The sequence below is a fragment of the Charadrius vociferus genome, unplaced genomic scaffold (genome assembly GCF_000708025.1).
Source record: "Charadrius vociferus isolate BGI_N301 unplaced genomic scaffold, ASM70802v2 scaffold122, whole genome shotgun sequence".
In the NCBI taxonomy this organism is placed as follows: domain Eukaryota; kingdom Metazoa; phylum Chordata; class Aves; order Charadriiformes; family Charadriidae; genus Charadrius; species Charadrius vociferus.
In genome coordinates this window covers 403,004-475,092 of record NW_009647008.1, presented here as the reverse complement: position 1 = coordinate 475,092, position 72,089 = coordinate 403,004, and the positions used below count along the sequence as shown (strand labels likewise).

At 39.3% G+C, this 72,089-nt stretch overlaps 1 protein-coding gene across 1 annotated transcript; it reads right to left on the bottom strand.

The window, feature by feature from the left end:
* Positions 1-39,112: 39,112 nt before the first annotated feature.
* On the bottom strand, positions 39,113-65,598 carry PPP1R3A (protein phosphatase 1, regulatory subunit 3A). Its single transcript, XM_009895421.1, has 4 exons — positions 64,805-65,598; positions 44,138-44,196; positions 43,891-44,027; positions 39,113-41,653 (listed from the first exon to the last, which is right to left on the bottom strand). Exons 1-4 carry the CDS (start codon positions 65,596-65,598, stop codon positions 39,113-39,115), a joined length of 3,531 nt encoding a protein of 1,176 aa, XP_009893723.1.
* Between the last annotated feature and the right edge of the window lie 6,491 nt (positions 65,599-72,089).

Sequence of the window (72,089 nt, the reverse complement as noted above, 5' to 3'; positions counted from 1 at the left end):
AGCTGCAGATGATGTCCCCAACAGCTGTGTATGGAAGACTGCTTGCTGGGATTACAGGGTTTTCACAGCACCTCGGTGGGTGGTCAGTGGAGGGAGACATGAGCAGTTTAACTGTTCTCACATGCTCATTCTCTTCCCTCCATCCTACGCAGAGTCTGCTTAGGTTTAACCTGGGATGGTCTTGATTTTTCACCTTCTTTGCAGTTTTATACCAAGATAGTTGTGGAAAACAAGGGTGAGAAAACTGTGTAAGAAGGATTCATAGGCACTGGCACATACAGGGCGGTGAGACCACCGCAGCTCACAGCTGGAGCGTGGATTGAACTGAGTCTGAAGGCACCGGCCGCTGGGGATAAAGGACGTCTGGGACTTCATTGGGGTGGCTGCAAGAGACAATGTCTTTACAGACCTAAGGCCTACCTTGTACATCTCCATCTGCATTACGTATGGTAAAGAGGGGAGATTTGCAAGAAATTAAATAGAAAAAAAGCATAACATGATTTATTAGTTATAATGCTTTATTATTCTTCATTGGACCTGATTAAATGTCTAGGACACGAATGAATTAATAAGATGAAGTTAATAAAAGAGTGGCTTGCTGCTGGACTGTCACCCGTTCTGGATTGTCCTGGTCAAAATGACTAAAGATGTAAGTGCAGGAGAGAGACATATGGTAACAAATAAGATAGAGAAGGCTAAATTTATTTCATCTTGTCCTGCCATACAAATTAAATTAAAGGAAACTGTTTGAAAAAAAGAAAAAAAATACCCCTATGCTGCTTTTATAGCAATGGATGTCTACACCTGGATCATGGAGACAGAGAAAACACCGTTTTGGAAAGGTTCTTGCGGGACAACAAATTTCAATATCAAGAGAGAGGGGACATTCGGAAAACCACCAGTGTTTTCTGCTTGAGGAAGGCCAGGTGCACCATGGGATTTTCTCTCTCCTTTGGAAAGAAGCAGACCATTGTCAGAAACTCAATACCACACTAACTATAGCAGTGGATTTGGTTTGCAGCTCCTTTGTTGTTTTTTAATAACAAAATAATTATATTCCTATATTGAAGTGTCACAGCAAAAAGAAACTTGAAGCACAAATTTAAATATGATTAGCTTGTTAGTGGTGGTTTTTAGGAGTCTTATTTTTTTCCCTCAGCTCCCATCCTATTTTTTTTTTAAATTTCTCCAGGGCATGTCATATATAGTGAAAAATCTCAATGGAGGCCCACAGGTATCACTGCTGTTTAGTCAGACCTCAAATTGGGCTCTAATGGTTTTAGATAGAAGAGCAGATGGAGAGGTTTTGTTCACTAGTCGGTGCCCTTGCCTCAGAGTTCACCTCAAGTTGTTTTCAGAAATTCTCACTTCATGCACATTACTTATTTATATCATCACTTTTTTTTCCCACTTCATAGATAATTGCTACTTAATTGATACTGCCTTTATACGAGCCTCCACAATAGCAAGCAACAAGACACACTGCTAAATAGAGGAATCATTAATCTGTGTATATATTCTGGATTTCCTTTAAAGATGGGCTGGAAATAAGCAAAGTCATTAGTAGTTTGTTTGCAACAGTGTATTTATGAAAGCTCTATGGAGAATGTGTCAACAGTCAGTATGTAACAGAGCAATTAACACAGTACTTTTGTACTTTTGACTGTTAGCATGGGAGTAAACAGAAGCAGATGTGAAGTGTTTGTGCCGTTAGTATTCACAGACTGTTCTGACATATGCAAATACAACTAATGCTTACAGAGCTTGCAACCCTTATTGTACCATGACCTTACTCACCAAACCCTGGGACAGGGCTGCTACATTTGCACACTTTCCTAATAATTATTAACGATACACAGATACAACCTTTTTGTTCTGAAAGCGTTGCCGACTGCAATGGTAAAGCTTCACAGATAAATGTGTTGATAATGTTATGCATACATGGCTTGTTTTAGACACTGTTTTTTTTCAGTGTAAATAGAGAACAAATAATAAAGAAGTAATGATAGAGAACAAATAATGAAGAAGCCAGATAGAACAGGAATCACCTCCAAAATACTGGTTGAGATCTAATTATGGAAGCCCATTGAAGTTCAATAGTTAACACATGCATTGGATTCTGTGTATTTAGGACAGAGTTCAAAATGAGACCTTTCATTGCCACAGTCTTAAAATACATATCTTGCTAAAGCAACTCCGGTCAGTCTGTTAAAATTGGATGCCAACACTGAAATTATTTTCTGCCCTGGAAAAAAAAATATAAATCACGTACTTGACCTAATAAAATCACCTGCATTCTGAAAAAAAAAAAAAAAGAAAAAAGAAGATTTCTCGTGTTCAGTTATTTTTTCATGTGAACTATATATATCTGATATACCTGGAGTTACTACAGTGATTTTCATCTTCAAACACTATCTTAAACCTAGCTATGTTATACAAGTGAAGGTCAGCTGAGATTTTATTTTCCAATTTTCTGTTACTGATATGTGTTTCCAGAATAGGAATTAAACAAAACTGCATTAAACAAAGTAAAGAATTTACGGTGGTGATTGGCATTATTTACTGCACAGAAATTGCTTTGCCTAAAAGAAAACAATTTGTAGAAAATATTGCCAAAAAGAATATTGAAAGGCCATCTCTTCAGTCCCATTTCCCTTTCTGAAGGTAGAAACAATGTACAGCTAATGCTAACAATAGTGCCTTTTTATTCTCTTTAAAAGCACAGTGGCTCATGAAATTAAAATCCTCTTTTGCAAGTAAATATATATGCCTGTTTCAATATTTTTTTTCCCCACTGCAAATCAGTATTAGCAGGTCTCACCGCGCTATATTGTATTTCTTAACAGGACCCACAATGAGGCATCTTCTTATTTTGGCTCTGCTGAGGAAAAAAAGCTTTGCTGTAGCATTAGCCGGGAGCAGGGGCTGGGGTGGAGCACCACCGATCCCCGGGAGGTGGGGGCAGGAGGGCACTGAGCTGGGGGCTCGGAGCAGCAGCCCCGGGGACCATCCACTTCTGGAGGCTGCACAGAACCTGGGGAAGATGTTGCTGCAGCTGCACATCTGGGATGCTGTCAGTCCCATGTTATTAGTTTCAAATACACTATGTTTCCGTATTCGTTGTTGTAAAGCAGGTGTTTTACTCTATTGGAACTATTTTCCTTAAAACACTTCATTTGTGTACTTGGGAGGTCTTGGCTTTCAAGATCATAGGGAGAGAGAGGTTGAGGTTTTGAAGGCTTTAAGATATTTTGATTATTTTCTTTGGGAAATCAGTGGGGGTGTTAAAGATGTTTAGGCATTTTCCTTACCAGGTATTTTAGTTCTGTGTTCTGGGATTATGTTTTTTCTTCCATTTTTTCCTTATTTTTCAAGTTGCTGATAATATTTGAGGTACCTGGAAAAGTTAGTCTTTCAGGATGCTGAAGCTGGTTTTTCCAATTTCTTTTGGTTAATTTTTTGTTGGGTTTTCTCGTGTTTTTGACACCTGAAAAGCACAGGTGTTACAATTAATTGTAGGCATTTATTTTCTCATTCATCATTATCAGAGCTTTCCATTTTCCCTGCCTGCCTTTTTTTTTTTTTTTTTTTTTTATTTGAAAGATATCACTCGCTAAATAAACAGTGAACTGTGAAGAAATTAAGACTGGAGGTGCAATGGTTAGTAAAGTTGGTTAAGATAAATGTCATTCAGTATCACTTTGCTATTACACTGCCTTATCCCTCAAATTGGACTACTGTCTAAATAACAGAAACATTTTGAAGTAAATATTTATACTGTAAGCAGTCAAGGATATTGTATACTGTTGTGGGCTAATGCCAAAGCAAATACAGTGGATGGGTTTGTCTGGGCCCTTTAGTCCAAATGCGCCCCAGGGGTTCGAGCTGTTCTAGCAAGCACCAAGACTGAAGAGTGACTTTCCTCCAAGTTTCTAGTTCATCTCATCAACTCGCTTGCGTATCTAAATAATCATTTGTTCGCAGCTGCAGGCAATCAGCATTTTGTGCATACAGTGTAGATTCCCAAGCCAAATTATGAGATAATGAAAATACATGTAATTACATGTTGGTGTGCTAGTCTAAATATAATTTACACTTGGGAGATGGAAAGAAGAAAAGATAGTAGCAGGTGAATAAGACAACAAAGAAATGCCTTTTAGAAATCTTTCCTGATCTTGTTTTTCAGTAAAATAGGTATACTCTTTTATGCTGTGTTTACTTAAAAGGTTATCTGAGAATTAGAAAGTTCAGGTACTCAACAGCCTATGAATTTGACAATGTTTAACTGAACAACTGGGGAGAAAAGACAAATTTGCTCATTGTGATTGCTGATACATTTTTGCATCAATGTAAAATCCTGAAGATTGTCCTTTGAATTTCAATATAAAAAGCCACACAGAAATACTTTCTTTAACAGTTTTATGTGTCCTGCTTTTTATTCCTTGAAAAGATTTGGATCACTTTTGCTTTGCAGGTGAGAGACACCTGCCAATTTTTTTTTTAAATGCATGATTTGCCACCTTCCAGATAGTCATGGCAAAGTGACCATGAAAATCGTAGAATGCTCTGACACCTTTTTAATGGGTCTTACTTTTAAGATCCCCACTTTTCATTGATGTGTAATGTATAATCCCATGCCTCCTGGTCACTCCCCTTGTTTAAGAGTGCCTGCAGTGCTGTCTAAAACAGAAAAGCCCAAATTCTTGCCTGGGAAAGCTACCCAGCCTGGGTACTCAAGGGACTTGTGCTGTGAACTGCTTGTATCACACAGCAAATCACGCATCAGCTATTTGGCCACCTGGAAGTTATGGTTTATCGTGCGGATGATGTGTACCTGTCTGCTATTCAGTGACCCTGCATGTAAGTTTGGGGTGAAAAGCAGCTTGGTAGGTTTAGAGAGGTTCTCCTGAAGCTGAATGTTATTTGGAATAACTTTTTTTTTAGTCCCTTTTGAGCAGTTTTTAAATATTTTTTTAAGCTTTCACAAATTATTTTACTGCTGACAAACACATTGCGTTTTCTGAAAGAGGTGTTTTAGATTGAAATGCATACTTATTTCCAATAACTTCGTCTGTGAATGCTTCTCAAATTATTCTGTTTTATAATTTCTGTTGTTATAAACTATAATTCAGCATTTTGGAATGCTTGACTCTGAAAAGACATCTGTTACCATAAAGAATTACTAGTAAAACATTTTCCCAAAGAACACTTTTTTATGTCATAAGACATAAAAACTTAAGACAAGATGACTTTTGGGACCAAATACACATGCAATATTTTTAGGAGTTAAGTTACACAGACCTATATATGCTGTGGATGTAATGAAACATTCTTATTTTGCTTTTAGTTTTGGGTATGGGAATTTTACATTCATTTAATACCTTCTTTTCTTGCACTTTTTCTTACCCAATGTTTTTTGAAAAAGAAATTTGAGAAATTCAATTTACCATCATGCTACCTACAGGAAATACATGTATTAACTTTTTTCAGTTTATATATTTTTTCCTTAATATTGCTTTTTGAGTTTTGTTGAAATTGCACCATGAAATCAATTATAATTTTGCGGGCCTGTTCAATGTATAACTTGAAGAATTCAGATGTCCTGAACTCTAATTGGTCTTAAGTTTGCAATTATTTTTGTATTCGAAATGGCAATTCTATAAATTTTAGATGAATGCATGGTGTTTCTTGCTGACTTTTGTATTTTCATCATTAAATACATTTTCAGTGACTAATACTTCTCTCTGAATAAAGAAACATCAAACTTAGTATACTTCCTTGCTTCCAATTGTGTGAATACAGGATGAGATTCTGTTTCTGTCTTTATTTACCACATAAAATATCAGGAGCTGCATTAAAAGCCTTCATTATACTGCATATTTCCCTGCAGCATACAGACTGCGACAAAACAGATGTCTGGAGGCATCTTTGCAAGGATGAAGGTGGGGAGACAGACGAGACCACAGAGTAGGATACCATAGGGAAAATGCTACAGAGCTTAGGACTTCCATAAGACACTTCCTATTTATTACTAGGAACCTTGAGCACATCAGGAACAGTGCTCTTAAAAGTACTTGCCTTTCCCCTAGTTCCCGTTATGCTGAGTAAGAGCTTTGCAAGCTCTGGTAAAATCTCCATCACTAAATATTTTTAGCAGGACTGGATATTCCTGAGTGATTAGCTGAAGCTCCACTGCAGTTGCTAGACTTGCAAGTAGAATTAGTTCCTCATTAAGCAGTGATGTTAGATGATCCCATACCCTCTTCCAAGCACAGAGAAGATAAGAGAGGAAAACTGTTTCTTTGTGGAAATTCCTTCAACTGTTCAGAGCCTGTCCTCAAGCTGACTCTGAAAAGCCATTAAAATGCACAAAAGGATGTGCAGATAATGAAGAACCATGGGCTTCACAGAGGAATTTTGAGGTGAGACATGTTAAGCCTAGACTTTATCTGTTAGCCTGACTAATCAGCAGGGTCCCTTTGGACCCTTTGGGCCTCAGCAGCTTCTTTTTTTAATTGGGGCATCAACATACACAGAGCTGCTTTGAGCAGTGGAGACATCCCTGTTGCACACACCCACTGGGGACAAAGTTAGCCAGGGGACCAGGCTCTGTGCTATGGCCCTAAGACAAGAGCATCACCCTTGCTCAACTTGTATGGATGTGCTCCTGGGCCTGCCGTGGCTGGGCTTCAGCAGGGAGCTGTGTGTCCACCAAAGACCCTCCTCTCATGTGTCTGATGAGTACTTAATTGTTCCATACAAAGCATAACCCTTTCTGCTGTTTTGAGGATGAAAGGACCCCAGACATCTTTTTTCTCTGTTCCCACACTTGATAACTACAAAGTTCAATGGCACAAAATGTTCAAGGAGGAGTGCTCTTTCAGGAATGAAATTTTTGTCTTTTAATTCTCAAATCTCCTCAGATTTTATTTCAGAAGATGTTTACTTTTTCTTGCTAGCTCGCCATTTATGCTCAACTGAATTTTCAGACTAGCAGACATATATGATGTACTCAACAAACTGTCAGCATCATAGGTGTAAAGTATGGAGATTTATATAAACCTAAAATAGCTTTATTATATAAATTTCTTTAAATTTATTGCTTATAAAGAAAGGCAAGGCTCAGGACTTCCGAATTTTAAATTAAGATAATGTAATACAACCAGAAAGATCAGCTGAGTCTCAAGCAATGACACAAGAAACAGATCCAACAGAACAGCAAAACAAGCTTCTGGCCAAAGAGTCTGCACAGACTTGTCTTATATGACAATCTGTGCCCGTACACCCTAGACACATTGAAAGAAGGCAAAGTATTGGTATCTCTACTTTACAGCGGGCGAATTGAGGTTCAAAAGGGTAATGCGACTTGCCTTTGTTCACAACACAGACTCTGAGTCTCCTAAATTTGGATTTCCTAGTTCAAGCATCATTTTCCAGCCTGCGGGTCTGGGGCAGGTCCACACCAACAACTCCAGCCTCTATAATTCTGCTGGCTATCAGACACAAGTGTGCCGGCGGAGACCCCAAATATCACAATACAGGAAAAATGCCAGGAAAAAAAGTTCTTTTTCTTACGACATCCTGTGTAGAGTTTTCAACAGAAAAACTCCTTCTGCTGATGTAAGCTTATCTTCTCTAGGGCCCTGGTGTTGGTATCTGGGAAAGGCTGGTCCGCAGATCACCTGGCCACTTGCATCCTGCAATTCAGCTTTGTAGGATTCTGCGCCACGCGCTGAAGCAAGCAGTTGCATCAGCTACATTTGTGTCTTCCTCAAACCACCTGCCTGCCCTTTTGCCAAAGGTTACCACCCCAAGAAAGAGAGAGATTTGCACGCTTAACCCCGGCCAACGCAGTTCACAGTCCAGAATAATTGCATGGGCTTACACTCATTTATGGTTTAAACTGATACATTGGACCACGTGCAGGACTGTCCAAAGTGCAAGAAAACATTCCATTTTGACACCCCTGTTATGAGGACAGTAAATGCCATAGACTGGACAGAGCTGCAAGCTAGGGCAGTATTGCATTTAGTCCCACAATAGCTGAAGTTAATGAATACATGGATAAATTCAGTATTTTCCAACCAGCTGAGTCAAATAAAATTCAGGCATTTGAAAGAATCAGATGAAGCAATAGTAGAGCTGTTACTTCCAGAAACTTCTGGAGCCCAAGGGAAGTCCTGGAAGATTACATGAATACAGCTGTAGTGACTATCTCTAAAAAAGGGGGAAAAGAAGTTGTAAAATTAGAAAATTAGTTACAAACAAGCAGTTTTCCTCAGGGAACAAAAAACCTGTGGCCACAAATAAGAAAGCAAATGATGAGTAAACAGGTAAAAGTAATTAAAATCAGTAACAACCAGTATGGACTTGGCAAAAGCAAATCAAGTCAAACCATCCTAATTGCCCTGTATAGTAGCATAAAATAACAGAGTATAGCAGAGAACAGAGGATGTCATATATCTTGACTTTAGTATGGCTTTTTGAAACTTACTTTCCATGACAAAGTAATATGCTTCCTTAAAAGCAAGATAGGAAAACACAGCTTTCATGAAAATACTATGTGATGACTGAAAAACTATACTCAGTGAGTACTTATTATTGGTTCACTGTCAGGACTGGAAGGATGTGTGGAGTGGGCTTTCACAGTGCTCTGTCTTGTTCTGTTGCTTTTCAGTATTTTTGTTAATGACTTGGATGATGGAAAAGACAGGTTGCTTATTAAACCTGCAGACCACACCATGCTGAAGTGCTGTAAGGATGCTGGAGAACAGGAGCAGGAATTCAAGCATATTTTGATGAATTGGAAGAATGATCATAACACCAGGTTTTTTATGGCATTCAGTGTCCACTTTCCCACCTGTTAAAGCTCATTAGTATTATTAAAATCACAATTTTATTCTCATCAAGATCATTTATTGAAGTTGTGCATGTTTCCAGCACAAAATAGAAACATGTATTTTTCCTGTACCCTGAAATGACTGTGGAGTTGTAGACAAAAGTCACGAGTATTTTATGAATTGAGACTTCAGATAATTTCCTTAATCTTTGATAATTTCACATTCCAAGTCAAAATAAGACTCTCTAGACTATATCTGTAGGAGTATGTGAAGCTAAATGGCATAAATTCAGCCTCACGCCTCAGTGCCTCAGTGCATACCTTAGGTATAAATACTCTTTCATAAAGGCCTACTGTACAGCGCCACTAAATTATATAAACTCGATTAATGCGGAATCAATGTGGGTTCAATTTAGCAACTTGACAAACCTTGGCACCATACTACATACATTATTTGCACCACGCCGTTCTAAGAAACATGCTTTTTAAAAAATAATTTACTTAAGTAGTGTGAATCACTAGCCTGAAAATAAATATGGAGACTCGCCATGGGTCCTTGATGCCTCCATTTTCATTAGGAACTTTAACATTTATCTCTTTGTTTTATGCTTGTTACATAGAATTATAGTCCCCCCTGGAGACATTAGATTAGGGATTATAAAACCAATGTGGTGTAAAACCATTGTTCCAGCACTTTCAAACCATTCCCACAGAATGAGACAAGGGCAGCTGGACCCTGACCCACCGTGTGGGACAACATCGCCCCACTGAATGATCTCCTCAGGAACTGCTAGCTTGACAGCCTGTGTAAAGTTAGATAAGGGGTGATATTAGTGTTCGCTGAGATATAAATAATTATTCGGCTCACCAAGCAAGGTAGCACCGCACCCTGCAGGACCTAAATCAGACAACTCAGTACAAGCCAAAAAGCACTGGATTCACTGCCGGTTTATTCAGCTTAATCAATGTTCCAGATTTGGTCAAGTACAGTAGACTTTCCTTAAAACAAATAATTACAACTGGCAGCATCTGGAAGATCACATTCTAACAAGGCCCAAAATTCCTATGGGATACATTATTTTTCTGTGATGTAAACATTTTTTTTAAATCCTGTGACTATTTCTGTATGTATTGTGCTTAAGAGATGACTAAAAAGACTGGCTCGAACTAACTGCTCACCCATGAAATACGTGTAGGCTGAAATCTTTATTAGGGTAAATAATAGTGTTGCTTTTTAACCCACCAGATCACACAGCATGGTGTATCTTTTCTATTCAGCTCTGAAAAAAGGCAAAAGTGGTAAATCACCCTACAGAAAACCATACTTTTATAGTCTATGTCCTAATATGCATAACAAAGAGGTTTGGATAATTCAGATGGTTTACATAAACATATGCTTATCCAAACTAGTAAAAACCCTCCAGTTGCTCTGAGAGCCATTCAATACCTCTGTGAATCTTTATTGACCTGTATTTAAATATTATAAGCTGATTCAAATAATGTGATCTATTTCTGTTACCAATGGCTAAAATCATCATGAACCAGAGAGCAAAGTTAAGAGCATTTTCCAACAATCTCAACTGTTTCTAGATATCATCAACCTCTGCCATACACCTGGCACAGGAAGAAAATTAGCATAATGGATGCCCTGGCATTGCCACTGCTGCATGTTGTTGTATTAAGAGTGAAAGACAAAAAATGCGGTGCGTACTGTTTCGATATCAAAATAATTATCTTGTAAAGATGGTATCATATTGTTTGCATGGTGAATTTGGTTTAATTACTGCAACTCCAAAGGTTTTAAAACTTAATTTAAAACATCCATCTGCATATTTAATGACATAGATGTCATTGTACTAACCAATATAGTGCTTAGGAAAACAGACATCAATGTTATTGTTTAGGGTAACATTACATTTGAGAGGTGTTGCAGTGAAAGTCTAAACATCGTTTGCATTGCTTGATAAAAATCTTTTCTTCAGTAAGAGCAACAAGAGAATGATGCTAGTTCTAGTTTAAATCAGAAGGAAACTACTGCAAAGGTAACATATTTTTTTCTATTATTTTATGATGGCAATTTTTCTTCAAAAAGCTATAGGTTTAGAACAGGTGTAAAAAAAAAAAAACCCACATTCTTTCTTTAAGCTTTGACTGCAACAGAGGAAGTTGAGCAGGACAGTAGAGTGTCAACGCTCCTGTTGTTAGTGACCAGCCAAAGCCTGGAAGCTGCTTGTGATGGCTTTCTCACATGGGCATTTTCACTTGAAAAATGTTTGTAATAAAAATAAAGAGGTTAGGCAGCTGGGATGAGAAGTGACTCACCTCGTGCTGCCTCTCCTGTCCTCTGCCTTAACCCCAGGCACGTGCTCCCACCATGCTCGTTAGAGTGGAGGGAGACCTGGCTCTCCTGCAGGCAACTGCTCATCATGAGGCAAAGACTTTAAAGTCACAAGTGACAGCTAAGCGTCGAGCTTCTGACCGTACCTTTCAAAATCCTCTGAACATTTTTATTTCACAAATCGGTAACGTATGCATTTTCTTGCTTCCCACAGCCTGCTTTTCTTCACAGTGACTTTCAAGTCCAATGGAGTATATTCCTTTTGCTCAATATATTTTAAAAGGAATGGATCAGAAATATGGTTTGTTTATGAAGGAAAAGTATAATCCTTCTCTATTAACCAAAAATAAAGCTGTGTCCCTAAGACCTTTATGCCTGAGTGTAATAAATTAGTTATTTCAGCTTGTTATTACCAGAAAAGAATATAGGTGTCCATTGTGGTGAATTCAAGTTTTATGCCCTAAATTCAAATTTACCTCCTCAAAATTCCAACTCTGTTAACACTTAATTTTGTAGGCAGGTAAGGATCCTGGAGTTGGTGTGTACTGTACAATAAGGACCAGTCTGGGAAGGATGAAAGTCATAGGTAAGGTACCACATCTACGGAGTGCAGGAATATAGGATAGTTGCATACAAAAGCTATCATAAGATTTTGACCTCAAACTACCCAATTCTGCTAAAACAAAACTCATGCCCAAGCAAGACAGATAGCGGAGATACAGGGGCTTGGGTTTGAGAGATATCATGGATATCCTTTACTTTCACCAGTGAGGTTCCTCAGGCACCAAACATTCAGAGCTTCCCCACCCGACAAAGAAACTTGAAATCACATCTCCTGCTTTCCAGGACGATACCTTAAGCATTAGGGTTTAGGTTATTTTATGGTGAAACTTCACCTTTTCTCCCAGAATAAGCCAACTCCAAGAGAAAATAAAACAGAAAAATAAAAAATATGCACACCAATATAACCTCCCTTTCAGCATATTACCGTGGAGACAGTGTCATCTCTGCATGGCTATACAGATTCCAGCCTGAATCCGGCCCTATTTCAGCAGCTGGGAGCAAGGACAGGAGCTCAGTCCAGTCTCATCTTCCACATGGATGTGCCCTGTGTTCCACAAAGACCACTTTTTTTTGTGAATGTAACTCTTAGAATTTTAGTTTGAAAAATACTACTTCTATCTCAAACCTTTTTTACAATGTGAGCTGAAGGCAAAGTGGATAAGAACTGGTAAGTTAAAGGACACAGGAGTGAAGCTGTCAGTCCTGCTAAGCAGTTATCTACTGTTCAAGTTTCTCCTGTCAACCTGGTGGATGCTGAAAGCCTTTGTATAAGTCCTTAATATTTTAGAGAACGGAAAAAAAATCTTAAAGGGGTTTTAGTTAAAGAACATCAATGGGTTTTGAATGGAGATTTTGTCTAATACCTTGACTTGCCATATGGACAGAGTCTTATAGAGCACCAAGTTCGCACATGTGGCATTTAATTTTAATTCTTCCCCTATTTTCATTCCCTTTTCATTTTTTATTCTCTTGTTTCTGTTTTAACAGGAAACATAATATTAAAAGGGAAGGGGTAAAGAAATATTAGAGGTGAGGCACATAAAAAAAAAAAGCACATTAAAATCAAAATGTCCCAGAAGTTAAGTTTGCTCTGAGTTACACTATTTTCTCTCCTACAATTCCCATTTCATTATAGTCTGTATTATCAAAGTTACTAATGTACACCAAAAAAAGCATGTGCATCCTCTAACAATGGACTCACGTGAAGCCCATATAATGTGCCAACATGTCCCATGGCTGACATTATAAATCAATCTCTATGTGCAATAGATAACTTGGATTTCCTATTTGTTACTATGTTTTTAAACAAGGGTACAAATAATAGTGAACATTCCTACTCACACATTGTTTTATAGCTTTATTAACATTATGTACACAATGTGTTGAAAAAGAACCTGAGCAGTGGTTCACAGTGAAAAATTTTCTTATCCAAAACACTCAGTTCTGAGGTTGCAAGAAAAACAAATATTTGGCAACACATTGAGTCTGTGATACAGTCTACCCTCTAAAAGGGGAGACAAACAGCTGCTGAGAAAGATAAAACAAAATGGTAATTAACAAGCGGAGGGACATCAACATAAAATGCAGTTAAAAAAATTTCTTCTTGGTTTCTGAAAGTCATACACAGGCTGCATAACTGTCAAGATGTACATAATTTTGTTAAGACCTTCACCAGACAGTCATCCTATTTGATGTATTGCTAAGTTTTATAGAAAATGCCACATGAATGTTAGAAATTCAGTCTTCAAAATAGAAAATTTGTTGATAAAGGATGTATGGAGCTTCAGTTCCTGCAACTTATCATCTCGTCTCTGCCAAGTAGAAATGAACAGCAAGAATTTACCTCATGTGCCTAGAGCTAAGAAGTCAAATTTTAAAGAGGAAAAGGAGGAGCATAAACAAATTCATGAAGTCTAGCAAAGCTACACAAAAAGAGTGGTTTTAAACTGAATAGCCAGACACACCCAGAAAACCTACCGTATCTTCTAAGCAAACAAACACTTCAGACCAGTGTCAGCTTTGCATTGATGACACCAATCCTGCTGTTCACCAAAGGACTACATCCGTGTGCAATTGCTGAGAGCATGGGCACTGAAATAACCTCAGATACCATTGGCCAGGAAGTTCCAGTGACCTGGAGATGGGAGAGAGCGGGGATGTACATGGAGTCATGGTCAGGCCAGAAGCCCCCTTACGTTTGTCAAGCCCCAGGCCAGGCTGCCCTCATGCCCCAGACCTTTGCTTTCCACTGATGACCTGCTGCTCTGCATTGTAGTGGGAAGGGAAGGTTTGGACCTCTGGAAAGAAGAAGCAGGGATTGTGAGGGTATGCTGTTCATCTCTCATTTCTGCAATAAAACAGGGAATTGTTGCAGAATGTAGTCCTCTCCATTTGACATCTTCTGGACAAACAAAATGGTTCTGAAGCTCAGTGAGGGTCTTGTGGGGCAGCCAGCAGGCAATCACTAATACCATGAGAATATTTTCCCTAGGGCAACCAATCTGGACATCAGACATGCTGATGGGCACATGGCAGCCCATCTCATGGAAAGGTCAAACTATGCCATTCCCCTCCTGTGGGAGCCCCTGCAATGCCTGCAACTGCATCCTGCATACAGCAATCCCATCCGATGGGGTGAAATCCTCAGCAGATGGGAATGTTTACATTCTTAGCATCGCAGTGACCAAAAGATGGGTCAGGGAGGTCCAAGAGGGAAAGGCAAAGGAGGCCTTACCAGCCTACCTTTTTGAATGGTAGGTGGAAGGATGAACACACACCTGCACTTAAAGTTTGCTTTTACCAGTAATATGATTATTCCCAGCAGGGGACAGTATGTGCTAAAATACAGCAGTATTTTATGTATGTGCCTAATTATACAATTACACCCACACATCCCCGTCACCCCGTCTTTGCAATTTTCATCTGAGGAGACAAGCAGAGCTTGAATACAGCATGTTTTGGTGCTGGGTGCAAAAACTCTCACACAGTCCATCTCCTCAAAATCTGAGTTTTTTGCATGTACAAACACAGCTTAAAACCTCAGCTGAACCCTAATATGCACTGCAATTTTAAATGCAAACATTAAAAAAAAAAGTGTACCTTCTACTGCATCAATAGGACATGCAGTGATTGTGTCAATCTTTGAGGCTCGATATGGCTACAAGAACTGAAATATCAAAGGCAAAACAGCACTGAGTTTTATTAGTGAAGGATACGCCCTTCATAAGTGGATCCAGGAAAGAGGTGAGCCATAGAAGTAGACTGAAAGAAGTGCTAGAATGTAATTATAGTACATCGGAAAAAGGAAGTGAAAAAAACCCCAAAGAATGTATGACTAATATAAAATGTAAATAAGTATAAGTGGTGAGATAACATTGTAATTATTTTATATTCACTATTCCACTATGGAAATATTTATTATTAATTTGAGAAAAACTAAATATTTTATTAAAATTGTAAGATTATTTATATATATTTATATTGCTTCAGTCATATCAATACGCTAGCTTCATAGCTTACATCTATGCTCTACGATATACTTTGGATTTTTGTATAATCTGTATATTCTGGAAAGTCAGATGTCACACTCTCCAGGGCCTATTTGGATCATACATGCTCCTGAATTAATGTGAAGCACAGATCCACTGAATGTGTTGAAAATATTTAGTAATGCAAAGCTACACAGTGAAGTTACACACTGGTAAAATTATCAGGTTTAGAATCAAGACTGGATTCAAGACCATCTCAACTCTGAAAATACGAAACTATCATTTACTGACTATGTAAAACTGGCATTGTAATTGTTGTGGAAGATGTAGTTAGTGAAAAAGTCATAGGACAGATGGTGCTTTTCCTTATGGGGTAGACCTAAGGGCTGTCAGTGCTGCCCCTGGACAAGTAAAGCTTCTGCACCTCTTTCTTTGCGGGGCCAAGACTGCCAGATTGTGAAAGGGCAGTCAGGCTATTCCATTTTTCTCCCACTGGTAATTTAATAGCTAACACTCATAACTCCCACTTCATGAACGAGAAAGTGGGCTAGTGAATCTGAACAACGTTTGGTTTATCTGTGCTTCTAAACCGAGACTGCTCTACATGAAAAAGGTCAGAGTCTACCAAAATGACTATTTCAAGGACATTCAATATAGATTGTCTACTTCACAGGTAAAGCAGCAAAAGCATTTTGACATTAGGCTCAAATGCCAACACCAGCAAGCTTCAGATTTCAAATTTGTGGTATGATTTATAAGGGGCGACAGACAGGACGAAACAGAATCCTCTCCAATGAAAACTAAAAATGAAGAGACTTCCATACCCCAGCCTGCAAGTTGAATATATCTCTCTCTCTCTCTGATCCAATGTATAGTTACTTATTTCCTCACAGTTGAACAGAATAAGGGTAGCTGGCTCCTTGTGTCCACCAGAATGTAAAATCCAAGATCAGGACCCTGTGAATACACATATGCTTATAAAAAGAAAGATAAAAATGGTCCTGTATACTTCCACAGTTGCTGAGGGTGATACTCTCTTTTAAATCATAGTGGCTTTTTTAAAATGTGGTAGCTGACTCCATATGTGTGTTCCTACAGGTCTGTAAAGTAAAATTAATTTCCTTAAAACATATTTACTTAAACCTCCATGAAAGGGTTATTCTGAGGATGAAATGCTTTTGTCACCAGGGCAACTTAGCAGGCGTGTCCCTGGGGCCTCAGCCACTTGTATATTTGGGTTTCACTTTGAAGATCATGTGCCGCATCCACACTGTAGGCCTAGATGTAAGCCAGAGGCCAAGGAAAAGGACAATCCCGTAAGGCTGCCCTGAGCAAACTGAGCTAAAAAATGTTCAAGTGAATACAGGGATTCAAACTCAGAAGTCTGATTAATGCTTAGCGAGGGAACTTTGCAGACCCATGCCAGCCTGTTAATCACTAAAGGTTCATCACCATACAGAATTTTGTGATTGCTCCCCGAATGGTATTTTGGCATTTTTTTTCACTGCAACCAGTATTTTTCAAAGAAATGCAACAGATTCTTGCTACCTAATTATATGTTCAGAAGATTCAATTTGAATACAGATAAATCACGTATTTTCAGCTGAACATAGTGTTTCTACAGGCAATTACATCTTTACATTCTGATAAAGTCATGGTTTGTAGACATTGTAATCTAATCACACTTTTCACAAACACCATAAATTTGGCATAAGTGTCCCTATTCTGTACAGCTGAAATCAGTGGGAACATTTGCACAAGCTCAAACAAGCAGTGGATCAAGCCCAGTGTACACCGACCTCATCTTACTACCAACAAGACTTAGAGCCACCTTTGCATTTCATATCTGGAAGGTGATAATCAAAACGAGGATGTCAGGAATATCAGTTTGACATTCTACATCAAAGTTGTGTTAGCCACAAATCTTCTTGAGGCTGAAGTAATGTAAAAGAGCACAGTAAATACAAGCTTCCTTTCTTCCTATGCCCCTGCCACACGCATACAGTTGCATGGGTATCAAACTCCAGCAAATAATCTGACAACACAAACATGAACCCTTTAAATGTTTAAAATATCCTGATTACAACAGTATTAAATCTGTGTCCCTTTACTTGGGAACTCTGGTCTTGACAGGGACTAAAATGACTCTAAACCTCATCTCTTTTTCAGACAGAATTTCCTAGCTCCTGCTGTGTGGCATCTACCACTAATCTGACATGCCAGAACAGTGGCAGAACAAAGAGGAAACCATTGTAAATGTATTTATTTTCTAAATCTGCATAATATGAGTATTTCAGGGATGCACTATTCAACCTCTGACTGCAAAGTTTTGTCAACCCTAATCAGTCTTCAGTGTGGAATTTTATCAGTAAATGCAGAAAGAAATAGTAGCATTTCATAACTCCATCTGGAGGTAATAAAGTGTGGGTCTGTCTGTATGGGGAAGTTACAACAAAATATGTCAGGGCATGAATTTCAAGCACAATAACTGCTGTGCTCTAAGTCTCTATGTAGATGCTCTTCAACACTAAGACTTTGGGGTTTTTTTCCTGTTTAGCTTAATCCATTTTCACAGTGGACTCCTACAGAGGAATTAGTGTCCACACAGAGAACTACTTCTTAAAGGTTTTCTGAGATATTTTCCAACTAGACAAGCACTAACTGTTAATATATTTTAAAATATATATTTCCCCATAGTAATAAAATAACAAACCTGAGTACTTTTTCAGAGGAAATTAGAGTTCCTCAGAGACTAAATCACCCCCATCTGCTGTTTCGCAACCCATGTTGTATGGCAGCTTCTCCTACTTAGACATGCTAAAACAGTGCATGAACAAAGAGCAACTCTGGCACATGCATACATTTCCCAAATTTACATAAAATTAGAATTTTCAGAATGCATAATGTGCCAGCCATCTCAAAGTATTGTTAGTCTGACTTGTCTTTGAACCAGGTTGGTACAGTATCGATTATATATGAAAAAGGCTGTTACTTTCCCTGTAGTACATGCTGTATTGCAGAAAATGTCACTAAAATTTAAAAAATGTGCCAGACTTCATATAAAGTGGCGTGCTGAAAGCAGGCACACACTTTTTTTTCACTTAGGAATTAATTTCTTCACCAAGTTTTTGGCTTTCCATGCCAGGAAAATGTGAAATGCAAGCAGCCAGCCTCATTCCCTGAAGCAGGTAGCCGAGTTACCTTTCACTGATCAGAAGGGTTTACTTGTTGTCCATCAGGATGGGGATCAGGTGGTGAATCACATCACTGCTTCCAGTTGGGGTGTTTCAGATACAAATACTATGATGTTGCTGTGAGTGTTACTTAGTGTCAGAATTTTAGATTAATTTCCAATAGCTAGAAATGTAATCCTCACTATGAATTGCTCCAGGTCTGGCCTAATGAGTATTACTGGCATATCACATCTTTATTGCTGTTATTTTTAAGACAGATATGTGAGAAGAGGGACTGCACTGAGAAAGCATTTCCCTCCATTAGGAGTAGAGCAAGCCAGCCCAAATTGTATGCTGTCTGTTGAGGGTATAATGTGAGATTTATTATGAAAGGTTTCTCCATATTTCAAGTTTAAATAACATTATCAAAACACCATAGATTTTGTTAGAACACACACTGAGAGAAAATAAACTATTAATGCCATGAAAATTGTTCGAAAATATTCATTTTAGTGATATTATTAGCAAAAGGAAGACTGTATTTGCAGAAAAATTGTCCCCGCATATATTAAAAAAGTACTCTGACTTTTTTTAGAAATTCTTAAGACAATGAAACATGGAACATCAGCAATGTTCAAAACTGTATGTTTCCAAATAAAGTCTCACTATTTCATAAATAGTCTCTTGCTCTGAATTGTACCAAAAATGCTAATTCAGCTCTTGATATTCTATTTTTATTCTGTCAAAAGAGTATGAGTTTCCACATGTGACTGGTTTCATTTAGTGCTTTTTATGGCACAAAAATGCCATGGAATAGAAGATTAAAGAAAAAGAAAATCAAGATTCTCCTTTTTTGATTGTAAATATTCCCACTAAACCTAGGGGTGAAAATCAACTTCAAATGTTAGGTGCTAATCGGATGAGAGTAGGCTAATGGAGTATCTCACAGCATCTTGTTTTTTGTGAATTCAACATTTGTCATTGATACTTAAGCAGTCTTCACTCAGCAGAGTTTGAGGACAGCTGGGAGAGGTTTTCACAGCCTCCAGCCCTTCCCAGGCATTTCTGTACCTTTGTCTTGTGCTTCAGTTCCAAACTAATAATAGATCTAATTCTTCATTTAGTTTTACTGATTGGAAAATATTTTTAGTACCTATTAATAAGGGGTTTTTTCCAGTTTTTCCCACGTAATGATACTGTAGATTCATACCTTGGTCTTACTGCCATAAATGTTTATCTTTGAAGTAGAAACCCTGATGCTGAAAAAGCTTGCAGAGATGTTATGCAGACATGTTGCTTTTGTCCTTATCAAATAACTTCTAAAATCAGCATATTTTCCATTTATCTGTTAAAAATGACAAAATTTCGGATTTTAGGGGTTTTTGTTATAGGTCGATTTTCTTACCTTTGCATTGACAAGCTTTCATTTTAGTGAAACGAGCTCATACAATCAAAGAAACTGAAGTTCTGGGGAATCTTCTGTTTGTCTTTTTTTTTAAACTAGTCCCAAGCTAATCGGGGAGAAAACCTTTTCTAAAGATGCCTTATGAATAAATAGGGTATGTAATGAGTGACCATTATACCTGAATTCCTCACTCATGTGGAAACCCCCATAAATCGCTAATGAGATCACCACTTGTGAGTCTTTCCTTGGAACTGGGTTAATCATATTTTATGGTGATTTTTATGTCCCCTCTATTCATGTATATTACGGTTTCATCTCTACACACTGTATGTATATTTTATGGTCCAGTTTCTTATTTCGTTGTGTTATCACTTCAAATTTTCTGAAAGCCTTTTGGATACAGAAAATCTGTCATGTTAAAACTTCTACTAGCCTAATTAAGAAAAAGATCCTTAAAGATTACTGAAAAATAAAAATAATAACTTCTGAGTTTTTCACCGTTACCTCAAAATGCTTCAATCAGCTAATGTGAAAGCCTATCAAATAGAAAAAAAAAAAAAAATCTACTTTTATTTTCCTTTTCTAAAATCCCCTGGAGACGTAATGCAAACTCCAGCTTGGCTGATGTTTTCCAAAATGTATCACTCTGTGATATGGCAACTATGCAAATTCTCTGGAATAATGCACTTTATAGTAATAAACTGGTTTCAGACAAGCAATTTTCTGTAGCACACAATTCTATTTTATTTTTTGGTACTCCATTCTTCAGTAAGTACCAGTTACAGAGAGTCAGAAATTCAATAAGGGATATTTTCAGTATTTTCATTCAGTCTAATGCAGCACAATTTTCATGCAAAACCACCATAATAAAGTAACATTATACCATGAACTTTAGGTGGTGTTTCCACACAGAAGATAACAATCAAGAGGGAACCATGACTTATTCACTTCAAGAGATTTTTATGTCTTTTGGCCCACTGCTATTTCATGGGCAGAGAATAAGTCTGAGTACAAATATTGCACGTGAAACTGTACTTTTCCTTATCTCGGGAACACTGATATACTTTTCCACCATATCTGAATTTGTTTTACACAGTGCCATATTAGGTTTCCCCTACAGAGAGTAATACAGTGCTAAACTAAACATCTGACTTGATAAAAACTGGAATTACCTTCAAAGCCACACCCCATGAGTTGCATTTCCAATTTAAAGCAGATGTCTGAAGTACGTGGATGCCTGGGTGAAATGTTCCTGAATATGTGAAACCTGTGTGTTACAGAACCCAAGAATACTTAAACACACCCTGAGCACAGCATTAGGAACATGTCTTTAAAGGCTTGCAAATTCTAACATTGCTGTCTGAGTGGCCACAACAAGGAGCACTCACTGCAGTTTCTAAAGGCAACTTAAGGTAAATAAAGGCAAATCCACAGCAGTCAAAGAAGGGGGGTGATAGCGAGTATTTTGAAAGGTCACAGAAACTCACCTTCCTGAAGAGGAAGCACCTACGTTTGTCTAGATTTAACAACCTAAGGAGTTGTTAAATTACATTCTACCCCACAGATAAGCTGCACAAAACCTAGCAAACACTAGACTGAAAACAGGCCATGCAGTCATATTTGGATTCCTTTAGACATATCAGAACATGAAAGACAAAAGACAACTTAATAAATTATGTTTGTGTATAAAATGTTTTGAGATAGTTGTATCCATGATGATAATGATTTTGTCTGTGTATTGTCCATGACCCAGATGCCGGTGACAGTTTAGGTCCAGCCAGGTGTGTGAGAGCATCCCTTCCCAGCCCTGGTTTGCAGGTTCAGGAAGGGTTTGACTTCTTTCCATGTGGCTCAGAGATGGAAGGAACAAACCCAGCTGGCTCCACGGGGAAAGAGCTCATGCAAACCTGCAAGGCACTTTCAGAGCTGGAAACACTTAGAAACATCACAGCAACACCCAGCCAATCCCCCTGGAATCAAGCTGGCTCCTACCACGTTTATTTGCTCTGGCCGGGTAGGACCTGAACTGATTCCATAGTGTTCCACTAACTTTTCTCATGCTCCACAGTACTTTCTACTTACCCTGCAAGGACACTTTGAATTTGGGCCCTGTACTATTAGGACACAGGAACCATCTCAAGACCAGCAGTTTGCCCAGCCTAGCACATTTTGTTGAATGTGAATGACAGCACAAAGCTCCCTCCTAGCTCAGTGGGAACCAGAGAAGGTTCAGAAACATGAGCAAAACCAGTAAACCCAGCTGTACCCAACTGCCTCTTGGACAGACAGCAGAGTGCCAGTAATCTCTTCAGCTATTTTATCTGAGTTCTAATACAACCCTAAGCGCTGCCTGCTCATTATTTCAGATATGGAAAGCTGTTACTTCTCTGATACACTTTTGTATTGAATTAATGCTACTGTGCTTTTAAAAGGCTGGCAGGTGACTGAACTGCACTGAAATGGCTTCAAGGAGAGGAGGATTCAAGTGCAGAAATAGATTCCGTCTTTCCAAGGTGACTGCAGTGAATTGGTGCCAGAAGGATTGGCCTGGAGGAAGAGAATTTATGAGATTCCACAAAATCAAAAGGCCAGTTGAAGCCCAAGGTGCAAAGAAGCGAGGCACTGTAGTCATGACTAAACCTGCATGAATGTGTGGTTTCCAAAGAAAATGCTGGGCTCTGTGAGTAAGGAGAGAACTGCAGAATCGGACATCAGACACCTCCTCAACCAGCAGCCACCATCTGCCTGGAGGAGCAGTGCTGCATCATTGTTACCCTGTGATACTTTGTGACTGCGAAATTAGTGCATTTGCAAAGAGCTAAAAGTATGAGTAGAATCCATGTGAAAGAAAAGAAGTCCCAGAATAACTCTCGGGATGTCAAAACCATCAAGGTACCTGAGATCTGCTCCCCTCAACCATCACAAGTGGCCCTTCTTTGTTACTTCAGTCCCCATAGGACTTCAGCTATAAAAGACCATTGTTTTCTGGCGAAAATCAAAATGCTGGACTGTGTAGTGCTTCCTAGCTCTCCAGTCTGGGTGCAAATCTCTTCATTTGTCTCAACTGGGACAAGAGCTGGGTGCATGGTATGTGCCTTGGTCTGTTGTTCAGGCAGGGAAGCTGGGCACCTCCTAAGGCACAGGTGGGTAATGTTCCAGATGGGGGAAGGCAGGGTATGGAGGCCCCAGGCATGCCATTTATGGTTGATTTTTAGACATGGATGGAGTCATTCTTTCAAAACACACTGGATTAAACGAGCTCATTGCTATTGCCCTGTGTAAACATTTTTTACTCTTACTCTACAATAAATGTTGGAAGCGTGGTTGCAATATTGACTTGAAATAAGGAATTGTCATCCTGAAAAGGCTGAGGAAGACTGGCCTAGAACACAAAGAGGTTATTAATGCTTTTGAAAAATATACCACCTGAGCTTGAGTCAATAGCCAGTGAGGCAATTAATAAAGAGCAAGACTAACAATATATTTGTATGCTCTTTGTGTACAAAATGTAACTGAATAGACATAAAATCCATCCTGCCATTGTCTTTCTCTTCCTGTGGTTGTGATGGAAAGGAGACAAATGGATTTAAGAGTGGTTTCCTATACAGTGGTAGGCTTGTACAGTATCCCATTAACATTACAGAATAGGATTGGTACTGCAATGAATTATCTAGACAAGAAGCTCTATACATACTTCTCTATCACTCATGCAGGGTATGTGACTAGACTTTCATACAAACTCGCCAACTTTTAACAGAAATAAAACATGGCTACTTCTGTAAATTCTTTCTTTAGGAAAGCTAGAATCCTGAAGGTTTGAAACAAATACTCATTTTAAGGAAAGTTTCTCATTGAGGCCTCTTATGCATTTATTTTGAAATGGTTGGCTTATAATGTTACATTGCATTAAATCTCTTGCTTTTTATTAGGTTGTTGGAATGCATGCTGACAGCTGACTTTAGAGCAAACTGCTCGTGGAAAGGCAGTTTGCCTTCTCCCTGCAGCCCCAGCTGCATGCTTCCTTCCTCTCTTCATACCGAAGCATCTTTTTGTGTGGTGAGGTGGGTTCAGTTAGCAACTTACTTATTTTTCTGCCATTCCAGGTGGACCATCACGTGAATGACAATTTATGTCACATCTGAGTAGATTGGTGTAAACCAAATCAAGTTTGTTTTATTCATATTCCAAGGTAGGTTATTAGCTTAGGCATAGGTAGGCATAGGCTTCTTCCAAGCCAGATTTGTGTTCCAGCACACACATATATCTGTTCGTACATACCTTGAAAGGTTCACTCCCAACCAAGTTTTAAAGTTGTTTTAGAGTAACAAACATTAGCTCAAAGGGTTTTGCCAAAATAAACACAAAATCAAACAGAAGCAGACCTTCCTGATAGCTGGTCTACACACTACTGTTCAAACAGCTGGAGCACCTGCTGCTGCGAGTCCCAGCGCTGAAAGTTTGGGTGGGAAAGCTTCAGTGGATTGCAATATGCATCACAAAGCAAAGCGTTTCAGTTACAGGTGACAAAAGGGTTGCAACAGTCACTCTGTGCCTTGGTGTTGCAAGGACTTTAGAGCCTAATGTGAGTGGCAGTGGTTCCCTCTTTACTGAAAAGACAGCTAAAAGAAGATAAAAGTTATATAGAGAAAAAAATACTAGGATGCATAAGCAAAGCCATTCTGAGCTGTTTGACAGTGCTGAGCAGCTTTTCATTGAATTTGACCTGATGCACTGACAATGCCTTTGTTTATATTCAAAGTTTATTATTTTAAAAAATGTTGTCAAATGCTGTTTACATTCAAGGACACACTTTTTTTGTCTGTGAAGCAACACAAATCTTTTGAAAAAAACATGACCAAACAAACAAACAACTGAGCACAGGGAGAAATCAGGTCCTAGAACAAAGAAATTGCCAAGAAAAAAAAGTGCTACAAGTAGCCCAACCACAGACTGCAAGAGGACCTCTTCAAGGAGCACTGAGTTTTCCCCATACAAACACTTGCTTAATCTTTCATCAAGTTCTTTTCTATATTATTCCCACTTTCCATAAACTGCCTTCTGTATGCTTTAAAGGTGATGAGGAGGAAAATAAAATAATAATTTAGAATCTCTGGGAGGCAGGATTAATGGGTGACTTAACCTCAGTTCCTTTGAATGGGTATTTATTGATCCTCACAATAACATGAAGAAGTGAATGATGGAGAATTCACTTACTCACTTTGTCTAGCTCACTTCTCTGGTGTGGTGGACTAAAACGAATTGAGGTTAATGGTACTGAGACTGTGAAAGTAATATTTGAGACCTAATAAAGTTGTGACATTTAACATACCAGGCATTCTTAATTTCATCTTGCAATCTTATTTCTATGGTTTGCAACTATAGCTGCGCATATGCTATTTTAAAATGCAGAATTTGAATAAATTCACATTAAAAAATTACGTGCTCACTTTACAAGGTCAAAAGTAATTTTTTTTTTCCCCTGATGACTCAGCTTGATGGTATTGGACATCTAAAATTCAATTTGTGTTCTTTCTGCCAAATCTAGTACACAAGCATCAGCAACAATGATTTGGAAGCTACATATCTGTACAGTTTTAGCTGTTATTCCTATTGTGACCATAACTATAGCCATAAGTAGGTGGGGTATTGATAGCCTTGTTAAAGATTCATGCAGTACCTGGGACACAGCTCAGTTCTATAGCTACCTCCGTGCTGCTGGGCTGACTAATATAGCATTGTTTTTCTCACGGCAGTGTGACTCACAAGCACATCTCACAGTAGCAAGATAATATTTTTACAAAATAAGTTTCTGAGCACTGTGGGGTGCAACAATAGTCTGTGAAATAAAAATAACAATAAATAAAAAATTAACATTTAAACTAACTATCTGTAAATCTCATTCTCATTTAGCTTGGCTTACTGTGGAATTAGTAGCAACTACAACATCTAAGAGCAAAGTGCTTTGAAAACAGTGATGCAAACTTCAATTTACGCTGTTATGTGTTAGTGTAAACTGTAATAAATCAAGAATTTCACAATTGCTATTCAGTACATGATCTTATTTGTCCTAATTTTATACAAGTCAACATCCCAAATCTTGGAAAGGACCTTGATTTACACAGGTGTGAGAACAGCCATGGAGCCTTCTGTGCAAACACTGCAGGTGCAAATTCTGTGCTATGTCATGACCCTCAGTGCCCTGTTGACTATGGCGTGACTACATCATGTGTGAGACATCACAGCTAATATTTCCAAAAGCAACTCCTGTGCCCATCGAAGATGCCTGGCCCGTATTCTATTTCATCTGAGCACCCAAAATCACAAGGCACTTTCACAAATGTGCCAAATGTTATGCCTCTTTCCTGACATTTCACTTGCAGGCTCTCCTATCATTTTTTTCCCACTGGCCAGCTTAAAGTCATATCTTGACCTGACGGTTTTCTGGAGGAGCTTGTGTTGCAGGATGTCTATTATGCCACAGGAGCTGCTGAGATTCACTAAAGAAATATGTCTGGCCAAACAGATCTTTGCTTCCCGTTCTGCTTGTTGCTTCTCTGCTACCTCTTGAGCAACTGCAAGAAAAGAAGTGAGCAGTACAAACTATTTTTAGTCCAAACTACATGTCCTATACATCCAGATCTGGTTTCAATCCAGAGAGGAAGATTCTGCTGCATTCACAGTTCTGCTCTGGGCATGAGGCTGGGTTTTGGTGAGAGAAGCCATAATAATAAACAAACAAACATGGAACAGCCAACCAAACTTCAGGATCTGCCCAGCTACAACCCTCAAAAGGCAGGGGCCAATGCCGTAGCACATCCTTTCACACCGTGCCACTGCCAGCAGATGTATTTGCCATCATGTGGGCCCACATTAATCCACCTTTGTTCTGGCTCTTGTCTGAGCCACCACCATCACCACCACACACGGCTGATGTTCACACCTAATTCTGCCCCTTAAGCAGTGCCTCTACGAACAGCTGCTTTTCGTAGTGCTGGATGCAGCTGCACATTGTGCCCCGGGCTGTGTGTGGGGCATGCTGGCTGGCAGCAGCATCGCTGCTGAGAACTTGCACAGAAGGAAGGGACGCTGGGGGACAGCCAGAAATGTGCCATAGGGTCGTGGATGTGGGAAAAAGTATCACGGGCCATAGAGAGGTGGGTTGGGCACGTACCATGAGTCTGTATTCAGTGCAGCAGCAGCACATGGGTCTTAACTTTTTATAACTTTTTTTTTTCACCATTTTATACTTTGAGAAGTGAGGCTCTGAGACTAGCTTTATTTTGGGGCTGGCTCAGGATGGTTTATCTCACATTTAGTGCAATCCCATTCTGACTGGCAAAAACAGTGGTCTTATTACAGTTTAAGCTGGTAATAACCTACTAACTTAAAGTGTTTTTCCCAATTAAAATAAAATCTACATTTGTTTTATAGAAATAAAAATGTCTTACAACTTTACTTCCTAATTATAGCTTTAAAGTGCCAAATTCTTTCAAAAATCGTTGCAAGCCAGCTAAAGAGAGAGGTGGAAAACAGTTTTATCATAATTATACAATTGCAAAGTTTTATAATAAAGAAGTATTTAAGAATTTCCATTTGTCTAAAGTGCCTTGTAGATTTCTTCACAGTGTTTTAATTGCACAATCAAAACCAAACACCTGTTTGAAACTAGCATACATCCAAACAAGAATAAAAAAGACATGCATTTTTGACAGGGAGAATAACTACCTGCTGGAACAGCCTATCAAAGGGTACAACCCATTCTCATTCACCATCTTTAAATCAAGAGTAGGTCCGTATTTAAAAGACACTGACTCTTATCCTGGGATCGTTATTTGAAGTTCCACGATCTGTGCTATGCAGGAGATCATAATAATGATGGTCATTTTTTGACAGAGATGACAAATAACATTTTGGCTCCTGGGACACTCAGACACCACATCCCTGAGCTCTGCCTCCTATCAACTGCCATCAGCCTGCGATCCCTCTTTCCTGCAGATGAAACAGCCAACACGTTTTTAGAGATATTTGTCCCCTCTTGGTCTGCATCTCTCACACTGCCCTTGTTAAACCTCTCCACCTGGCCTTGAAATCTCTTTATTTCTTATGATAAAAATAATATAGTAATTTCTCTGAAAACATTTTACAAAAGAAAATGTTATCCCGCAACTTTTATTAAGATGTAAGAGCCCAATTAAGAGGTGTTTTAGTCATCTTTCATTGATTTTACTAGCCTAATACCTTTAAAAACACAGCTGTAACTTCCTAGACTTAAATATTTGGACCTTGTTGTGCCAAGATGTGTTCAAACACTGAATGAAATGCTGACCCAGGCATGAATAGCTTAAATACCTGCTGCGAAGCAATGAGCCAAATTCCGCTCCAATGCAGACTTCTTCCCGTTTCTGCCCTCACTATTTCCCACCGCTGCTGCACTAATACTACTTTCGACTAATACTTTGAGTGAATTAATTCTAAGTATCAACGTTAAATTGTGAAAATGACACAATGAACCTTACAATTTATATTTTTTATTTATTTTATATTATGTCAATACGATTTTATGAACAAAACTAGGTGAAGAATATGTCTAAAATTCATGTATTTCAGATTGGGACCTGTGGAATAATTTGCTTGGGGTAACTTCAGGCTTCTCCAGGCACATTCAGTTCCTCAGCAACTTCAACATTACTCAGTCAATTTATGAGCTATTTCTTCCTTTCCTCCAAGCAGATGTGGGCTCACGGTGCCATACCTTGCACCAACCAAAGACTGCTCTCCCATCTCGCGTGTTCAGAGCAGTTCATTCCAGGGAGAGCTCACAGGTCACATTTGGCAGTGTGCTTAACCATTTTTGCCCAGTGGGAGAGTAGCCCTATGCTGACCCAGAGTTTTGCTCACCAAGCCTCCACCTGCCTGCCATGCAGCAGTTAGAGATACCTACAGTCACGATGCAGGTTCTGCAGGACCCTTCATGCCGGGAAGGGGAATTACAGGATGATTAATAAACAGCTTTGCCATTGATGCCAAATAGGAGGAAAAACATTGTGAAGACAGGAAGGTGGGCATTTGAAGGAGGATTGCAATTTTTAATGATGCCATTAGAGAGGTTCTCCCTGAAATCTTCAGCATCTGTAGTATTGGAAGAGCTCCCGTCCTTTTAGAAGAGAAGCTGTTCAACAGGGATTGCGGGGTCTGGAGTTTGACTTCTCTGCTTTTGCAATCACTTCTCTCTGGACCTGCCATAGCAGAGCTCTATCTGCTTGACTGCCAGCCTATCTGGCATCAGTCTGCTTTGGGCCGTGATTTGTTTAGCACTAATGTAATGGCAATAAGTTAAATAATCCTATAGTTTTTATTTGCATCTGAGTAAATTATCTGCTATATCTTTACATAAACATGCCTTTGAGCTAGGAGGAAATATGAAAAGCCAAATGCAGTCTACATAACGTGGAATTGAATGGGAATGCTTGTGGAATATGAACATTTAAAAGGACATAAGTATTAAAGAACTGGGCACCTGAAGGGAAAGTTCTCTTAATTATAGCTATGATGCCAGACAGGAGGTAAAATATTGTCAAGAAAGAAATAAGGTAGGTATTGAAGGGGAACTGCAAGTTTTTATTACTAATTCAACTAAGAGTGACATTAAATTCTATTCTAAAATACTGCCTCTTCTCATGCACTGAAGAGGCTGGATAACCTTAGCCTATATTCAATAAAGGTCTTGGGTGCTTAAAACAAGAATTAGGTGGAGTTATGTGAAGCCAAAACTGTAATCCAGTGACTCGTGATGGTTTTTCATTGTAAGGCAGGGTCCACAGCGTACCCCAAATTATCGTCTGGTATCGCCTGGTCATCCCCATCAGTAGACCTGGCATATACCTGATGTCCCTTCCTCTCAGTAACCCCAGTGAAGGAAACACAGATGCGCAGAGGAGTGGTGGGGCAGCCCACTCTTCCCCAAACTGGAGTTCAGAGCAGGAGCTCTCTGAGGTTAAGACTCTCCAGAGTATTGGCACCTCTTCCCTGCTGTGTAGCCGCTTGGCCATGCCTTTTACATAATTCTGGATTTATTTAGACTCACCAGGTACCTTTCTGTTCAAAAAAGAGATGAGACCATAGGCAGTGGTTTTCTGAGATCTCATTCTGAAACAGCTCATAATCCATGGCACTGGATAGTGAGCACAGAGGTCTTACTCAGGGCTCTGGGTTGCACTCCCCACTGGCGGCCACTTGAGCCCTCCACTGGGTCAAGCCTTGTGGGCTGTGAAGAAAACTTGCCCACAAGAGTATGACTGGCTTAAATATCCCACAGATCACATGAATGTGAAAATTGTGATGTGTAGTGCATAGCAAAAAATGTATTTTGTATCTACGCAGCAGAACATGGTTTAGCACTGGTTCATTAAAAATACAATTAATGAGATCACAGTTGTCATGAATCTAATTTATAATCAATGTTTATTGAATTTGTAAGTTCTTGACTTCTGTAGAATTAAAAGGAAAGTACGTGGCAAGTCATGCTATTGCCTTATGCAGTATCAGACAATACACTTTTGAAAAATCATAATGTTTGCTACTCAGTTGATATCTCTACGCTAAAAGATGATGTACAGCTACAGGTGTAAGTCTGTCCAGATCAGCTAGTCTAAAAGGTCACAGCTTGTAGTTGCTAGTGTTGAGTTTCTTGCACTTTATGTCTTGCAATGTTTGATAATTTCAAGATAATACCAGCTTATTTAAACATTTCTTTATACCGAACTATATATCATGTAATGTATAAAACAGGGCATTACTTTTCATGCAGTTTACCATGCACATTGGCATAAGATTGAAGGCAAGTGTCCATGCTCTGGGACACAGGTGGCTTAAATGATTGCGAATGGTCACATGAGTGGGTGTACGTGAAATGTGGAAGCAGAATCCCAGCAAAGTACGGGGATAGCACGTCCTGGCCACACCATCCAAACGCTCTGCATTTACAACAGCCTGCCCACCTCGCCTGCAAAGCTAACAGAGACATTGCCTTTGCCCCCAGGAACACAACCTTCATCAATCGGTTTGCTATTACTGTTGCTGTTGTTATTACTAACATACAATGAAGGGAAATAAGAGGCTTCTCTGGGTTTGCACCCATTTCTGGAGTGCAACGTGTCTTACAGAACAGTGATGTGTTGATCAGAAGCTCAACCTGAACTTAAAGGAATAAAATTCTCCTATTTCTTAATCTCTTGTCTGCTACGGAACAATGCAGAAACATACTTGCTTGCTTTTTCTCACTTTTCTCCAGCTCTCTCTCTCTTCCTTTCTTCCTTCTGGTTTTTAAAGGCTTATTAATAATTCTGCCATAATTCTACAAAAATACTGCACTATATAAACAGATTATACATTAAAATTACATCACAAAATTGTGTAAAAGAGTTCTTGTTAGTACTTAGAAGGTCCTTTTATTAGGCATATACTTTGCTTTGGATAAACCAATAGTTTATCAACCAGTATTTCTCTTTCACATATAATCTCCTATAAAAGCCTGACTTCTGTCCCCCATAACATGAAATCTCGACGGATACAAGCCAAGTGCCCCTGTGACTGCTGGCTCATTTCCCATAGGTTTGCTTAGTTCTGAGGATGGTCGAAGCATTGCTTAGTATTTCTAACTGCCCCAAGCCATTCAACAGCCTAGACCATTCAAGGAGGTAAGAATTAGATATTAGGAAGAAATTTTCACTCTGAGGATGGTAAGGCACTGGTTGCCCAGAGAAGTCATGGAACCTCCACCCCTGGAGGTGTTCAAGGCCAGGCTGGATGGGATTTTGAGCACCCTGATCTAGTGGAAGATGCCCCTGCCTATGACAGTGGGGTTGGAACTAGATGATCTTCAAGGTCCTTTCCAACCTAAACCATTCTATGATTCTATGAAACCTACATGAGAGAGGCCTCCTAACCTTGTCTTCTGTCAGTCATGGTTCTTGGCTCATCCCTAACACAGAGGGACAGACAGGCATACAGCTTGTATGAAGAAATAAGGAGTTTCTGAGAAGCTTAATCAGGACTTTCCCCCAAACAGGTCACTGTTGCTGTATTTAAAGACTGCAAGCTGCTCCTAATTGTCCCTCATTGCCCTGGGAGTTGAAGGTATTCCTCCCTAATAAAGGGGTGTTAATTAGTAAGCTGGCTCTTTCACTGTCTGTCCCTTGGCAGTTCGCATTCCCTCTTCAGAGACACCAGAGAAGTATAGCAGTATGGAGGTGTCTGCTGTCTTCCCTTGGAGAAGGCAGGGCCAGAAGCACAAGCAGTTGGCACACTCAACCCCAGAAAGATCAGAAAGATCCCCCCTGGTGGAGAGAAGAAATTTCCACATAAATACAACCAGTATAATGGCTTGTATGAATCTATACATCCTACAATCTCCCTGCCATCATACATATGGGATGCCCGCTCATAGTCTGTGGTCTCTGGGAATCTGAATGTACTCCTGCAGCCATGTATACTAAAAAAAAATAAATTAAAGAAGCTCCTAGGTGGCTCTGAACTATACCAGACAACATAGGAACCCAGGAGCTTTTATTGGTTTTTTACAGATACTTTTATATTTCGGCATTAATAACTACAGTTTAACACATACTCTTGTTTTCTCCTGATGCACATAGCTTCATGTCATTGAGGACTGACCCAAGGAAATGGCCACAAGGCAGGTTCATGGCTCCAGCTGGAGGCTGTCCCTCCCTGTAGGGCTACAGCATCCTGAGAAGGAGCCTGTGTTTCTGGTTCTCAAGAGCTATGCTCTAATCTTGAATCATTGAGTATGAAGGTCAAGGGCAAGATAATCTGCACTATAATTCTATTAAGTGGTAATTGATAAGTTACAAAAAGAAGTTAGCATATACTTTAATTTTTACCACTTTATATAGCTAATACTGTATTTGTGTTATCTGTCCAACCTACTCAGAACTTATTAAACTTTCATGTCTCTGGAGAAGGCTGTTCAGAAACTTTCCAATTAGCCATTCTGTTTATTATTTCTTCTCTGTTCACCCATGAAATCTAGTTCTCACCTTTCCACCCACTTGTCCTAGTGCCACCCACACACATATGCACACACATATCTCATATGTACCACCAAGTCATACACACCTCACTCGTTAAGTGACTCAGCTCACGTAGTCTCAGCTCAGAACGCAGAAGTTATCAGTTACCTTCAACCTACCCACCCTGTTTCACAACTATTGTCCTCACTCAGACATGTGTAGTTTTGGTCAAAAATCTGCCTTGATACCCAAAGAATACCAAAGCTCTGGATTGCCACTTCAACTCTGAATCCTGAGCAGTATCAAGACCTCCTAGACCAGCAAAGCATCCTGAGTCTCATTATCCATGTACCTCTATAGTGTGCTTTGCAGGCAGTGCTCTGAAAAGAGCTTGAAGTCTTAGAAAGCTCAGCTGAGGTTCACAAAAGGACATGATTGCCTGAAGTGGGCTGTGTAGGGATTTAAACACCTTTGAAGATCTAAGAGAGAAATCCACAAATCCCACCTGTCTTTAGACTTGGCAGATTGTACCAGTCCAGTTCCTTGGTCCAGTCTATGTAACTGAGCAGAGCAATCCCGACTGTGCTTGATCAGGAGGGGCCTGACCTTAAAGTACAGTTAGAAGACTGAGCTCTTCAAAAAGCACAATGGGCTCAGCCATTGGAGATGTTACTTCTTTTCTTATGGTACCTTCATGGTTAGAACAATTCTTGTGAAACACTGCTGTAGGCCTGGAAGAGTGACTTTACAGACTTTACAGGAAGAAGTTGACCTGGCTCAGGAGACATGAAGATCTTGGTGTCAGTTTTGTATTTTATCTAACTAGAATTTCACGTTAAACGCACACGTTGTTCTTGGAACAGGGATTATATCCAAATATTCCCTCTTAGACGAATGTGCCAGTCCATGCTTTAAGGGGTTAAACTTTTCCTTTCTTCAATCCCAAAACTCTGGGATTGTTTTCTGCAAAGTGTTCTGTTTCTAAAAGCAGCAGCTTAGGTACCTCACTGCACAAGAGGGCTGCAGGATATAAAACCTGATGTGAGAAAAACGTGTCCTTGTGACCCAGCGTTGAGTATCTAAACCCTCTGACAGGGCAAGGGTATAAGACCCAACCTTGCCATCAGGGTTTCCTATTAGATAACTTTAGTAGCTCCCTATTGTCTATTTGATTCTCATTCATAAATTCAATGACTAGAGTGTTTTATTCAGGGATGCAGATACCACAAGGCACCTAAAATTTAGCAGAGTGACTCCAAATATTACCATATTAACCATTTTTTAGGGATCTCGTTCATACTCTGTCCTTATTTTTCCTTTCCAAAGCTAAATAGACCTATAAAGTCTATAGCTTGTTTCTATAGCCTATCTACAGTTGACCCAAAAGTCAAGAATAAGAAGCAACAAGGATAAGAAGCAACAAGCAATTAGCAACAACAAATATTTGAGATGCTAATGACGTGGCTTGTTCTCACTATCTCCTAGCAAGGTATCTGGATACAGAATTTCCTCCCACTCCTCTCCCTGCTGCCCCAAATTTAGATTTAAGTAAATTCAACAGATTATAGATGTCACAATATGAAAATTAACGTATTCTTTGCCCTTACAGTTCAGATAATAGCCATGGGGCACACCTCCCATGGTATGGGATGTATATACCTCATCCAGACAAGCAAACCTTTTCCCACTATATTATTTTCAATCTCTGTATTATATCAGAGTTGAGCCTTTCATGATCATGGGCCCACCACATAGGTTCATACCTTCTTTCTGTTGCACAGCCTGAAGAAATAACTAGAAACTACTAGAAATGAAAGATTTAACTAGAAATATGTTATTGAGGCCTAGTAGGCAAGCTAAATATGAGTCATTGCAAAAATGCAACACATCACTTATTCCCTGAAATAAGTAAAAGCTGAATATTTGGCCAATGTTATAAAGGTGTTGTTTTCATACTACAAACAAAAGTAAGAGGATTTTTAAAAGATAGCTTATCAAATGATAAATAAAAAAGATAAAATTACTTGCTTTGTTGTTTTAAGTACATAAGTACTTAGAAGTTCGGGCACCTGTGTTCACAGATCAGTCTAGAGTCCTGTTTTGCAATCATAAGGTACGATATGCTCACTAAACATCTTAAATATAGAACATAAAATCCCATTCCAAATCTGAGAAATGCTAACAGTATTCCACTTGTATGTAGATGAAATATGCTTATTCTAACATTCAAATATTTACCCTAAATTCCAACTCTGAATGACTGTACGTGTTAAAATGGCAGACCGAGATGTTTAACCTGTTGGATACAGGAAAATAGATGTTTGAAACTAGCTTTCTGTGGAGACTGAAGTAACTTAGCTAAATTTTAGCTGATATTTAGAAACTGGTTTAAATATTACGACACACATTAAAAGCCCACTAATTTTAATGAATGTCTGTATTAATAGATCCTCTCTATTTATCCCCTGCATTCTTTTTGTGGGTCATATTGCCTCTCCTGGGTTCTCTGTAACATTTTTCTGCCATTCTCCAGAGACTGTTTCAATCCAACAGCTTTCTTCCACCCTCAGCCCATCAATTATCCCTGAGCTCTTTTCTTGCTGTCCAGTCAGCTGAGCTGAATCTTTGACAATTGAGCAAATATTTTGGTTTGAAATAAATGAGAGAAACAACTTTCGACTTGCACATTACATACAGAGGACCAAAGGTTCCCATGGCTCCAGTTTGTCATGACTCCCAGGTAAAAGAGCAAAAGATTCTTCAAAATGCACAGTCCTTGGAGTCCCCAAGAGTCAATAAAAATGCAACCAGGCTTTCCCACTTCCATGAACTGCTCAGTTCTGCTTTCAGTAAGGTCTGTGTCCAAGATAGTTAAAGTTATTTAGCTATCTTAGACACTTAAGCATTTGGACTATGTCTGATTTAGATTTCTCTAAGAATTAGACATTACATGTCTCTTTTAGGACCAAAGCTTTGGGAGAAGAAAACTCCCCTGGGATGCAAGCTGCAAATGAAAATCTCTACCCTCAAATGGAAAGCAAAGTAGCTATTATTTTAAGCAGAGAATCACTTTCAGCTTAGCTCAGTTGAGAAAGTAGAACCCCACCTATGCACAGAGATATTTCCAAACCCTGGGGACTGGAATCATCCTGACAACAATAGTAGTCCAATGGTTAAAGTACATCCTCCTGGGTGATATTCAAACATGGGTTTGAATCTTGTCGTTTAGTGAACAGAGCATTTACCTAACAGGACAGGAACCCGTGTTTTGGTCCTTGCGCTGACTTTTATGAATTTTGCTTTAAACAATTATAAGGTAAATCAGATTGAAGAAGACTTTGAACTGCAAATCGAATCTAAAGATGCATCTTTCTGGCATGGTGGATTTAACTATTAGATTAAAATGTGTCTTATGTGCTTGTTCTCTCTGGTTCTAGGAGTCTGGTACTTGACGGCACAGTGACAGTTTCAGCGGGACAGAGGAAGGGTTCTTTTAGCCCTCTAACTGAGGACCTTGATCCTGTCAGAATATATTAGACACTACTTGAGGGCTTCCACTGTACTGGGAAGCAAAGCAATACCTGATGTCTCCATGCCAGTGAGACTGAAATTCTGAACTACTTAGACCAGGGACTTGCCACACTGCAGAGAGGGAACTACCAAAAGTAAGGGAATTTCACACTTTTTTTTTTTAAAGGCCTATAAACACCATGAAAAAGATAAGTTCTTTCAGCATTTGTGGTCTCCAGGTAAAGAAGGGTTTGTGGTCATTATTTTGGACTTACACAGATTCAACGTCAATCCTGCTTTAAGTCTAAGCCTAAGCTTTTTATTGGATCTAGCTCCTAATGCCTACTGATTTAATTTCTTTGTCTCAATCAACCTTTAGCTCCTATATACCTTGACACAGCCTTCCGTGTCACTCCTTAATGCCTGTAGCCCATCACTATAACTCATTCATGGATTGCTGTCAAAAGGTGTCAAGGTATCCAGTCATCAGCATGCACATCAGCAATAGATCACCCACACACTTGATCACCCCACTGAATACACCGCTCCCACAATGCTCCAAAGTTTTGCCCCCTTGGAGAACAGTAATACCAAGGTGCCTCCTGTAGCAGAGTCTCCTAATACCCTGAAACATGTGAATAAGATTTAAATGGCCTTCAAAAGATTTATTTCAGAGCTAAACTAACATCTAAATAACTTGACTATTATGTAGCTTCAGCCATGTATTGCAACCAAGCCTTCCACAGTTGTAGTATTTCAAAGTGGCAGTGAGGAGAGAGAAACAAACATAGCTTAAAACCAACTGTCTTTCCTTCTTAAATTCTAGGGCTCCAGTAACATTATGTAGCCTTGGTGTTTCTTTAAACATGCTACCTATGACAGCATTGAGAGGAGCCCTGAGGAGAATGACCTGGGGATGTTGGTTGATGAGAAGCTCAACATGAGCCAGCAATGTACGCTTGCAATCCAGAAAGCCAACCATATCCTGGGCTGGATCAGAAGAAACATGGCCAACAGGTCGAAGGAGGTGATTCTGCCCCTCTACTCTATTCTCGTGAGACCCCACCTGGAGTACTGCATCCAGCCCTGGGACCCCCAACATAAGAAGGACATGGACCTGTCAGAGTGAGTCCAGAGGAGGGCCATGAAGATGATCAGAGGGCTGGAGCCTCTCTCCTGTGAAGACAAGCTGACAGTTGGGGCTGTTCAGCCTGAAGAAGAGAAGGCTCCGGGGAGTCCTTATAGCAGCCTTCCAGTACCTAAACAGGGTCTACAGAAAAGATGGAGAGTGACTATTTACAAGGGCCTGTAGTGACAAGATGAGGGGTAACAGTTTTAAACTGGAAGAGGGGAGATTTAGGTTAGATATTATGAAGAAATTCTTTACTGTGAGGGTGGTGAGACACTGGAACATGTTGTCCAAGGAAGTTGTAGGTGTTCTGTCGCTGGAAGTGTTTAAAGCCAGGCTTGAGCAACCTGGTCTAGTGGAAGGTGTCTCTGCCCATGGCAGGGGCGTTGGAACTAGATAACCTTTAAGGTCCCTTCCAACCTAAACCATTCTATGATTTGTGACTATCATCAAGAAAATGGCTGAAGTGAATCATAATCTGTCCATCATTTTCTTTCCAGACAAACTTTGGACATGACCCTATGTGGGAGATCCACGATGTTAGAGCAGCAGAGATGCCAGCATGCCTGCTCTGCCTGCCTCCTGCTTCACAGGACAAGTCTGGGCTCTCCTTAGGGCCGATGCCAGGCTTTTCTGCCTCACCCAAACCACACAAAGAAGCCTCACTGAATGCCAGGGCTATGCCCTGTTTTCTCTTGGTGTGTGATTAGCTCTAGGCAACAAGCCATAGAAAAAAGCAATAAACCTAATTCAGTCATGGTCAACACAGTCATAGCACTCCTTTGTAAAATTTATTTAATGCTTTGTAGATATGCTCAAGCAACACTGATGAAAAAAATGTCATTCAAAGGCTTTATCTAGAATAACAGTTACTTCAGTGAAATTCTCAGTCATGTTACATAGTTCTTGTTTAGAAAATCCCAAAACATTCATGCAGGTGAGTGCATGGTGAAAGGCCTGTGGCTGTGGCTTTCAATCTCTTCAGGGTGGAAACAGCACATTTATTCCACTATGCAGTTGCATCCCAGAAGTTACATGATGTTACTGAAGTCAAAGCATTACATTTTTCAAACAGGAATAAGACTGGAGCGTTAAGTCAAAGCAATGAAATAAAAATTTGGAAAAAAATATTAACCTATCAATGGATGTCATATTTCTCAGAGCATTGGCTAATTACACTAGTAGATTATCAATTGCAGTATCAGTACCAAAATACTGAGTTAGTTTTCATATCATTCCTTGTGTTGTTATGTACTACACAAAACCTTAGAAAAAAAAGCCCAGAAGAATATGACACTTCCTGCAAAAGAAATTAATGCAAAAAAAAAGGTGGTTTTAAGTACTAAAGTGATATGAAGCTTTGTTTCTTCATATCCTGCTAAGGAGCAACAGCTGTACTTCATTTTAACTTGACGTGCTTCGGAATTCATATTCATATAGGTATTTAATGATCCAAATATAATGGTCCTGTATAGTATAATTACTTATATGAAGGCTCAGCTTCATATGTAATCTTTTAAAAAAGATTGGAAAACTTGCTTTGGTTCTAACAATGAATAAGCTCTTTGACAGTGACAATGCTTTTGGAGGGTTTGGAAACTATTGACCAAGGATCTTGAGCACAGTTGACAATCAATGTTATTCCTTCTTGACAGACTCCTTGCTTCTCCCTCCTTCCCAGTATAGCCAATACAAGGAGAACAGGTACAGTGCAAGACAAACCATCAAATCATAGTGGTAGAGTGTTGCAGCAAATAAAAGAAAGACAAAGAAATAAAAGATTTTGCAAGCAATATGTTTTAAACCTGGAGACTCACTAGGTAACTTAAGTGCTTCACGCTTCTGGTTAGAAATATCTGCAGAATCAGAAGTGTGCTGGCTTTCCTTCTGTGAGTCATCAAGCCAGTTTAGCGTTTTCCCCTCAGTTATCAAACGGTCGGATTGAGAGCCTGTCCCTCCAACTTCTTCAGTAGGCTTACTAATTAAAACCTCTGGCCTCGATGACTTTTCTTGTTTGAACTCTGCTTGATGGAAACATTGACCTATATTCCTTCCTCTTCCTTCTCGAGAAATCACTGTGTCTGAAGTGGAAGGTACTTCTTTTTTTTCAGCTTCAGGAGAGTGTTTTTTATTAATACCTGTCATTTCATTCTGTAGATTTAAATCATACCCTGACTCAGCAGCAACCTTGTCAATGACTTTGAATTCAAAGTGTCTATACAGATGCTCCGTATCTCCTGCTACAATGGACCTTTCAGAAGATGCCACTGAAGAGATTTTATAATGGTAACCCGGCACAGCATTTGTACCAGAAGGTGGCATTTTTGTTTCAGCTTTAGCACGTAAATAGGAAAGTCCACCAACATGGCTTTCTTCCCTACAGAGCTCTTCTTCCTCCTCTCTGTATAGATGCTTCTGGGCACTCAGGGGACATCTAGATACGTCTGAATATAAACCCTGCTGCAAACCTTCTTTCTTTCTGGTATCAGAAGCCTTTACTGCTTCTCCTACAGGTAGAATATTGCTGATGTCTGGTTGTGCTTTGGCACGTTTTTCCCTGCTATTGCATACAGACATCGTTTCTCCTTGCAGTGTTTCATGTACGCGTGCATTATAAATATCTAAAACTGATTCCTTTTCAAATTCAGTGTCATATAATACACCCACTGTGTTGAGTTGACAAAGAGCATAATGTGAACCATCATTTCTCCCTTCATGTGTATCAAACGCTGTTTCCTTTTCCTCTGTGGGCCTGTCACTTAGTGCAGTCTCTTGAGGTAGCTTAGCAATTACTGCTTTTTCACTGGCAGACATTTTTTCTGGAGCACTTTCTGATGTTGTTTTAATTATATAAGCTGTACCTGCCGCTGCTTCCTCTGTAATACCCTGCTCGGAGACAGAAGGCTTTTCACAACTCTCTGCCTCCTGGCAGGTAAACAACTCCTCTGAGGCTGCCGTACTCCAAGGCCCCACCATCCCCCTCGCTCCCCACCGAACCTTGCTACCCGCTTCTTGCCACCCCTGCTCGGCAGGGTTTGCTTTGCTTTCCTTTCCTATCGGTCTTCCTTTGTTTGTGTTGTCTGACTTTCCTCTGTCTTTTAACCTCGTGAATCCCCTGTGTTCCCGAGTGCCTTCGGCTCTCCTTTCATCCCCTGGAGAGGATGCCGGGGGATCTGCTGGTGCGGGCCTGGGTGCCTGTTTGTTGTCTTCAACTGACAGAGGTGTTGTGTTCAACGCTTTGGAGGCCTGTTTTCTGTGTGACTTGAAAGGTTTGGGTGCCTCCTCCTCCCCGATTAGTGCCAGGTCTGCTACTTCAATTACTTTCTTCTCCTTACCTGCATCAGTGTTATAGTTCTTTCCTGACATTTCACCAACTCCTTTTTTTTGCGTATATTGGCTTTTTGCGGAATCTATTGAGACATCAGCATGTGCAAAAGTGTCAGCATATAAATCTCCTCTTAAATGTACCCGAACTTTGCTTTCAATCATCTTGATTTTTCCTTCATTTTTGTCAGCGTCTGGCAACAATGAATCCAGAGTTTGGTGAGACATTTGCGGCGCCTGGTGCTCCGGAGCTGGATTAGCATTGCCATCCAGCGTCCCTGCTATGCACGCATTTAATTGCATGGATTCATCATGCTCTGGAGAAATGGTTTCTGGTCTCGTTTCACAGGCCCCTTTCGAGGTATCAAGAGCATCGTCACTGATGAATAACTTCTCCATCATCTTACTTCCCGAGGCACTATCTGTTTCACCTTTCGAAAGGCGCTCTCCTTGTCGGCTTGAGACAGTAGCCATAATATCAACAGCCTCATTCTGCTTTGTCCCAGGAAAATATTTTGCCGATAAAAGGCTTTCACTGGTACCAGTACGTTCCAAAGACCACTCACCGCTGTTTACCGAACCAGCAGCAACTTCCTTCCCTGATGGCTGACTATTATAATCTCTTAAGGAATACTTAACTTTATCTTTTAATTCTCCTCCTGCCTCTTGTGAAGTGTTTTCAGATGAGGAACTGATCGGCACAGGGTGCCTTAGCAAGTCACTGCTTCTTTCTGTACAGGTTAGCTTTTTCTCCAGTCTTTCAGTTTCACTTGGAAAATTAACTGGTTCTCTTGTGTGTAAATTCCTTTCATCTCTGGAAGACGTACCTCTAGCTCCTGTGAAGTGCTGATTTAGCTGAAACAATAGAATAGAAAAGGGTGATCAAAAAAGTGCCTTGCAAAAATATGCCAAATGAAGGAGGCAGGATTTCGTTACGGAAAGTTTTGTTCTCAGTAACATAGCTTTTATGGAAACATGTTCCAAACCATTTGCAAAATTTGCATTGTATGTATTTTTTAACATAGGTAATGAGCTTTATGGTGGTGCTGAAAGATGCAGGAAATAAAATAGGATTCAGAACCCTCTCTCTTTATTCATGAGTTCAGTAAGCTGCTACTGCCTTTTATACAAATTAAATCTGAAGAGAATATTCCCTTAAAGGGAGGCTAATTCACTCTCTATACATTTGGTTCTAGGTTTGGAGAGAGGGAAGCGTGGGGTGAGGGGGGAGGTTGGCGCTTAAATGAGGGCATTGATACAGTACATCAAAGCCTGGTAATGTACAGTATTGTCCACTAAAACAAAGACACATTTCACACTGACAAATACTGTAAGGATTATTGGTGCTTCATTTCTCTCAGGGACCATTTTACAGGCTTCAAACCAGGCTGGTTTTAGACAATCTGGTAAGACATGAGTTGGAAATGAGATTAGCGAAGTAAAAGGCCAGAAACTAATCACTCTCCCTCCTAGCTCCCAAATATCATATTGTATTATTCAGCTATGCCTGCTTGTCATTGCACTCTCTTCTCACTTTAGCATAGTCACACTGATAGCACTAGCTGATCAATTAGAGGCTAGCTTCTTGGGCACCCCTTTATGCATTTGCACTTGCTGTAGATACCCCCATTACAGTTTCTCTTATTAATATGTTTTCTGCAAAGCCTCTGCAAACTATTAATAGTAAAACGTCACTCAAAGAAAAGTGAGGGAGCTAATGTCTCTGCAAATTCTGTTTTAATGACCCTCTGCCAACCAGTGCTCAAGTGTATTTGAGTTCTTCGGTGATGCCAACTGTCAGGATTTAACAGTGAGATGCCTGTGTTTTTTTCCCCTCCTCATAACTGACATTTGCATGATCTCAATAATTATATGCAAATCTTACGATTTCCCCTTCTTCTCACATAAGGCTCATGTTACTTGTCAACTGCACAGCTGTCTTGCGAGCCAATGCCTGTGCGTTTCAAAGATTTGGTTGTATTTCCATCTATTATAAGCCTTCATTGTTTAATTCATTAAAGAGCGCATAGTGCAAATTAACATCTAAATTATAGCTCCCCCTTCATTTATTGTACGGACAATCCTGGCAATTGATAAACAAACGGTTATATTTGATCCTGCTTTTTGTAACAGGGTGGACTGAGAACAAGGGATTTTAGAGGTCCTCCTTTTTATGTTTCACCATTAAAAAAAAAAAGGGAAAAAAAAGGAGGCATGGACTTTCAGGCAGTGAAAAGTCCCACAATAAGCAATAATTTTCAACTTTTTTTTAAGTAAAAGGCGAGAAAAATTTATATTCAAATAAGAGGAATTTATTCTCTCACTATCTGTAAGAAAAAAAAAGAATGGTTCTCATCTTCCTCTCCTGTCTGATTCAGCATTCACATTTTCACAGGTGATAGCTATTATAATCTATGATTATGAATCTATGCACCCAAATGATATGAGCTGAGAACAGACACTGAGAATAATAGATTGCTGTACGTGTCTCATTTATTGCCATTTTTTCTTTCATACTGACAAATGCAAGCCAAACCACACACACATGCACACACACAAATCCAAATAGATTGAATGTTCACTGAGTGTGAAATTTATTATAAAAAAATTTAATGTCAAATACTGATATAGAAAAATGTCCTAATATAAATATTTCTTTATTTATTTTGCCTATATAGCATGTTGCACAGTTATCCTTTGAAAAAACCCAAAAGCAAACAGTACCATAAATATAAGAATTTTACCAAATACAAAGCGTTTCTTTAAGAATGTTCATGTCCTAGAGACTAGGAGGGGAGATTTTTGAAACGCTACTCTTCTAATTCCTTCAAACTGTCACTTAGAGCCTCTCATAAAGAAGTAAAAGGGAGAAGTCATTAATTTCAGACCAGAAAAAGTTGATGCACTGTACCGAAATCAAAGCACCTTCTATTGTTGAATCAGTTAGAGATTCAATGAAAGTACAGACCAAGGCTTTACATTTGTAAATTAGTACATCAGTCAGCTCTGTTAAAAGGGGGCATTTCACCAGCTTTGAAGCGTAAATGGATTCATATCATTTAATACCGTAGATATAATTGTATAACACTTACCAGCAACTCTAATTCTTTTTCATCATCTTCGTGATCACTCCGGTTGTATTCTGGATTTTTATCTTTTATATTTTCATTAGCTGGCATGGTGTCTTTGTCTTCCGCTTGTGAATAAACAATCTCTGGGATGTTTGTGCCTGAAGAATTAACAAAAACAGACTTGAATCATTTCCATGAGGCTGTTTGTTACACTATTTTTTAATTAACATGTGCAGTAAGGAAGAACTAATTAAACCGGGTGTTGTACCTGAAGTCCTTGAATTATTCCATGTGTCATCGTCAGACGTTGCCAATATTTCTTCTTTGCTGTTAAACAAAAAGAAACTTCCTGTGTTATTCTGCAAAAATTATTGTTCTAGTTCCTCTTAGACACAGCTATAAAGACCACTAGTTAATTACACCAAATTTTGAATGCTGTTTGAAATTCTGAAAATAACAGCTTTACAAAATGTAGCTGTATTTGAGTGACCTGATATTAAGTCTTGGTCAAAGAAAGAATTGGCCAAGAAAATGAAAATGTGTTGACCTTCAGATTACATTGCAAAGCTGATGGGTTTTCCCAGGCCTTTTCTGAGAAAGCAGCACAAAGGTGATTAGATGGGTCAGTGACAGGAGAGCGTAACTTTGGGGTCAAGCAGGGGTCCGGAAGGATATATGTGTTCAGGAGACCGGGCCTCTCTCTTGCTTATATTTTTCAAATATTTGTATGTATACAGAGATTGCTGCAAAAAGACATCTTTGTTATCTGAAATAAATCAAAAGATTCTCCCTGCGTGTATACAGTATAAATCCTGTTGCTATGCTATGCCTGGCCGATAGGAATTAATTTTGCTTCCCTGCAGCCCGTGCAATTTTTGCTGTTGTTTTGCTGGCTGTGAAAACAAAGGCCAGGTCCAACATGACAAACACCTACAGAGAGAAGCTGAGTGCCTGCAGTCCTCATCAATATCACTGCAAAGTGATAGCAGTTTGAATTGCTTGTTTATAGGGATGTAACCTTTAATGGAAAAGGGGGAAAAAAAAATTAAAAAGAATGTCACTTATGTAAAATGTAAATTATTATATCATTCCTAATGACTTCTCTATGAGGAGCATTTTTTTTTCTATAGGTCTTAATTTATGCATTTTTCAACCAGCCGTCCACCTCTGTTACTGAAAATTACTTTCTAATTTTCAAATATTAATCTTTTCCCCTTCTATTTTCTCCTAGCGTCTTTCATTTGAATTGATATAACATTAACTCTGCCACCTAAATGCTTAATTCAGAAGGAGGATGCTAAATTTATACTCTGTTAAGAGAACCTAGACATCGACTGTCACCAACTTTTTAAAATCCAGCCTTTACAGGGATTGCCAGACTAAAGCAGACAGAAAAACCTGCCAGTCTAGCATCTGATCTCTGGCACTGGCCACCATCAGATACTTCAGGGGAAGATGTAAAGTTCTTGTAGGAAAATACTTGGAGTACTTTGCACTGCCCTATTAAATTTCCTCTTGGCCTTTTGTTGTTAGAAGTTGTCCTTGACGCAGAAGATTTAACGCTCTCTCAGCGGTTCTTTTTCACAATTAATTGCAATAATGCTGAATATTTTTGCCGTCCATATGAATGTCATGTCACTCTTGAATTCTGGTACACGCATAACCTCCGCACGCTTCTCACTCTCCTACTCACACCAAGATGTAGTTTCCCCTGGCAGCAGTTGCTATAATCTGCATTTCATCCTGAAAAGGCTGGCAGAGCCAGGACCTTGTTTTCAGTAGATCTGTGGGGTTTTTAAGGTAAATCATTACCGCTCTATATTTATACATCTTTTTTTATTATTATTATGTTCAAATGCTTATCTTAGTGTTACATCTAGTTCCCAGTTTTCTTCTGCCCTTTTGCATCTTTTTCACCCACCTGCTTCCATAAGTCTACACACTGTGTAGGTTGGGGCTCAACCATGAGACAGGTACATTAAAGCATTTAGGTGCTAATAGGGTGTCTGCAAAAGCCCCGAATTAGGACCCAAGACATGTATAACACATGAGCTGACTCAGTCACCCCAAAATAATGATCCCAAAACCACATGGACACAGCAGGGAACTTTCTAATGCTATCCAGTGGGGGGAAAAGTGTCTCAAAGCTTTTCTTTGAATGCAGTTGGCTACCTGCAGCGTTCAGCCATGTGGATGCACGTCTTGGGAAGCAAGGATGGCATTCTTTGCTGCTAGAAGGGGCCCTCATCTACTTCTTAAAGGAATTGAGTTTGACACATTTTTTGCTTTCAAGAAGCATTGCCAGAAGAAGGAGACATGTTCATGCCCACATCTAAAATTATAGTTTACTGGCAGTCAGAGCTCGCAACCAAGATGCAGTGGTACTTTCAGCTTCTATCACACCCTGATGAGAATAAAAACCCAACTGCACACATATCCCAAAAGTACCGAAATTACTAGGATGCAGACCATGTGGGGAGAAACTGGAGAGCAGATTTGCCTCCCTCTTGAAGTTGGATGTACGAGCAAGACCCCTACTTTTTACCTTACTCCTCATTTCTTGGAGAAAAGAGAAACTGGATTCTGTCTCCAGTTCCCCATGTTCCCTCACCAGTGGTTAATTTGTTTTCACTAACAACTTTCCAGTGTAAAATATACACACAGTCTTTGAATAAGGATGCTAAAGGAGGAGTGCCTATTTTCCGAACCTTTAAATGAACAAGTATGAAGCTGCTTCAAGCTGGATGTTTATGGGCATGTGCCAGGATGGGGTTTACCTTATCTAGCCTTAGTTTTCTAAACACCTATGTTCAGGCAGCAGTGTACATCATCCCTATCATCAGCAGTGAGAGATTAACACTTCCGAAGGGAGATTCATTCCCTCTGTCATGGACATCACGAGAGAGATGGAGTGACATATCCTTCGAAGGAGCTTCTCTGCCTCTGGAGGAGACTGACCATAAGGGAATGTACAGTCACTGCCTTAGGCTGGAACCGTTAGTTTTGGATAACTGAAATTATCTGAGTGAATCTCACCTTGTAACTCTGAATTCAAACTGGAACATAGCTATTGAGTTGTAGTGGCTGGGGCTGTAACAAACAGTGCCCCTCAGTTTTATGTTTGTGGTGATTTGAGTTTAATTTGTCCTTAACTCTTGTTCTAGTAGCATCCGGAGCCCTGGTCCACAAGTTTCTTTTCACAACTGCAACATAGGTAATAAATAGAAATAATACAGCCTCACAGCCTGGATCCACACAGCAGGGTTTGTAATATAACTTCTTGCATGTTGCACTGAATTTTATGAAGATTGCTGGTTTATAGCCCATTATTTGCGCACACCTGTCCTGCAAATACCTAAGTACAGGGAAAGTCACTGTAACAGGTATTTTTCTCATTTCACTTCTACACCAGAAATATCTGTCCTCATATAATTATTCTAGTGGGGAATCTAAAATTAACCTAAATTGAGGATGTTGATATTGCAGTCATTTAACAGCACTACTTCAATCTAAGAATTGATAAGATGCTGAGACTACAGGTGCATACAACTACAGAACAATATCAAAAATATATGTACACCCTAAACACTGAAATACTTCACAAAAGCCCCTTTACCAAATTTACCCCTTCCCCAAACAGTGTCAATTAGAAGGTATTTGTCTAGTTAGTAAGGTTTTTGACTGTTTTTTCTCCATATTTCTCTGAAAAGTTCCTAGCTAACTATCAGAATTCCATGAATAGATTTTTTAATTATAATAGTAATGAAGCTTTTGTTTTCTAAATTAATTATTGCCCTGTGTTGTGGAGGGTGGTCTAAATGTGCCTACATTGTGTAGTGAGAGACACAAAATTTGTATTCTGCTTAAAATGTTTAGTTTTATTTTTAAGTGATCCAGACATTCTGATCACAATGCAAGCTAGAAAAATCCATGGTATCAGCTAATGCAGTTCCCCCCCAACATAAGTACCTGTATACCCGCAGAAGTGCAGTTACTTTTTCTCCTTCAGCTGAATAGGGAACATCTTCATAAAGTACATTAGGAACTTAAGAAATTCTACCAACTTCAAAAAAAAACACCTTATGCTCATGTGATTCATTCTTGATGGAACTACCATTCACTTGGACTGAGTGATAAAAACAAAGACGTCATGAAAACAGGTTATCACTATTATTTTGCATTCAGAAAGAGAAAATGGGAAGTTCAGGGATTAGTTAGTAGGACTGAGAAGGGTGAAAAGTTGATAGATATTATGTACAGAAGTTCAGAAGTCCCAAAGTTATGTAGAATTGGCATTCCAAACAGAGAAAAAAAAAAGTTAAATAAAACCTAAAGATGAGGAGTAGATAGACAACATATAAGTGAGGAGAAAAAAATTGATTAGTCAATAAACAATATTGCTTTGACTTCAGAAAGGGTTGGGATAAAGTGAGAGATGTCAAGGCTTTGGAATTAGTCTTTTTAAGTTAAGTAGGATTTTTTTTAGAAGTGAGGTTTGATCAAGATTTCAGACAATCTATGTATAACCCCACAATCAAAAGACTTCTAAACTTTTCTACCACAGTGCTAGTAGTGTGTCAGAACCTTATAAGAACAGAGTTCTTACAGGGCATAACTCATAGGAACAGAGATTTAGAAAATGATAGTATTTCATTGAGTCTGGGAGCAGAAGTTGGTGTTTAAATATGCTCCAATTAAGAGGAGCAGATAATTTCCAACCCAAAACACTGAGAGACCCAACAGAGGAAATCACACACTGGTTTAAAATCTTTGCTATTCAGATCTATCAAATTGGTCCTGATACTACTGTTACAGTATCAGAAGAGTAGGAAAAGTATTAACTACATTTATGAAAAAGAAGAGTAGTGTCAGGGCAACTAAAGGCCCAGGTGTCTTCAAAAAGTTTTCACAATAGATCTAGAACAAAACTTAAATGAGAGAATAAATAAAGATAAATGGAAAATGGCATAAAAATTACAGACTCACCTGATAATATCTGTCTTTGGTAAGATTACTGTATTTCCCTTGTCTAAAAATCAGTTATCTAATCTATCTGGACTTCATTAAAGCATTTGTTGTGCAGCCACATGGGAAATTTATTAATTAAACTGGAGAACAGGGAGATGAGTACAAGAGCTGGGCGGTGGAAGAGGGACTCCGTGCCAAGCGGGGCCCCACTAGCTGGGCTGTGCGGAGCTGGCAGACATTGCTGGGGAATTGGAGAGGACCGGTCGTGTGATCAGACTTACTCAGTCATGTTATTACAGACCAAGGCACAAAAAGTCAAAGTTAAATTAAATCCATGGCAGATAGGAGGTTGGGAACATCACCAACACAGAGGAGGATTGAAAGAAATGGGTGGCCTGAAGGATCAGAATAATAGATAAGCGATGAAATTCAAAATTATAAAGTGCCAGGCTGTACATTTAGGGACTAGAAAGAGTTTCTGCCACAAAGCAAGGGCTCAGAAATTGGAAGAAACAGATGAACAAGGAAAATCTGAGTTTGTTTTTGGCAGAAAACAATTCCAAGCCACCGGTGTGAGATGGCCGGGGCAATAAGGCAAAGAGTTCTGCAGTAATGCATCAGAGAAGGTATTCCCAGTAATGAAAGATTTCCAAGAACTATTCTTCTGACGGCACCAGACACTAGTTGGAACTCCTCTGGAACATTTGTATACAATGTTCAAGAAAGATTAATTCAAACTGGAACAGGTGCAGAAGAGGGCTACAAGAAGACTGGCAGGGTGAAAAATGTGTATTAGCAAAGGAGACAAACTGAGTATTTCTATCTTCAGCCTAGCAAAATAAAATCTGGGAGGAGAAATAAACGCCCCCTATTAATATAGCAAAGGGGTAAATACTGAGAAGGGAGAAAAAATATTAAGGAGCAAGACTCTGTTATTGTATTAATAGAAAGAGTTCACAAAAACATTTGTTGTGGAAACTTAAAAGAAGACCTGTAAGCATTAGAAAAGTGTATCCTGTAATCTTTCAGTGCAAGTACCAGGCACAAGAATCTGAGAAGGTCTCGATATGGAAACATGGATATATTTTTGTGAACGGGATTATGCAACACATTTCCCAAGGGATAAGACTTCATGGTCTCATAGTCCCAGTCCAGCCCTATTTCAAATGCTGCTATGCAGCTATATGCCCTGAGAGTTATGCTTTCAGAAGTGCACATTTCACTGTGGAACAGCAGGTGCTTTGGTCTGCTCTGAAATAGGTTTGGGACTATAGCCAGGAGCTACTAATCTCTTCATAATGGGTGAGGTTGTTATAGCTTGTCGTGGTTTTAATTCACACACCAATATTTGGCAAAAGTTGTATCTGTATGTTTGTATAACCCACAGCACCGTTCACATTGTTCTGTGTTATATCCACTTAAGCTAGATTTTAATACCTAAATCACATGATGTTTATTTTACAGAATGTAGGAAAAGTCTAAAATTTTTTGAATTACAGAGTATGGAAAGACATAAATGTACCTGCAAAGCTCTTGAAATTAATGAAACCTGAACAATTTTATACTATCACATATTTAAAAGAAAATGAGGCAATATATTATTTAGTCTGAAATTTAGAGAGGTATGGGGAGGTTAAAGTATTTAAAGAGTATATTTCTCAAGCATTTAGTTAAAAACATGCAAGAGGAAAAAAATTTTCAATACAATTTTATTTAAAAATACAGATAGGCTTAGGCTTTCCCATAATCTTTCATGCTTCTGGTTTTTACTTCAAGGTGGATTCAAAACCAAAATAATCCTCTTCTACCCTGAAGCTGAGGTGAAGCTAAAATGTCCTCACAAAAGGAGCTGGCAAGATTGAAGTTGTTAACCAAACAGTAATTCTATTTTAATTTCATGTCAGATTTCTAAACCTAAGAGGAGCCTAATACAGCAGCAACCTTCAATATAACTAGTGCTTTTGGATCTAGTGCCGAAAATAGCCAGCCTTGTTGAAGAATGATGCCACTGGGATGTAAACAACATATGAGATCCTTGAATAGAAGTAGTTAAATGTGTCAGCAATGTTTTACTGAGAAGCAGAAGAGCAAAAAGTAAATTAGTGCAAGTAAGTGCTCAGGTTTGAGATGTCACAGGAGCCAAACAGGCATCCTGCACAGAACTGTAACCCCACAGAGCTGGGGAGAGAAGGACCACATGGGGAGGGATGGGCTGGTAGTTTGGTTATTTTTGGATCATTAGCAGCAGATGTCATGTCAAAAGGAAGTAGAAAAGGAAATAACTACATGTATACAAATAAAACAAGCAACAACAAAAATTATTTGGAAAATGTTACATGTGCATTGGAAGCAGAAAGACTATAAAAGGTTTGGAGGAGTTGGGTTAAAAGAACATTATAAAAACCTAAATAAAGTTTTTTCTACATGTAATTCTGAACTTCAGTAGTATTGTATGCAATGTCATTCAAAACCCACGAACACACAACAAAACTAAATTTCTAAAGAAGAAGGAATTTTGGAAAGCAGTAGGAAAGGCTGTGTATGTGTAAGGGTCTAAACAGAGCTTGAAAGCTCTATTAAACTTGAAAGTTCTATTAAATTGTTCGTAAGACACAGTAGAGTAAGAATTCAACCCATTTTTTTACTTTCATAACCCCCCCTAAACAGTTGGCTTACTGGAAAATTACATTTAAAACATTGCTCTGTTTATACTGGTCTTAAAATACCAGTGGGACAGGAGAGAAAATATTAGCAAAACCCGTTCATGGAGAGAAGAAAATGCACGGAAGAAAAAAAGCCTGGTGCTATAGAAAAAAAATGTTAAAAATATAAGCTTGATTCTGGTGTCATTATTGTGGTGAGACTACCACTGAAGATACATCCCACCCACCCTCTGGGATCTAGATCCAAATCTTGTCCTGGCCTCTCTGCCTTTGTACAACAGCTGGCGAAAGGGGTTCAGGAGCTGCCAAGGATCCCAGTGCAGATCTCCGAAGTGCAGACTTTGACTTCTCTTGTGAAGAGCTGTCCATAGTTAATTTTGTTCTATCATCTCCCTCACTAAATATATGAACGAAACATTTAACAAGATAATCTCATTCCTTGCCTCCATAAGGCTCAGTCCAAAACTCACTACAGAGACAAGTCTCCTACTGATTTAAATTGATGCCTGTCTTATCAACTGTTGAAGTTATAGTCTTATAATACAACCACTCCATGATTTCTTATCACACTTGGTTCCAGCACCCGATAAATATTAGTCTCAAGCCCCGGTACTGCCAGAGAATTCACAGCGTAGCTTGAGAACAGGAGGTACAACCTTGGCTTGAAGCCACCTTTGTGCTTTCTGGGGCCTCACTTCTCCGTGCCTCTGCACAAGCCAAAGCTCTCAGATGGCATGGAGATGACAGGGTCGCTGAGAATTACCTGCCCGTGCGCCAGCACAAGAAGGCATATACCTTATTTCTCCTCTGGAGAATTTCTAACACAGGAGCATGTGCCTGCTGGAGAAGTGTCAAACAGCCTCCCCACCAGGCAACACTTGACCTGTTATTTCTGGGTGCTTGAAAATTGAGTGGCCACAAAATGTCTTCAGCAGAGTCGTGTGTGGTGGGGCATCTTCAGGTGCAATCACCTATGTGTTGTACCAAGAGGCCATTAAGTAAGTGCTCAGCTTCCCAGGAGCGGACCAGTACCATGCACAGAAGCTCCAGTGCCCAGTAGCACCCCACAGTGCTGACCACACTGGAGCCAGCCATGCTGGTGGGCAACAGGATCTGACCTCGCCCAGAGGTCTACCTGCAAATTGTACCTACCCAGGCTTTGAGCTCCCTGAGGCTAAAGATGAGAAAGAGCCTTGATAAAGCTAAGGAGCGAAATCATAGTTATTGCAGGAACTGGTGCTTATTTCTGATTTGTTTACCTGCACGTTTTGTCTAAATGAAGGCAGAATATTATTTTTATGAACGGTATGCTCTTATTTGGAGTTGACACTAATGAATGCAAGGCCCTTTCCCCCTCTTGTTTGTACCATCAAATTAATTAGCTCTATTGTGACATCAGTATTTTTCTCAAGCAGTTCAAGGCTTGAGCATTTTCCTTTCTTTTTCTAAAGGGCATCTTCAGTGCCCTTTATCTACCATAAGAATCATGCATCACTTGTATTTTTCACAACTAATGCTGTTTATTACAAAAACTGATTGTGATGTGAAGATTGTTATACTGTGTGGCAAATTGCCCAAACAATTACTGTAAATGCATGAGCCATAAACTGTACTGCCAAGGACACTGGTAGGTTAGCTCCTATAAAAGAAACAATTAGAGTCTGAGGTGAAAATAATAGAGATGAGATGACAGTTATTGAAAAGGCAGAACATCCAGTTTAATGTTGTAAATATAGGTTTGTGGATTACACTGATGGTTTTAAAGTGTTCATGGCTTATTGAATGGAATAGAATATTACATACTTTAGAATGGGGCCATAATTATTATTCCTTTTTAATTGTGATGTCTGATGCATTTGTGAGCGGTTGTTGAGAACATCCTCACATTATACTGATTCTAGTTCTAAATTATCATCCTGCTCCAAGGGTTTTTTTTTTTTTATTATTTCACTTTTTTTGCATTTTGTTGTTCAGGGTCTGTTCTGAACAAAGTATTTTCTCTTGAGGAACTTAGAGTGCTTAGAGGGTTACAGCAATAATTATTTCAGTTTCAGCCTACACACTTCACTGCTTTAAATCATCATTAGAAGTTTCATCCCTCAGCAACTCCTGCTGAGACAGTCTTAAACTCCTAGAAACCATTAGATAAGAATAGCTTATCTTTATAACAATTTGTATATAAAGGTATTGATAAGAATTTGCTAGAAATTAAGGGAATACATTTTTTTTCTTAGGAATCACCTAAATACAGAATAAGGTTTTTTATGATTGCTAAAGAATTTCAATCATTCAAACCAGATTCTTAGCATATGAAGATTAAGGTGCATAGAAAAAGACGTGCACCCTACAAATAGTCTAAGGTAGATAGGAAGAAAATACAAGAAAACTGACATTGCAGCATGAGAAAATTAAATGGTCCTCTGCTCTTTTAAGATAGGACATAAGGATAAAGTCCAATGAAATAAAATTCAAATATTAGACCCTAGGGAGAGCACTAAACAACTGGACACAGGATTATGACTGGCCAAGAAGGCAGAGGTGCTGGGGACATAAAATCAGAACTCAGGAGAGTCTGCCCTGCGAGGAGAGGACAAAGTGAGCAGCAGAGCAAAGATGGCAACCAGCAAAAGGCAGTCAGTGTCAACACTGCAGCATGTGTGAGCTCTCAAGTACCAAATCCATTAGTAGGGCGGGGGGAAAAAAAAAAAAAAAAAGCAGTAAAGTGGCTTTGAAAGAAAGTTGCAGAGAAACTAAGTACTCAGCTACACCACCTTTCAGGGAAATGCTCTAAGTCGTTTTCCGGCTTTTACACACTGTTAAGAGAAGCTGACCTGAATGCTAGGTAGGGGCGTCAGAGCTGTGTTGGAAACCGATGGCGCCGGGCTGAAGTTCAGGGAGGTGTTGGGGAACAGAGCTCAGGAGATGGCTGGGCTGTGGGCCTGGGCAGCTGGCTGCATCTTCATGATGAAACAGCTGCCTCCTGCGAGGCCAGGGAGCAAGACCTTGGGCAGAGCAGAAGCCAACAGCTGCACAAATTACACAGAGACCAAGAAACTGCAGAGCGCAGTGTGAGCACGGTGTGGAGCATCACCATCAGTGCTGACAACAAAGCAGAGGGCGACTGAAGCGCAGCGAGCACCATTCCTCAGTTTTGGCCTTCTAATGCACACACCCAAATTTCTACTTGTCACATAGCTTTGCCTGAAAATATGTCCAATTCCTATCTCAGAGTATTTTTGCTTCAAATGATCCTTCCTAGTGGAGATGTCGAGTTATGTGTGCCTGAACCACAATGTTGCTATTGCCTGTCATGTGTGTCAGTATCCCTGCCTTCTGTTTATATGTTTAATTTTTGCAGGAGGCATTTAAAAAATAGAAGCACAACAGAAAAATAATTTCATTTTAAAAGTGTAGAAAGCAATAATTTAAATTACATTGTTAGATTCCAAACTGATTGAGACCACACAGGAAAAAATTCAGAAATTAAAGCGAAAACTGCAAAGAAAATCAATAGCCATAAATTAATAGTTGTGTGAACATTGAGTAGAAATTACTGAATAATATTTTAAAATATTATTCCATTACAAGAGAACCTGTTAGAATAAAGCTGTACATAAATTCAGAGCCCTTATTACAAATCTAGGCAAGACTGATTTTCTTAGATGACCTTCAACTACCAGCAGTGTTAGAGAAAGCTCAATCTAGTTCTTAGTAAATGGGTGTCACCAAACAAACAGGACTGACACTAATTAGCTCCCTTGTTGATAGTCAGGAGGCAGAGGATAGAGGCACGGGGGCAGAGTAGCCCACTTGTCGTTAGATCAGTGGGTGAGCATATTTACACGCTGGCATGGCAATGGAGGTTTCGACTGCAGCTACCATTTTGAAACTGCACTGTGAATAGATTGCATTTTCAGGAGAGCCAGTCTAGCAACCTTCACAAGCATTGTGCACAAAAATAGAGCCGCAAAGAACCTCTACTTAAATATTTGAAATCCGAGGAAGAGAATATTAATCTGTGGTATTTCCCCACCTTGAGGAAATACCCTTTAATTTTGGTCATCTCATCTAGGAAAAGGGGCTGCCACCAGATGAGGAGGAAAGGTGGGCCTGAAAAAGGACAACAAAGAACTGTCAGTAGCTTCTAAACAAGGAGAAACTGAAAAAGAAGTTTGGAAAGCAAAGTGGAAAAAGATGCTCAGAATAAGTGGTATATAGCGTGATGATTAACAGTATCGAGGGGGACAATTGATCAAGAGAGCAGCTTTAAGGGAATTTGAGTGTTTTTTCTGAAAAGATAATTCCCAGTAGGGTTCAGGCAATGTTTGTAATAAACCTATTTTTATTAAGATTATTGGATTGGTGCTATCCAGGGGATTATATTTTCCAATTACTAATATTTTCATTTTTCAGTCTTAGTTTATGATTGAAGCAGGGACATAGGTGGCACAGAACAAAATGCATTGGCCTGGTTTGGGATGAGAATAATCATAGCCTCAAAGCAAACAAAGTCCCAAGAAATTAGTCTTTATTTTCTAGCTCATTAAAAAAGACCTTGAGTTTTAATGGCAAAACATTTGTACATTCTTTTTAAAAATATAGATGTATATCTGTCCATTTGAAGATTTTAGTTCCATACAGCCTAAAACAGGAGCCCAACACCAATTTGGTGCCAGGCTGAAACTTTTAATATAGCCTTGTCTATCCCCAATTCTCATGACTATAGGTACAAAGACTGCAGAAAACCCCATGCATAATAAATTGGTTATACTTCAAATTAAGCTACAGAAACTATGAACAGGAAGATTGCAACTTTTATCAGACCCTTTTATAGCTCTGTCATGCTCGTTGTACCTTATTATGATATGCACATAACAATGTTGAAAAGAAATCAGTTCAGAAGTCTTTTTACACAGCTGCTTTGTACGCAGATTGGTCAGAAAAATGCATAAATCCCTTGACAGAATGGACTAACTATTTGAGAAAAAAGGAAATTCTTTAAGAAAGACTTCCCTGGACAAGGTTAGAAGATCTATTGACAGCTCCACTGTGAATTAATAATGCAGCACCTTATTATTGGGATGCCTTTCTCCAGGGCCAGGCTACTTAAAAAGTGGAAAAGATGAGTTAGGGGTCAAGGTTCCTAAGGGCTAAGCTTGGCCTGAGGTTGGAGGAGACACTTCTTAGATTGCTATTTTGCCTGGAAGACCCATGGTCAAATATCAAAATGGTGTTTTAGAAAGGAGTTGGAGGTAGAGCCCCTCTGTTCTTCTTTTGCTTCTTTCTCCCACTGCTTTAAAAGATGGAAGGAGAGCAAACCAAGTACCATCAACAGGTCTTGCACTTCTCCCAAGTTGTATCTATTTTGGATACATCTGAGAGGAAAAAGCCTTTAGCCTATATGGCACCTGGTCTTTCCCTGGAACTCACGTGGAAAAAAATAGAGAAGGAGCAGTCCCCTACTGACATGTCAGAAGAGAGCCATTTCCTGGGGGCTGACTGCAATATGCTGAGGCATGTATGCAAGAAGGTGACATAAGGGGACAGATGCCTTAGAGAGACTGTAGCTAGATAGATGGCAGTCAGGTGAGACTAAGACACAGATACCACTCCTGGGGAGGAGAACAGAATGGGTGACCACAACAAGCCTTAGCCAGTCATTCTAGAGAGAGGACAACTATGATTTAAATCTTGGAAAGTAATTGTAAATTCAGTAAGTATCACAGGAGGATAAAATTCCCAGGTGTTATCAGGACAAGAAGAGACTTTTATAACCTTTTTTTTTTTTTTTTTCACGTACTGTCTTACTACCACAGAGCAAGAAGGCAGCTGTGTGATACATATCAATATTTCTGTCAAGAAGACCTGGAATACACCCAGAAAGCATTGATGCAGATTTGCTAGGCTAGCTGGGGAGAGAGAAAGGCTGACAAACTTCTCAACCCTCTACCACAAAATGAAGTGATCTAGGCTTGAACATCTAATGCTTATCATCCAGCAGCCATAAACATTATTGCAGGGACAATTATTACGCAGCAAAGCAAAATGTAAATGCAAACCTACTTGGTGCACCTCAGCGCAAGGTAAGAAAAACCTGCCAGCTTTACCTAGTTCACATTCGATTATGTAGCTCAGTGCTTTTCAGTGCTCTTTAGGACTGCTATTAGTAACCAACAGTAATAAATCTTAGGGTTTAGTGTCAGAGTATCAGCTGGTTCCACAGATCAGGAGGAGAGTGGAGAGTCAGTCAGAAAACCAAGCCCCCCATTATGCTTTGGCATATCAACTAATATTTTCTTGTGTGTCACTGAAGGCCAAGGGATCAAATAACCACTTCTAACATGCACCCGTGGTGTTTAAAAGGTCTTATCTCTTCCTTTGCCCTAAGGCAGGGACTGCATTTAACTTGCAAAGTATTTGTTTGGACCATTTTTTCTACCTTTTGTAACTGAGAAGATAATCCACATTTTATATTAAAAGTACGGTGGGTGATTGGTTCTCTGGACTTGCACTGCAGCTGAACCAATTGCTTCAATTTCAGAGCTGCAGTGCTGTGGCTGGATCATGGCTTAAAGTTCATAATCAGAATAAACAGCTCAAATGACACTGGTAGTGAATGCACTGATTAAATATGACTCCAGTGCTCTCGGTTAATGTTTCACTGACTTTAAACATCTTTTCAAGACTAACATTTAGCCAAGTCAAGGTGAATGTAGTGGAACTTTTTTTTTTTTCCAACTGAACACTTATGAGCTGCGATACCTGAACAGTGGACAGGAGACAGAGTATTGAAATGGTCATTACCAGCGTGGTTCAATTTGCAAAACAGATCTCTCACTAAACAAAAGAGTCATTGAACAATGGAATACAGGAGTTCATTTACCAATATATTTCTATTGGCCCAAAGGTCCTTAATCAGTGATCTGAAAGACCATAGAAAGAAGCTCCTGTCCAGTAAATATTAACATTCAAGGATAGTTTTACACGTGCAGAGTTCTACAAAGTTCAGTGAGACTCCTGATGTTCATTAAATTATTTATTGTGCCTATTGCAGGATCAAGCCAGTTGCTGCATTAAAGAGCTCTAAGAGTCAGTTGTAACAGTGTTACAGTATTGGCATATTTAAATAAGGTGATGAAATTGTAGCAACTGCAAAAAAACTCTTACAAGTGTAAAGCTGAGCAATACATGTATAATTACAAGTACTTACTTATCATATGGTTGAGAAATGATACTCAGATTACAAAGCATCAATTTTATATGGGTTTATGTGAGCAATTGAAAAAACTTTATAGCAAACAGTATTTCCCATACATTAGAGCACAAATTTCTGTTCTGTGGCATTGGTGAGACCAGTTTCTAAGACAGATCATGGAAGTGAATGAGAAACCACTGATACTAATAAGATCCATAGTAAACACTATGCTAAGATTGCCAGTAAAGCTACGTGCCATTTTCACATGTTGTTACTTAAAAGTTTAAAAGCTTCTTTTAATATTTCCAGTGCAATAAATGGATGGCACATGGGTAGAATAGTTCACAATCACCAAAAGCAAAAATGAGGCAGTTTTTCAGTCATCAGGTACGCTCAAATTAGGAGATCACAAGTATGGTTAGCAGGTGTCTATTTGCTCTGTGCTGGCCATTCTCATCCATAACTTCCACCTGTTTCTTCAGCATTTCTGTGACAGCATTCAGAGCCTTATGGCATTAACTTGGATGTCTATCTTTAGGGTCTTTAATATATTTCATAGTTCAAATAGTAAGTATGCCTGGATTTTGAAATATTATGACTAGACAGATCGAAAATGACCATTGAGTGTAGTTCCTGGCCAAGTAGGATTGTTCCCTGTAGAACATTTCTCAAGTAGTTTATCTTAGCTTATTTTAAATTACTTTGGAGGGTAAGGCCGCAGCAATTTCCTTAAAAGATAACTCTAGAGTCAATATTAAGAAGTATTCCTACTACTCAGCCTCAGTTCCACATCTTGCTTTTACTCCACTTGTCTGAATAATATATTTCGGATCACCTTGAATAATTATCCCGTGTCCCTGATAATCATGGTCTTCCAATACCTGGAGAATTCTTATTTTGGTGCCAGTGCTACCTATTTCTGCAACTGGCAGAGACTGGCAATAACCAGGAGGCAAGAGAAGGGCTGGGAATACCCGGTCAGATTGAACGGCAGAGGAGTGCTGCTTTTAGCTGGCTCCCTGTGAATGGATAGCTTCTCTAGCAGCTGCTTTCCTGGTAAAAACAGTGACTGCAGTCACTTCCTAATAATAGTCATAAACTTTAGTCAAATCCCATATCTGTATGCTCATCAAGGTGTAACTTGTGACTTGAGATGCCAGAAACAACCCTGAGATTAAATAGCAGTACACAAAGACAACACGTGTTTCAACACCTTTTCTGCTCTCCTTTTCCCTTTCTGATTATGATGTGCAATAATCAAAAGAACAAGGATTAAAAGGGAACATAATTTAAATGCCATATTTTAAATGGACCAGATGGGAATAATACAGTTGTTCCTCATAGCAAAGTATACGCGAAGCTATTTCCAAACATCTTCCAGAGAAGTCTTTGATTTTTTTAATCGTGTCATGGGTTTGTGGGAAAGGCTGAGAGGAGCTGATGCAGAACCGCATTTCTCGAGGCAACCTGGGCACTGGTCTGCCATCTGCCTGGGGAGGACTGACTGAACACAGTGCGGTCCTGCCAGGCTGGATCTTAAGCAACTTACTTCCTTTGCCTTCCATCAGAAAGGGGACGAGACAGCAGCTGAAGACGGGAGAGTACTCATGCACAGAAGACATTTTCTCACTGGCAATTGCTTTAAGACCATTCGGTATTTACGTTGCTGAAGTTGGCACTCGCAGCCCACAGACCCAGGGGTTTTAGTCTCTTCCTTCTTATTGCGCACTGTACATAGAGCAGCTCTTGTATGAGACATCGCCCTATTTTGCGTTCTATTTTAAAGTGGTACCACGGAGGGAAGTGAACTGAAGCACTACCATTGAAAGAAAAGTACAGTCTGGCAATTACAACAAAAAAGCACAGGACCATCATCAGTTCAGAGCGATACATTTGTGGGCTCAGAGAGGTGAGAGGGGGATAACTCTAACAGTTATGATAAAAATCCTAGCCTCCCCCTTCCTTGTCAGAGGACAGGAGTCGAAATACACATTTTACCCTTTTGTAAAACAATTCTCATGCTTATCAGCCATTTTCCTTGTGCTCTTGCTGCCGCTGCTCTCTTGACAGATGGCAAACCAGGACCAAGCACAGAAATGGGGCGCAGCCTCACCAGTGACCGGGAAAATGGTTTGCAGGTCGTTATCACTGCGCCGTGCAGCATGATCTACAGGAGTTTGCCTCATGCAACACACAACCCGTCCCTGTCTGATCAGACGGATGCAGGAGCTTGGGGTCCACAACAAAATCATGTGGTCCAAACCTGAGGACCAGGAGAAATTTGTATTCAGAATCGTTATTCATGTCCCAAAAGCACAAGAGTCAAACAAAAAGATAAAAGCATGGAGCCGATAAAATTCATTTACATTTTTCTGAATGTTTAGGTATATGTATATATACGATAGAAATCAGGGATGTTTACTGTCAGAAGATCTCTCTTTTCCAGTGACAGAGGAGTCACTGGAAAATTTTAGGAGTGCATTTTTTTCCCCCAAAGTGTATTTATGAGTATGTATAAGTTAAATGCACACTTCCAGATAAACTAAAACATAAATGAATTAATTCAAATATTTTTTCAAAGTATATTTTATGCCTATGAATCCTTTCAAGATTTTTGAAAAACACAAAAATTGTTAAAATTTATGTTGGAAAGAATTTTAGCTAGGACAAATACAGTTAGAAGCAAATACTTTCTGAATCTTTAAGAGAAGAATATTTGTTCACGCTTAGACATAGAAGCAAAAGCAAATGAAACATGGAATGAATAGGCAGGATTTTAAGTCGCGTGGTTCTGAATATCCAAACTTAGACAGTTTTCAGACTTAGCTATTCCCTTCAGTTTTGTTTTTCATGATCATTTCTTCAGGTGCAACTTTTGAGGGTTTAGTCAGTTTTTATTTTCTTTCTTAATAACGGTGTCAGAAGCCACCCCGTTGCCCTCATTCACACAACTATGTCCTGGTTCATATTCTTAAGGGTAACATGATACAGTCGTATTGTGTTTCCTCAGTAACTTCCTCTGAAAGTGCATATTATTCCTTTCACTTAACTAATGCAACTAATCCTCACTAATGACATTTAATGAGCCACACAAGTATGCCCTAGAGTGGATCAGACTCTCTGCTTAAAAAATATAGTTCTTTAACAGTCCTATTTTTTAACTGAAGAGGTAAATTGCACATTTTAAGAGAAAGTATAAATATCTCAGAGCCAAGTTTTGTTTTTTTTTTTTAAAAAAAGTTATAACAGGTTTCTAAATCTGAAATAGGGGCCTAAATAAGCATCCTGTTAAAATAGCCTTCTATTCAGATTGCTATAAAGAAATTTTTAATTTAAGATGTCCATCTCGTTGTCATGGACAGTAATATTCCTTACCTGCGTCTTGATTGTGTGAACCATAGGTAAAATTGTTATTACTTCTGTGTATATCTGTTAGCATTGTTGAAGTTCCTAAGACAAGCTAGTTATGGTCCAGGACCCCCACTTTGCTAAATGTTCTGTAAACATCCAGCACTGCATATATAAATGCAGCAGAGTTTATCATCTGAACATAAAACAAGAGGCGAGAGAGAGACGGGCTGGTGGAGGAGGGCAGGGAAACAGGCAGCACTGTTCAACGTGATATGGAGGAGTCATAGCACATCAGCAGCCTCACTTTGCCAATTTTGGGGGTTTGTTTTTCTTGCGCTTTTTTCTAGACATGAAAGCAAAGGAGTTTTAATGAGGGTCTGAAGGAGAATAATGAGGTACTTTTGCAGATGTCTGCAGGGTGTTCCTCCTCACTCAAAGGGGCAACATGTACAAAGACACTTTGAAAAACAAGTGAGCAATGGAGGTTGGCATCTTAGTTCTTTTGAAACGAAAGGCCCTGATGCTGACCTCATTTACACTGGTGAAAGCTGTAACTCCTGTGAAGTCAATGAAGTCCCTGTAGCATAAAATTGGTCCTGGATTACAATCTGCCAGAACTGTCTTTCAGAAGCCTTGACGACCACTGAAACCATATTCCAAAAATGCTTTCAGCTCATTTTTGCATTTACTGTAAGGTCTCTTTACATCCTTCTGCCACTAAAGAGGGTCTTGAAAGTACACGTTAGTTAACTGTTTGCCAAAAATATGTCACAGATCTTAATGTAAACAAGAATCTGACCATGTTAGTTTTAATATCACAAATATACTTCTGTGTGTATGTGTATGAATGAACAAATATGCACATATAGGTATATATATGTATACGTAGATATGTATACACACAGACACACACATACGTACATTCCTCTGCAGCCTGATATGGAGGGAGATAACTTTATACTCTGATTAGTGACAAGGTAATTTTATGTTAAGGAGCAGATATGTTACCTCCTTTCCCATTTTTTAAAATACCTCTCTGTCTGACTGACATGTAACACATTTAGCATAAACATGTAAAAGAGGATCCCCCAGAAGAAATGTCTCTACAACTTATGCTAGCACTAGGTATGTCACAGGAGGCTTCAGGGAATTAAACTCTTAGGAGTCATTTGACCTTAGATCCTCAATTGTATCTAAATTTGCAGGTTAGTCTTTAAAGCATGTGGAAGCCCTGGGCTCACTAAATTAAGATTCAGCTCTCCGTGTCCATCATCTGCTCCACGTAGGCTACCTGAACGCAGGCTGAAGTCACACTGCCTGCATATGCCTGTGGTATTTGATATCATGGCCCTTCTGCAGGGGATCTCAGGCTACCTTATTTACCCAGAATGGGTCTCGTGACACCTCTTGAAGGACAGATACAACTTAAAGAACCGTGACATGCTGGTATGTTCCCCCATGGAAGCATCATCATGATGGCCCCAGAGATGGGCCAAGGAACACTTATCAGGAGAGCTTTGTGGACTGGCTATGAACCAGGCCTCGGGTTAGCCCCACGGCTGCTCTTACACCCTTGTGTTGATGCAGGCACTAAGCTGTATTGCGCGCCTCTCCTCACAGGGCTGACGTGCAATTAGGGCTGGCAGAGGCTCTCAGCACAGCAAGTCCGGGTCTTGGGAAGGGAGGTTCTGCACAGGGGAAGCCCTGGCTGTCTCCTGTCTCCTGAAGCTCCCACCACTGCTGTGGTTTTGATCCCTCTTCCCCAACAGTTCAGTCCAGTGGAAGAGCACCAGGGAAATCAAACAGCACTGCCTTACTTGGAAAGACTGTAGGACCTAAAAACTCCACATGAATTCAGTTCTGGGATCTAAGCGTTGCTAAGGATGCTGCAGGCAAAATATAGATTCAGTTGTGCAGAACTCCAACTGATTTATAGCAAATTTGGTGAGCAAAAAATTGAGAACTACATTTTCACGGGCAACATTGTTTTGCTTACAGAAAAGAGTTAAGAACAGAGTAGGAAGCCAAAAGTTACTGTTCCTGAGTGTCTCTCTTTATGTGGGAGTAAGTTATAAGCTAACCACTGCCACTTTACTCTAGAATTAACATAGTACTCCACCATTTGGGAAACAGAAACATCAACCAGCAGCAGGAAAATTATTACCCTATTATTACCTTAATATACAACTTGCAGAATAGCCCAACCACTTGCAGAAAAGTTTGTACCAGCTATTCTAATTGCAATAGGAACCTTCCCTGAGTTATCAGCTTCCTGAACCATCAGTCCCATTTCTGTTTTAATAATTGTATATAGGGAATGAAATATGAAATAAATCATGTGAAAACTCAGGATTTGTTTTGCTTTTAAATTTTTGTTGACTTACCAAGGAAGCGGATGTAAAGTGTTTTAACTGTACAGCTACCTCAGTCTGGAGCAAAGCTCTCACTGATGTCAGCTCAATTTATATCCTACAGAGATCAAAGTCTGTACACAGCCCACAATTTATAGACCTTCACACTGCTTTTCAAATGAGTGGCATGCATGCCATGTATTAAAAATGTCTGCAATATCAATCTGTCTGCAGAAAACTACCGGCTGATATATACAAGAGCTTTACTGAAAACAAGTCTTGGTCTAATTTATCATTAAAAAAAAAATAGAAGAAAACAGCACGGCCATTTGTAGCTCCAGCAAACAAATTTATACAGAGTTAACCAGCTATATTGTAAATTACCAAAAGTTAAGGTGTAACCTCACCTGCTTTGTGTTGTCTTTAAGCAGCCTTTAAGATGTCTATCAGCAACCTCTTTATGCGGTTTATTATCCACCCTGGGCACAGTTTCTTTCTTGTGACAAATCAGTGTGTAATTTTTGTCATCGTTGTTTGCCCAGAAGGTACCAACTGATGTCTCGTAGCGTATACAGAACTCCACCTTAGCTCCATCTTTCTGGTAAGGAGGCACCAAAGAAATCTTAAAGCAGAACTGATCGGTTTCACTACCACAAGAATTAGGCATGAACTCTGCGAGGATATCGTAATAACTGAGCCAGTTATTCAGTGTCATTCGAACATACACCAGTTTTTCAAAGGATACATTGAGGACTCGTATAATGCCATTCATACAGGTAATCCCAGGCAGGAACACGATTGACTCCAACAGTACTTTCTGCTCTCGCACTTTTTGCAAAACTTCCTCTTGTGAAGCAGGTAACGTAAACAGTTGAGAGAAAAAATATTCCTCCTGAGGGAAAACTTCATCTTCTATGTCATCGTTTTGTCCTGTATTTGGAACTTCCCAGGTATCGAACTCTTTAACGGACACAAGATCAAACCCAAATGCATCAGCAAATGAAACTTTTCTTGCGATGGTGGTGGGGGTTTCGGCCTCCTCTTCCTCTGAAGAAGCAGAATTCCGCCTTCGGGGAAGTGGAGAGAAACGATGTTTAATGTCAGGTTTAACATCTTCATCCTCTGAAGAGAAATCATTTACAGTGGGGACTTCTAATAAGTTATCCCTGCTAACCCGACTAGGTCCTTCAAAAGACTCCATTGGGCTCTCTGATATAAACTGAAAGGCAACTGTACAACTAGTAGCAGCTGATATTTGAGACACTGTGATTTAAAACAAGGATTAATGTTTCAGTTGACATTGCAAAAGGGAGTCGGGCCTATAAATAGATGCTATGGTGTGTAAGCTATGTTGGCCTGTTCTCCATCTGACAGTATTAGGTGCTATAATTTCAACGATACATTTCAAGTATTACATTCCCTATTTTTATGTGGCTCTACGTGCTTAGAAGAAAAATAGTATTCAAAAACTAACTTCTTTGCTTTGTTAAACTGCACAAATGGAGCTATTTTTAGATGATCAACTTATGTTGCACAACAAATTCATCACATTGCACAAATGAGGAACCATTCGTCTCTGATTAGGATGTATACTTCATCAGGTAAATAGTTTCTATATTGTAAACTGTTCCTGCATATGTTTTCAAAGCCATCTTTTTACAATGTTTTCAGATATAAAAGTGCAATGTCACATTCTGCCCTGGCTTTATACCATGCTAACTCAGTATAGGCCAGATCCTAGGACTATGCCAGCTTTTTCTAGCAAAGGATTAGCCATCACAACCTAAACGAACCAGGAATGCTATTAAACATCGAAGTGAGTACGCTGGAGATGAACTTGTAATGCACCATTGTAAATATGACTGAATTCACCACTAATTAGATTATGAAATGATCTAGTGCGAGACTGCATTTAGCATCATCCAGCCAAACAAAGAAAAAAGCAACTTGCAGAATTAACTTGTACAGCCAACCCTGAAACACAAACCCTGTGCCACACAGCTGTAAACAGGAGAAAGATACACACCACACTGTTTAAAGGGTTTTCAACCTTTGTGCAGGGTGCCTTTCCATGATATGAAACCAAACCACAGCTTCTCAATCAACTTAATCAGTTAGCATTTGTTTTTTACTTTTATGGCATTCCACGCATGGGAAGATGCAGTCTTCATGGGACAAAGATCATGAACTCAAAATGTTGGCTTTTTCCTTCATATTGTTTAACCTCTCCTGCTTCCCCTGTGTCTGTCTCAAAGCGTATGCCTACACTATAATCTAAAAGCACAGTACAAGCTAAGAAATATAACAGGACTTGCCTGGAATTAGCCCCATCAGAAACTGACAGCATTAGTGGCATCATCACAGATCTCAGCGCAGGCTAGAAACCTAACTCTTCATACACATTTTCAAATGGCTCAGGTCTTGCAGGCCACCTTGAATCCTTTCCCCTGTTGTTAGGTTGACACTGGAAACTTTAAAGCTCATCTGAGTGTGTCTGTTATCAGACAACAAGGTAAACCACATCTTACCATGAATGCCTTTTTCTGATGAGGCATACTCCCACGCCATGAGAGCATCTCCAGGTCTTTCCAATGCTTCTTCATCTTAACCTCTCAATAGCTGTCCCACCTGCTACTGTAAAAACACTGATGCTTTCCCAGTACCATCATACTTTGAGATAGTGGCATATAAGGAGAGATTTATAAAACAGCTTTCTATTATAAACTACATAACCCCTACCACAGCCCATAAACTTTGGGAATATTACCAATTTTGAACCAGTACTGTACAATGCTGTATTTTTCGACAAGGGCCAACAGTAAAATCACTCAAGATTTCTTGTTTAAAGATAGACGGTAGTTCTATCCAGCCATGTATTCATCAGTGGCTAAGAAAGAAATGAGATGTCCAGAGCTCCCCCCACAGAAGAGTCCACAGGTTTTCTCACTCAGAGGGATCCCAGAGGCATCACTTCTGCCTGCTCCCACTTACTGCTCTGCACATAGCTGCAGAGCTGATTTGCTGCATGCACATTTTGGCTTTCTAGCATGTGAATTAGGTTCAGTTTGTGAAATGAGGCATCTTGCTGTAGTGGCAACTCAATTTCTTCTGTCAACATAATCTAAAAAAATATTATTGCAGTAATTATGCAAACAAGGAGAACTTATTTATGACACTGTTAGCCTAATGGTTACACCTATTTCTGTGAAAAGCCATGTCCCCTTTTTGATTCTGTATGTTTCTTTACAAAAAGCTGCATAGGCAAACACAAATGGGAAGGTAACTTCCCCAGTGGGCTCTGGTGGGTCATGGAGGTTAAGAAGTGCAGGAAGGAGGAGGGCTGCCCACCAACTGCAGTTGGGAGAAGGAAGGGTGTACCTCAGACCAAAAACCAAAGTTTTTTGTTCTGAAAACAAAGATGTATTCAAATATTTATTTTTAAAACCGAATAATGACTTTAATTGATGCAGATTATTCTGTGCACCTGTAAATGTCTTGTCATTCATTGAGTTCAAACCCTTTATTTCTGTTCTGGATGTAAAGAAGCATGGGAACTGGGAACCAAAGCGTTATTTAGCAGTTTAGCCTAAGTGCTACCACCGAGTGACAACTTGTCTAATCACTTCTTTTCTAAAGCCTCATCTTCCTCACTGTTTTCAAACACACCAAATTCAAATGTTGAATCCAGACAAATGGTTTCCAGCTGTTCTTAAACACTTTTTAAGTAACAGTGGAAACAACAGGTAGAATTGAGGAAGACTGTGTAGAAAATAAGACAGCTCTATACGGAATAGCTTCTCTATTGAACAACATAGTAAACATTACAGGGGAAAACATCACAGAGTTAGCGGGCTTGGGACTTAATTAGGCACACAGCAGAGCAACAAAAGTGATAGCCAAATAGACCTTTAATTAAAAAATACTTGCACCTGCCTATGTCTTTGGCATATCTATTATTAGCACTGGCCAGCTGGCCTTTCTTGGCCTAAACTTGAAGCAGAGAGGATATACTTTTCTGTGTCAACTGAAAAACAATTACGTCTTAAACGTGGACTAAAGATGAGCAGTATGAAATCTGGTTCCGCTTGGCTTCCTAACAGTGTATTCCCTTGTGCTCTAGAAAACTGTAATTCTTCAGCTGAGAGTATGAGATGCATTACTTACTTCACTGCTATTAAATAAATCTATTAGGATAAGGCATAAAAACATTTTATCCTTGCAGAGAACACTATTCTAGCTGACTGTTGAATGGTCAAAAGTGCTGAACAAGAGGTAAGTGAAAGATTTTAAAGGTTATATCCTTTAGAAAAAAACATTGCTGGCATATTGCGAGAGGTGTTTTGAAACAGCAAATCATTCTTAAAATATGTAGGGCTAAGAAAGAAAGCACAGCATTTCACTTAAGCAAGATTTTCTCTCTAATTTCTGCATGATTGAAGTTAAATATCAGTAATAAAGACCGAGTGAGGACAAAAGCTGCCATCAGTTGTTTTCTGCTCTAAGTTACAGATTGTATGCACTGTCAGATTTTTTTATGAAACTTTGCCCTATGACTGCAAACGGTCTACTCCATGACCCAGAGTAGAAACCAGCTTATTCTTTAAAATTTGTGTTGTTTTCACAATGCCAAGCAGAAAAATTGCAGTCTTCATACACATAAAGAAACAAACATTGGAATTATCGTAAGAGGATAGCCCACACTCACACAATCACAGCTAATTCACTGACAAAACTCTCTTTGAACTAAATTGATGACAGAGACCCAAACACTGACAGAGGAAAAGACAATCTTTACACCATGAAAATTCAGAACAGATTACATTACTGCAACAGAATTTCCAAATGCTCTGGTTTCCCCATCCGTCTTTTCAATAACATTTCATTTATTGACAAATCAAAATGATAAACAATTTAATTAGTCTGGCTGATAAAGTTAGCCCCTTCTTTGTTATGGTGTTTTGTGGGAAATCTCAGATTTCTAACTATCCAAAGTTTTAGCAGCACTGTAGAGAATGCAGTAACAAAAATGCTGCTTTAATAAGGTGTGTGTGGACACTTAAAGAAGAGTCTGCTTCCCCCGGTTGGAAAAAATCTGTAGAGTAAGAATAGACAGTATGCTTTCCCTGCCTCTGATTCTTCTTTTCAGACAAAATTGGACATTGAGCCAGTGAAGGTGGTTTTCTCTGTAATGTGAAAGCTTTTCAGACATTTCAGGCAGTGACAAGAAGATTCCCACAAAGAATAAGGATAAAACAGGGGAATATGCCTTATATTTTTTAGAAGGAACCTTGATTTGGGGAAAGAGAGAGATTTTCAGTCTTTCACCTTTAAAGATAGGACTTAGAGGAAAACACAAGTTAATTCCAGAAATAACATGGAGAAAGGAGGAATAAGCAAGATGTCCAGAAGTATGGGATGAATATTTTCCTTGAAAGCATAGCTGAAAAAATAAACCCCAAAGAGATCAGGAGACCAGGGCTTTCAGCCCCTCCAAATGTAGCTCTTTTTGCTCACCCTTTAATCTTTAATTCCCTGTAGAATCTTCCTTTACTTACTGAAGGGATCGTTCATCTGTTCAAGTATGGAGTCCTTTCCTACACATTTTTTCTTTTGCTTAGGACCTGAGTTCAGGTTTTGACTGTGGTGACTTCACTACATTTAAATTTCTGAACTCTTCAATCTGGCTCCCTTTAATTACCTCAGTTTCCTCAGTTTCTGAAAACATTCCCTTAAAAGTAAAAACCTTAATAAGGTGGTTTTGCTTATTCTTGGTTTAATTTGGGTAGGGACTCAAAGTCTAGTCTCTGTGCCTAGTCCTTCTTTAAAAACTTCTCCATTTACAAAGTTGCTACTAAAATAACAGAACTTATAGTTGATTCTGTGTTTCTTGGAGATATGGGGGAAGGAATATAAATTCCTTTTCACAGTGAGTGGCACTTGTTCTCCAGTCTGCAACTGCAGCATTCCATAAAAAAACAAATCTCAGTAGAAACAACCTAATAATCTATAGCAAACCTGGTATTTCGAACTGAAATCAAACTTTTGATATTATTATTGTAGGAACCTCTTTAGGCATGACCTGCTTACAGTTGCAGCAACAGAAACAGAATGATTTGTAATAAATAGTCTAAGATGCCAAATCACACATTTCAGAGCTAATCTCAACAATTTCTGCTATGATCTGGCAACTGTTCAGCTGGAAATAAGAGAGGATAAGAACAAACTGGCTAAATTAGTCATCAGAAGGTTATGAAAAGCCACCAGTAACGGAAACATCATGGCAGCTTTGGGATGTGCCAGGCAGGGAATTTCTGGTAGGGACAGAGCAGGTCAAATTAATGCCTTCAAAAGAAGTCATTGCTGAGACTTCAGACCTGGGAGAAACAATTAGTAGCTCATCATGTCATCACTAGGATTTTTAAACCTGTTAAAATACCAGATACGTTACATCCCATTCACAACGGTTAGTGGAAAAGTCCTCTAGTAAATCTTGCAAGCAGGTAGGTGACAATTCTGCCTTGACACAAAAATGCTGGATAACCCACATGAACTATAACATTATATTATGAGTCTTGTTTCCAGATCTGAAAAAAAAGGGGCTACCAACCAAATCACAGGCTGGTGAATTTGAAAGCCTGAGGAAAGGTTTGGAAGTGCCCAATTAAGATGATCAGCCAGGATGTGAACTTCAAGCTCCGAGGGAAGGGGACCAGTTTAATGGGCACCCTAGTCCCTGTCTCTCTCTTTAGCAGAGTTAGCATCTGAAGGGAGCAACCGAGGTCTATTTTCAGAACCCATCAGAGCCTGAACAACAACATCAACTTCAGTCTCGTAAGGTTGAATCTTTGAGGCTGTTGCTGATGCCTCAAAACACAGCTCTCATTTGGGAATACATGTTCTGAACATCAAAAGTAACCCAAAAGAAGGTAATACCTCTTCTTTCAAAGCTTCTACCATTTTGTTTTGGTTTGCTTTAGAACATATTTAAATGTAGTTAATTATCTTCCTTGACTAATCACACGATACGAGCATCTTATGCTTAACAGTGTCAGACCTCAGGAGGCTGAGGGCAATGTCAAAGTTCAAGCGACAGTTGATGCTTTGAGGGTCCTAGAGCACAGCTCTCACTTGCTCTGAGTGGTACTTGCTCCCTCAAGTGGTTTCCTGGGTCAGCAGGACCGGTCACATGCATACTCAGCATGAAAACTAGTTGCACAATTGGGATCAGAGAGTTAATAAGAAAAACGGGCAGCAATTTTGGGGGGGTTTGTGCTTTAATTCAATTTCACCAAGAATAGGTACCCTGCAGCTACAAAATTTGACAGCAAGTTTTGTTTCACACAGTACTTTCTTTTAGCGCGTAAAACAAATGTTTATTGTACTAAATACAACATGTTTGACTAAGTGTGGAACACAGGAACCAACATATTGGTTTCAATTTGTTCTGCATATCACTGGAGGGTCTAAACCTTTCACAACTCTATCTAGCCACCATCAATTTTTCATTAATCATTATGTTTCAATGGGGAACACTGAAGGGTGTTTTCTCAGATTATAATGAAGTGAGAGGCTAACGTCATGGTCTGTTTATCTTCATACTTAACATAGTATAATTATTTTGTATTTTTTTTTCATTCAGCTAGGACTTGCACCTTGACTTTTGTAAACATAGGCAGTTCAGTTTTCATTGTT

What these genes read in the sequence shown, in the direction of transcription:
- PPP1R3A (XM_009895421.1), bottom strand. Translation starts at nt 65,598, where the DNA reads ATGGAGTCTTTTGAAGGACCTAGTCGGGTTAGCAGGGATAACTTATTA. An exon ending in TTAAAGACAACACAAAGCAG is followed by an intron (nt 44,197 to 64,804) that starts GTGAGGTTACAC and finishes TTTGTTTAACAG; the next exon opens with CAAAGAAGAAATATTGGCAA. An exon ending in GAATAATTCAAGGACTTCAG is followed by an intron (nt 44,028 to 44,137) that starts GTACAACACCCG and finishes TTAATTCTTCAG; the next exon opens with GCACAAACATCCCAGAGATT.